At 40.0% G+C, this 69,375-nt stretch overlaps 3 protein-coding genes and 1 pseudogene across 8 annotated transcripts in view; 2 read left to right on the top strand and 2 right to left on the bottom strand.

The window, feature by feature from the left end:
- Positions 1–1,166, bottom strand: part of cited1 (Cbp/p300 interacting transactivator with ED-rich tail 1) — an 8,780-nt gene extending 7,614 nt beyond the window's left edge. The window contains exon 1 of the mRNA XM_014981653.2: positions 993–1,166. The gene's annotated coding sequence lies outside the window, so the exon portion shown is untranslated. The remainder of the gene's footprint in view (positions 1–992) is intronic.
- An 11,337-nt stretch (positions 1,167–12,503) lies between these two features.
- Positions 12,504–13,875, top strand: LOC148154000 (uncharacterized; annotated as a pseudogene).
- Positions 13,876–15,615: 1,740 nt separating this feature from the next.
- Positions 15,616–43,566, bottom strand: hdac8 (histone deacetylase 8). Of its 3 annotated transcripts, none has more exons than XM_014981651.2 (12): positions 43,481–43,566; positions 43,132–43,380; positions 42,962–43,014; positions 42,176–42,306; positions 41,038–41,179; positions 40,026–40,138; positions 39,767–39,844; positions 39,355–39,463; positions 38,182–38,354; positions 37,535–37,629; positions 24,923–25,028; positions 15,616–16,913 (listed from the first exon to the last, which is right to left on the bottom strand). In XM_014981651.2, exons 2-12 carry the CDS (start codon positions 43,237–43,239, stop codon positions 16,891–16,893), a joined length of 1,131 nt encoding a protein of 376 aa, XP_014837137.1. In that variant the 5' UTR covers positions 43,240–43,380; positions 43,481–43,566; the 3' UTR covers positions 15,616–16,890. The 3 variants fall into 3 exon arrangements, with proteins under 3 accessions (XP_014837137.1, XP_014837135.2, XP_087871637.1); XM_014981649.2 differs by lacking the exon at positions 15,616–16,913 and adding an exon at positions 17,687–18,045; XM_088015511.1 differs by lacking the exons at positions 15,616–16,913; positions 42,962–43,014; positions 43,132–43,380; positions 43,481–43,566 and adding an exon at positions 17,687–18,045 and having other exon boundaries at positions 41,261–42,302.
- Positions 43,567–44,113: 547 nt separating this feature from the next.
- On the top strand, positions 44,114–69,122 carry phka1a (phosphorylase kinase, alpha 1a (muscle)). Of its 4 annotated transcripts, XM_014981648.2 has the most exons (33): positions 44,114–44,399; positions 48,430–48,588; positions 48,671–48,718; positions 49,782–49,950; positions 50,031–50,113; positions 50,197–50,277; positions 51,685–51,783; positions 51,958–52,104; positions 52,893–52,946; positions 53,557–53,679; positions 54,213–54,308; positions 54,432–54,539; positions 55,144–55,222; positions 55,302–55,436; positions 55,796–55,905; positions 56,009–56,153; positions 56,243–56,321; positions 57,296–57,474; positions 58,274–58,435; positions 59,154–59,248; positions 59,339–59,484; positions 59,577–59,730; positions 60,694–60,852; positions 60,929–61,058; positions 61,167–61,268; positions 62,164–62,279; positions 62,482–62,517; positions 63,915–63,944; positions 64,375–64,419; positions 65,212–65,373; positions 65,607–65,660; positions 66,216–66,416; positions 66,503–69,122. In XM_014981648.2, exons 1-33 carry the CDS (start codon positions 44,322–44,324, stop codon positions 66,674–66,676), a joined length of 3,738 nt encoding a protein of 1,245 aa, XP_014837134.2. In that variant the 5' UTR covers positions 44,114–44,321; the 3' UTR covers positions 66,677–69,122. The 4 variants fall into 4 exon arrangements, with proteins under 4 accessions (XP_014837134.2, XP_014837130.2, XP_014837131.2 ...); XM_014981644.2 differs by lacking the exon at positions 62,482–62,517; XM_014981645.2 differs by lacking the exons at positions 62,482–62,517; positions 63,915–63,944.
- Positions 69,123–69,375: the final 253 nt, after the last annotated feature.

Genomic DNA, 69,375 nt, shown 5'->3' with positions numbered 1-69,375 from the left:
TTTAGAGATGCATCCACCGGGTATGAACATTTTTAGTCAAAGTTGTTTTCATAAGTTAAAATGAGCAAAATCATGCTAATTTCTGATCAGCTGAACTTTCTTTATATTTCTACAAACTATCTGCAAGGTATGACATGAGGAAAGATAATTACTATAGATAATACCTTCACAAAACATAAGTTAAAAAATCTGAATTATTTTTTTTTCTCATGAAACATGACTTTACTGAAATATCTTCAGCTAACAAAAGCTTTAAAAACTGTTAAACCAAGATAATTTGCTAATACAGCTAGATGCTAATTCTCATTTAATGCTGGAAATAGTCTAAATAAGATGAAATTCAAAAATAGTACATTAGGGAAAGGATTTGGTTAGTTAGTACAGTTCTAAGTCCAAAACATCATCAAATGGTACTAAAGGACTACACATCAGCATAACAGAGATTTTGTGGTGCAGCAAATATGAAGAGCGTTGTTGGGAGTTTGGGAAATCACAAAGTGTTGTTTGAGTGCAGACACACAAACCCCCTACAACAACAACAGCGGTTTCAGTTACACAGTTACAGACTGGCGAGCTAATTAAAATGTCAGTGTGTCTGTCCTGCTCACACACACAAACCAATGGCTCTAATTGCCTCCATATTGAGGATGGTTATTAAGAGGCAAATTAAAAACAGAAACAACAGTCTGATTTTCACGAGTAAAATTTTACGGTTTCTGCCTGTTATACAGAGAGCAAGCATTGACTTTTAACTTTAAATATATTCTCACTATTTCAAATGCTAAAACATAATGATAGTCTCCTAATACACTAAAGAAAATCCTGAGATGTTCATTCAATTTACTACAAGAAACAATAAATAGCAGCAGTATGACAAAAAGAATTGGTGAAATCGCGGATATAAAAACTTTCCCTCGATTCATCACAAACATTCAATGATCTGCTGTCATGATGTGGAGAAAAAAAATAAAATAAATCAGAGATGGACCAACCTGCTAGGAGTTTAAAAAGCCCAGTCCAGGAAGAGAGAGCGTGTCTGCTGTGGATGTGAACGTGAATTACTGGAGACGCTGAGGTCTGTCAGGGAGAAGCGTGTTCACAGAGTGACTGCAGGAGGCTCTGTCAGATCCTCAGAGAGCTGCTTGCTGAATAAAAAGCAGTTTGTGTGTCACTCCTCCTCACTGAAAAGCCCAGTGTGTGTGTGTGTGTGAGTGTGTGAGTCCAAACATCCGCAAAGCAAGGAGTGGAGTTTCACTGGATCTGGACTGAAGTCTGGTTAGCACAGACAAGAAGAAAACTATTGTGGCTGTTTCTAGATTTCATTTTAATGGTTTTATTTTATTATTTCATTAGCATACCATGCTCTACTTAACGTGGAAAAGTCGGAGAAACAACTTTCCGTTACAGGAGAACTGTTTATCCGCTGTCATGCTAGGTAGCATTAGCATGCCACGCTCCATGATGTCGTGATTAATCATGATTAGTGCTAGAGTGATTAATCTGATGAAATTTTGTGATCGATTGACAGCACTAGTTTAAAGACATAAGAAGGAGAGAAAAGTATTGTTGTTGGCTTATTCTCCTGACAGTAGTTAGCGGTGCAACAAATGGTGAATCTAACTGTGTGATTAAATTCTCGTTCTATTGTTGAGCTTCTTGTTGATTGCAGACAACATGCTACGACATGTTAGCATTGGAGGAAGCCTCCACCACTTTTAAATCACTTGTGTGGCCACGTTTGGGGCACTTGGAAGAGAAAAGAAAACTGTGATGGAGTTGTGGTTTGTATAGATGCATGATCAGAGACATTTGTTCTTTTATTCAAGGCTGAAAGAACAAGAACAAAGTTGTTCCTGGACAGGACATTTCATACAGTGCTTCATAAGAACTCAAAGAACTCTTCAACATGCGTTCCTTCAAACGCTAATGTAACACTGGAACCCTCCCAAACCAAGTTTTCAAGAGCAGGATGATGTTACTTTGTTCTTGCAGCCATGTGAGAGAGAACAAATTTCTCTGTTTTTGGCAAAGTACGTTAGACGTTTGTGGACCAGAAATTAAAGGTTTGCACTGGAAAAGGATATCAGACATTTATGCTCAAGTTGAGATCTGATTGGTGTCTCTCCTCTCCACAAAATGTTTAGATGAAACGTTGAATTCAGGTTACTTAAAACACACTTGGAGATTTGTGAAACCTTCATTCTATTGCTAGCTGTGTTTCCAGTGACCAATATTTGCGCAATTTAACATAAAAAAAAAAAAAAATCATAATAGAAACAAGTCAATTTCTGAAAAACATGTTTTTCGATAAACGTTTCCGTGCTAGGACATGACGAATTTTTTAAAACTAATTTTAACACAGCCAAATAAAAAAATTGGCTATGTTAAGATTACTTTGTTTCACAAAACTGCAACGGAAACACTTTTTCCACATCATGCGAGTCCCGTGATCAACAACCGGATGTTTCCACTGGTGCAAACTACAAAGAAGACGACAGGAAGTACAAGTAGTCGGAGGATAATGCCCGGGCATGTTTTTTTTTTAATTAACAAAGGCAAAAGAAAAGTGATTTCTTTTGCGTTTCCTAATTGATGGAAATATCGTAGTTGCAAAATTGTAGGTGTTTTTTTTTTTTTTTTGACATTAGCGAAATATTGGCAAGTTTACGTACACTCATAATGGGATCGCAGCTAATGAAAACATCATATCAAACGCTTTGTTAGCTTTTTGGAAACCATAACCACCGTAATCTACATGAATTGGAGGGTTTTTTTATTTTATTTTATTTTATTTTATTTTTTTATCAAGTTCCAGAAACCTTTACTTGTGAAAACAAACTAACAAAAAAAATCTTAATTTCCCTCAAAATACTGTTAAAATGTAATCAATAAAGCAAACAGTCCGTATTTTATCTGCTGTTGAGATGGATGCATCCATAACAGTGTGTGATTAACAGAGAAAAGTTGACTCTGACACTACGGAGCAATTTACCAGAAAAAAAAAAAAACATTTGCCAAAAGGGCGTAACCGGGCATGTACGCTGTAATCAAAATGTCCTCCCCTGTGTATCTGTGCTTGTCAGTGCTGGAAAATCAGATGTGAAACACCTGTGTGATCACATGGCAGCAATCATCTACAGGGATTATCTCATGTTTGCACTTCAGATTAAAGTAACCGTGGGCTCCACCACGGGGCTGAACACATCCATCGCTGTGAAGTAACGGAACATTGTTGGGACTTTTATCTGACATAAGGTTCAGTGTAGCCACAAGTGCTCACTCAAAAGTAAATTTGACTTAAAGTCATAAAAGTCTTAAGCCACAGAAGTTTTACGTCAGGGTTAATACTATTATTTTTATGTTCTCTCTCCCACGGGAAGAGAGCAGAAAACTGCAAGGAAGGCGTTTTTATGGTACGTAGGCAAACAATATCCACAGACTGAGACTCCTAGTTTTCATTCTTTGGAAGAAGCTGCTCGTTGCTTCGTCACTCAGCATCAAACCTGTTTGGAAATGTTCATTTCTGCTGCGTTTATCAGTATAACGAGGACAACAAAGGCTCGTTTCGCATTCTGGGACTAAGTTGACTCACAATCGTCAGGTATTCAGTGACTAACGAAACATAAATAGACATTTTAAAAAGAAATAGTTTGATATATGATGTCTGGCCTCCAACCTTTTAATGCTGACCAAAGCTTGGACGAAGAGCAAACCCAGCTCTATGTGGCAGAAATTTTAACTTGGGTATAAAAAAAAACTTATCAATAGACACATTCAGTCATTACAAAGTATATTTGTACAATTTTATGTGAAGGAAACCAGAATAATTGATTCAAGGAAACATAAACAGTTTTCCAACATTTCAGTTTTAATTGCTCCACAATTGGCTGTAATTTTAAGAGGTTTTCCTTTAAAAAAAAAAAAAATCAACACTCAGTCATTAAAAACAGCATTTTTAATACAAAAATCCAAACCGACTACTTCTAAAAATTAAACTTACATCCCTGCATTGTCCCCATTCTAATCTGCTAAAAGTCAGAGCAGGTCCGGATCCGGATCTGGATCCGGTCTCCGGCATTTGTAGGCGGCCGCTCTGCAGGGCAGATGTTGCTCATTCTGAGGCAAACACTCTCAGGAATCAGATGGACCATTTCAAACCCCTCAGTCTTTGTCCCTGTCACTCACACATGAGACAGGGAGACCATGGTGGTCTGCGGGCTATTTGCATATGTATACGTTCTCTCTGACGAGGTCTTCGCTCACTGTCACTGAAGACGCAGAGGAGAAACTGTTGAATGACTCATCAGGGAGATAAAGCAGGCTCGAGTTTTGTGTCAAAAGAGTCTTAGTTCCACTGGCAGGTTAATTAACTTATTCCAAGACATTTTCCCCATTTTACATGAAATAATGTGCCAGTGGAACTAGTACTTTTTATTAGCAAATTATCGACTTAAAACAAGCTCCTATATCTTGCTGAAAAGTTACTTGTAAGCTAGTTTTGTCTTATTTCAAATGGATTAAGATATTTGCCCTAAAAAGTAGACCAAAAAGACTTTGATAAGATTTTGTGCTCTTGCAGACAGGAAGCTGCATCAGTCGGTCATTCACTTTCATTGCCACCAAAGATTTAAAAAGTGTCTTCATCGGGATCTTATAAACTCGATCGGATGACACTTTAATCCAGGGGCGTCTAACTCATTATCAAAACTCTGAATGTTCTTAAAGGGCAGGTTGAGCCAAAATGTATTGGTAAAACCATTGTTAAATGACCAATGAATATCTGCTTCTTTCAGCATTCAATACGTTTGTCTTAAAATTAAACAATATTGAACATCTTTACACACTGGTCAGTCCATCTAGGATTTTACGATTGTTTTTGTGGTTCAAAATCAAAACCTCAGATTTTGTGGCGCTAATTCAGAAATATTTGTAAGGCTTTTTTTTTTTTTTTTTACAATTCTTGTGCTAATGTTAAATGTAACATTTTATTAATCGCCATACCGACCACGGACTATAACTTCAAGTAAGTCACTTAGACCCAATGGTTTTGGCCAATTTCGAGAAACATTTGCAGTAAAAATCAGATAAAATACGGGGATCTGTTGATTTTGTGCGAATTCTGCATATTCATGAAAAATTGGAGGGACCTATTGATGTAGTTTGGAGTCTAGAGGGCCACATAAAAAGCTTTGGTGGGCCAGATATCTTTCCTTGAGTTTGTTACTTTGTTAAACGTAAATAAAAAAAAATAAAAAAAAAAAACATTGCAGGTCCAAACAAAAAACTGATATGAAATCCATTTCAATTCAAATCAGTCCAAGTTCGGGTAAAGGTCAACAAAACAAATGATGGAGAAAACAAAAACCAAATAGAGAAAACAACAAGAAGAATTAAAACAAAACACCTTCATGACCTCAAATTCCATTAATATTTCAGATAATGTATCAAACACTAACCTTTCATTTGACATGCTTGTTCAGCTGTCTGAATATTTATTTACTTGCCACTAGAAGGAAGAAGCAGAAGTTCGAACTTAAAAGCAAATCTGCAGAAAATCTGATTCTCTTCATGTTTTCAAATCACTCAGATCTTTTTTGTTGTTGTTGTTGTTGTTTTTGTGAAGAAACCCCCCCCCCCCCAAAAAAAAAAAAAACAACGGTATTGTATAAACATCCCTCCCCCAGTCAGCACTTAAAAAGAACAAGTCCATTCCCCATTCATGTCAGCAGCCTGCGGAGGGAGAAGACGTCATCGGGCGCCAAACAGCGTGCCCCTGTGCGGTCAGGTGCCGCGCGCTCGGCCTCTCTTCCGTTAAGCGGATAAAAAGGTGGCATCTGTCTTTATTGTGCGAGCAAATCCCCTCCGCCATTGACCGCCGACACTTCACATGTTGATGCGGTGGAGGACGTATAGACGGAGGACGCCGCTTTGTTCTCCCCCGGGGGGGGAGACGTTATGCAAATCAAACAAACCGTTTGTGATTTCCATCTTCGCGGACAAATAATTATGACACATGAGCCGAGCCGCCGGAGAGAGAAAAGTGGATTGTTCTTCTTTTTCTCCTCCAAGCTGCCAGAAAGTTTCGGAGGGGGGAATGAGGGGGGTAAATAAAGATAATACGGTAGTAGTTCCTCAAGCTTACTGCGTTAGTTCATTTTTTGGGGGGTGGGGGGCGATTTGGAGAAGGTCCAGAATTACAAGACTCATGCAAATGTTTAGAGTGGCTGCCAAGGCTTTTAACAAGAGAAACAGAAGAAGCAGCGAGGACAGGGCTCCGGGTTTATCTGAACTAATCAACACCAAAGGTCAAATGATGTACTCTATTCAAAGAGCAGGCGAAACCGCGGGTGATTTGCATTAGCTCTGTTGTGCGTCTTTCATTTGGTCGAGCAGCAACGACGGGAAGAAAACAAAAACCCATGTGATTACATCTACTTTACAGAGTCCATGTTGAATACGTGATTAGACTTCATCAAACTGTGTGATTCAGCCATTCAAAATACAAAGCTGTTTCCACATTTATCCATTCTGCCTTCTTTTAGGAAAAAACACATCAGTACCCGTCCGCTGGAAGGCGTAACGAACGGAGCCAAGAACAACTCCTGACAGGCTCTGACCTCACCGAACCGGTGGCGGATGATTTTCCTTTACAGAACATGTTGAATCACAGTCAAGCTTTATGTAAGATGGAGGAATTGCCCTCCATATTTATCCGTCCGCGTCATTTTAATCCCATCACCAGGATTATCTAACTTTCTTGTATGCTGGCCTGGGTTGGGTCAGTCCCAAAAGCACTTTCTAATAAAAAACAAAACAATGTTTAATCCGTTTATTCTGTCATTGGCTGAAGTATCTGTATTACTTACTGTAAAGATTAATCTCATAAAATTGCAGAATATGACAAAAGAAATTGAATACACTGTAAAAAAAAAGGGTAAAGAGGAATATTGTGTAATTCCTTAGATCTGTGGAAGTGAACTATTCCCCAACTTGTACTGCCTGTTTTCTGAATTTGAAGAAAAGTGGTGCACTTTATCACATCTACAAAGTATGGATGAAGTGCATAAAACCAACAGCTTACCATAAATACTTTACATTCTTATTGGATGTCCTGGTTTGTTTGTTTTTTCTTCTATACCTAATGGCCGCCTGACCAGCTGGAAATGAAAGTTCAACGCTCCACACACTGTCTATGAATAAGTGATCAAATATTCATTAGCTGAACTATTTAAAAAGTAGGTCATCAAAATCACGTCAGGTCAGGTGGAGCCACTCCAAACACGCCAATATAAGTGACTCTTCATTGGTGCAAACAGAGCTTCTGCATGGGATAGCAAGAGATTAATTAATGTCGTCACAGCTGCGACATTTATAGCAGTTGTGGTAACTCTAAAGCACTGAAGCATTTATTGTGAAGCTGACTGACCATTGTTATGCCTTTGAGGTGAGAGAGAGAGGCAGTTACACACTCAAGTTGGTGAGTGGGTGTGAAGTGGGGGGCGGAACTCACTGGTTCTGCTATTCCGGCTTATGTAAACACATGTATTTCGAGGAGTGGCTGAGGCGTGAAAGGCCCATGGGATTTACGTTACCTGTCATACAGTGGAAAAGTGCCATGAAGTGTATTTAACCTTTTACAACAAAATTTACAAGAAAAGAGACTGTATTGGCCGTGTGACCAAAGTATCACCCCTACGGAGACCAATGAATAAATCATGAAGTCAAGTAAAGTTTGTTGGTACAGCACATTACAGCAACAAGGCAGTTCAAAGTGCTTCACACCATAAAAACATAATAATCAACCGATTGTGAATCAAGCCATAAACCTTACATTTGGTCAAATACCGTCATCCAAATCATAAAGCAGAAACACATCAAATATATCAATCAGTGTTCCAGTGATTATGAACCAAAGGCAGCTCTGGACAGCTGGGTTTTTGGAACTGGTTTAAAGGAACTCTGTTTCTGCAGTTTTCTGGAAGTTTGTTCCATATTTGTGAATGCGTGTTTCACAAAGACTTTAGAAGATCTTCAGTTTTCTTGCGTTCAACTGGATGTTGCTGCTGTGTTTTCTCGCCGAGCAGATTGCATTTTTACTGGCAGGATGTAGCATCGTTATGTCATCAGACTAAATATAATGTTTTGGCTTCGTAACTTATGGATGTCTCAAGTTGACAGCATGATTGTTTTTGATGATTTCTCTTCTTGAAAATATTTTGTTTTAGTTTTGATCAGTTGTTACTATTTTTATTACCTTTACCAACTAAAAAAAAGAGAAATAAGAAACCCAAAACTTGGGAATTGCTTTTTAGGAAAACAAAGTCCAGTAGTTCCAGTTGTCCCATGACGCCTCAAGGGGCCCCAAAGTTTTTTTTTTTAAATTTGACCCCACCGAGAACAGAAAAACTACATAAACACACACAAGTCTCTCACGTCTCTCATGTTTACAGCCCCTGGCCGGTTACCGTGTAAGGCCTCCGCCCCTCCTTTCCCTCCCACTTTTATGAGATAGAATTTCAATCGTCTCTCCTTTTCCGAGCTCGTAAATGGTGTAATGAATTTCACTAGGTTTGGCTATGTGGGGCTCAAACCGCCTTGATGACCGCAGCACTGTTCATAAAGATCACAGGGAATCCTCACACACACACACACACGCACGCACGCACGCACGCACGCACACACACACACACAGACTCTGAGCTCACTTCTGTTCAGCACATGCTTGCTTTGACTGGTGACTCCTAAGTTTGGTGTGAATTTCCAGGCCATTAATTTAAAGGAACATCACTTCTAAAGGAAACTGCCTGACATTTGTGGTTCCTCTTTCAAACACTCTCTATTAAAACCTCCATTAACCCTGCTGGCACTGCGTAAATCACAGATTAAAACACCACGGAGACGCATGACAATAACTTGGTGTCCTGACTTTTATTTTTAACTAATTTCTGCGGTTTGTCCACAACAACATGTTAGCAGAAGAAAATCTAATACAGGAACAAAGAGTTTGTCTCGGTGATCAAACCTTATATATCCAATTTATGATCATTTTGGGTTTTTTTTAGCTGTTTGAGATTTGGGATTCTGGCTGTTTATTAAAAGAAATCCCTCATTGGACGGTTGACAAACCAATACGTTAAAGTCAAAATCTCCTGACGTTTTTATTAATAACTGTGTGCAACACTAACAAACACTTTTGGACTTTTATTCTATTTTTTTGGCATTTGGTGTGAAAAATCTTTTATCCCTTTTCTGTACTTTTCAAAATAGCTTTTGCTCACACAAAACTGAGATTGGGCTCCAAATTTTGATGAGTACTGAAAGAATGTAAATAATAATAATAATAAAAAGCTCTTAATCCGGAGAGGTTAAACGGATGGTTGTTGAAACAGCAGCAGCTGTAAATTAAATAAAGATGCATTCATGTCTCTACTTCCATGGAAGTAAATTCGAAAACGATACAAATTGAGCAATATTCACATTTTCCATCTAAAGAAGTAGAAACCAGTGGTGAACAGAAATTGATCACATGATTTCTGCAGTTCGATTCTTTGAATCCTCATTGTGGGATTGTTTGTTTTTCTAACAGATTATCTACCCGTACAGACAATATTCATAATTAATCAGCAAAGAGAACTGTCAAGATGGGGGTAAATTTGCTCATTTGAATTTTCACCAAGTCTAAATTGGTTTTCATTGGTCTTTACATTAGATTATTTTATTGTACTCACTTATTTCCCATGTCTCTTCAGAAGTACCTGTCATTAGTGTTTGCATATTGATAATCTAAGATGTCGATTATGGTCTTTAATCATACATTTATTGTTGCATGTCGAGTTTCTGAGTCACGTTTTGTGCTCCGTTGCCTGCATTTTCATTTCAGCCTTTAATTGAAATGTTAGCCTGTTTCCCTTCTGGTGTGTAGATCCTTTTGTGTCTCTGGTTCAGCTCCCTCTGCGCTCATTGTGTGTTAATTAGTCTCGTTCCCTCACTTCCCTGCTCAGACTTTCCCTTGGCTGTTCAACATTTCCCTTATTATACTAAGCTGGTTTCCGTGTCACACCTCCTTTGTGCTTACCCGGTTTTCATTGCTCACTGGTGGTTTCTTCTGTTGGACTCTCCCAAGGTCCATGCCCTGTTATCCTAGTATAAGATATAAAAGTCTTCCTGGGTTCACTAGTAAATTTTGCTCACCAGACTCCTCTTGGTGCCTTGAATGGATGTGTCCACCTCAGCTACAAGTCATGAGACCCTGAAGAGAACATTTGGCAGCAAAGGGTTTAGCACTTCATTACAGTGCAGTCAGGGAGGACATGCTGTTCCAAATCACCTGGAAGCAAGTCAATGCAACACTTGTACACAACAGGGATGTTTGAAGGGGAAACATGAAGGTAAGCCTTTGCTTAAAACTGCCCAGAGAAATAAGAGAAACAATTAAAACAACATACAGTTTTCATTATTTTGCCCAAGTTTAAATTTATAGATTTTTGTTCTAACTTGTACAGAATTTAAATGATGTGCATAGGGTCGCTTTGAAGCTCTCAGCAAGGTTCTGGCATAATTCTGGCTTTACATTCTGACTGATAACTTTTTTTATCAGAATTGGTAGAGTTTCTTTGAACTGGTTGGTCACCAGGCTTATAAGCATATCTGATTCATTTTCATAATGTCAATTCTTGGGGCCATTATTGAAGCTAAATGTCAGTCCTCTTTGTCCGTCCTAAAACCAGATTGATAGATGTCCGATAATCACCCTGTTGGAAATTGAAAATTCAAAGTGAGCTTGAAGAATCTTTCATTACTCTGCCAACATTACCATTGGCATCTAAACACACCCGCAGATGCCATCGTTAATGTCTTTCAGAGTCGATATTGATATTCTTGGGTTTGATTTTAATCATTTGATCTCCAAACATTCTTCTTGTCACTCTATTCTAGATTGTCACCCTTTTAATACATGTTGGTATGAAACTGCCGACAGTTTGAGTAAAATCGTAGAAACTTTGACACAACTGGGTGTTCCAGCGGGACAATGACGCGAAACACACATAAAAGCTGGCTTGGGAATGGATAAATCATGGAAGATTGAACAGGGAGTATGCAAGCTGCAGTTTGGAGCCAAAGTTGACTCTTAGGACTTTCCACAGCAGCTCTTTGGTTTAAAACATAAGGACCAAAATACAGATGTAATTAAGGTGTTAGCAGTTTTTCCATTAAAAAAAAAATCAATTTTCTTTTTGCTAAAGGCTTGTTTTTCTTTATTTTAAAACCAAAGAATGTCTTGCAGTGACATGAACCGAGGACGGCTCCTTTGCCACGCCCAGGTCTGTGGTGTCTGTTTATGTCCCGTAACGCTACCAAGCGTTTTATAATTCAACATTTGAAAACAAGGCACAAGAGTTCTTTTTAAATTTAACATTAAAACCACAAAGAAAATGTCTCTTGTTCAAAGGCTAGTATGCTAGTGTGCTGTCTCCATCAGTTTTGTTTGGCTTTAGTTATATAGACTTAAAAATTCATTATATCGCTTTACTGCCATCTAGTGGACATTTTTTCAACAGTTTGAATTTTATCAGTTGGTCGGCTCAGGCTGGGCGGATGCTATTACTGGCTGCCATTCAAATAAATGTGTTCCTTGAACATTATTCATATGTAAGTTCGTGTTATTTGAATATTATGTAGTATTTTGTTTTTGAAGCTAATTATTTCAATGCGCCCCAGCTAACTTTGCAAGCTAAGCTACGTTAGCTACTGTATCTGTGTAAAGAAGCATTCATGGTGGTTTTAACAGAGGTCTGGTTGCCTTTAGTACATTAATTTAGTATGTATAATCGGTATTTCCGCTCATATTTTGTTAAAGTTTTGCGAAACTAAATGGACACGAATTGTGAATACGGCCAAGGGCTGGATTTTTGCCAGCTCATGGGCTAGCGGTCTTGCTTTCTAGAGCGGACACCAAAACCATTTACGAAGTTATTAAGCCATTGTTCCGCACCTTTCCACAAATTAAATTGAACAGAATTTTAAAGTAGTTTCTCCAAACAGAAATATAAATGTTGCCCTAAATAGGACTGGGGATTTATCGTATTGCCAAGGGCAGGAAGGATCTCCAGTATTGAATCTTCCAACAAATCTGAAGAAGACTGTGACTGAAGACAATATGTATGATATTCTCATGTAACATGTCCTAATAAGCAATACCTCAATGAAAAAAAAAAAAAAAAAAAAACACAAACAAAAGTCTACAGAAAAAATACATCAGAAACACGCCAACAATACATCCCCCTCCCCATCCAATACAGGGAGGCTGGTCAATGTGGTAGAGTTCTCAAACGTCACAACACATTGTATGATGTCATAACCAGAGTCATGCTTGTGATGTCATCAGCTCTGTATGTATGTAACAAACTTCTACCTTCTTGTCATTGCTTGCTACAACACTGAAGAGTTCAGAAGTACGCAACGCGCTTTCGAAGTCAAGGTTGATATTGTTTACAGATCAAGATATGTCATATCAAAGGCCACAGCAATCCAACATCGGGTTGAGATCCCAGTCGTGGGCACGGAGAGCTGGACAACATCAGCAAGACCGGATTGAGAACAGACCATATGCCAATAAGGTCCAGAGAGAGAACCAGAGACTTGGCTCTCTCTTGGAAGTGGAGAGAGCAAGATGGTTTGAGTTGAACCAAAAGGTAGTCACTCTGGAGAAAGAACTGGAAGAAACAAAATCTGAATTGCAGAAGCAAAAAAATCTCAAGGACATGTACATCAAGAAGGGCAAAGAGATGAAGAGAGAACTACTGGCAGTAGAGAAGTTTACCGATCCAGAGGCGCTCAGCCCTGCCATTATCGCTTCCCAGGTGCACAGCGATATAAAACGCAAGAGCAAAAGGCTGCTGCAGCAGGACTTAGAGCAACTGAAGGTTGCTCATATTGTCAAAGAGAAAGCATTTATGTCACAGATCCAGGCAGAAAAAAAGAAAAGCGACACCCTCCAACAAGAGCTGGACGAGATCAAGGCTCGCTATGAGGAGCTTCAGTCAAAATATGAAGCCGACATTCGTGAGGGGAAGCCGAAGGTCAACAGGAAGATGTTTTATGAAGAGAAACTCAAGCAGGACCAAAAGCTCTTTGAAAATCTGAGAGCAGAGAAGAACAATCTCCAAGAACAAATGTCCAAGGAGATCGCCTGCCTGCAGGAAACGGAGAGATGTCTGCAGAATCAGCTGGAGCAGATTAAGATTTCGTTCCAAGAACTAAGCTGGAGGTATGAAGAAGATGTTTCTGGACTGAGACAGAAAGCAGAAGGTTATCAGCTTGAGATGAATCATGAGAAAGAAGCGCATTTGGAAAGAATAAAGGAACTTGGAGCCGAGAAGGAAAATCTCCAAAAAGAGCTCACTGCCTTGAAACAAATGTACTCCACCAGCTCCGTTAATTATAAAAAGGAGGTGGAAAATCTGAAAACGGAGCTCCAAGAGAGAGAAGAAGTGGAACCTCCAAGAAGGAAAGTGGCAAGGCGACCGGAACCAAATGGGAAAAAACACACTGCCCCTGTAAACAACATCTCCGACCCGGCATCCATGGATCTCGACCAACTCTTGGAGGAAACCCTGTCAGAGGATATTGAGATACCTGATGCATCAGATAAGGAGGTAAACGACTTTGTAGAAGAAATGCTGAGAGAGTCAAGCATTCTTGATCCCAAACACTGGAAATGACAGACCTCTGTATGAAAACTCAGGTCAGAGAAAAGTGAAAGCCCAGATCCAAGAGGCCTTAAAACAAGTTTGGGAAAAGATACTGCACTCTCTAGGTCTCAAGAATCTGCAAAAATGGGTCAAATGCAAGAAGGCTACTAATACAAGCAGTTAGAACCCTTTCAAAATTCTCCAAATATATCTCAAATTATGGACAAAACAAAACAAAAAATACACAAATAAGCCACATGGCTTAGCCGCAGCCACACAGAAAAGACGTCTCATTTCTTAACTGGGCGCCTCTTTCTGTAGGTGGTTGAAGGTTCTCTCTGTGTTATTGTGGGTTTTCTCCGGGTGCTCCACATAAAAAAATCAATATAACCGTGGATACCTGCCTACCCACCTAGGTAGTTAGTTGGGTATCTTACCTGCCCATCTAACTACCTACCCATTCTCCTAATTACCCACTCCATGCTGAATTTGAGCTGCGACCATCATTCAGCCCAAATAAAATACATACACACACATACACATATGTGTGTGTGTGTGTGTGTGTGTGTGATTAGGGGTTGAACATTACATATTTTTTAAGGTCGACTACATCATGATAATAGTCGAATCGATGTCGACTAGTCGCGCTTAGGTCATAGTGACGTAAGAGCAAAATGCGTCACAACTACTTGGAGGCTTTATCAGCTATTTTCACGGCAAATTGACACCCTCTTCCCTTCTCCCGCTTTTACTAAGTCTATTATGCAGAAATAAAAGAGCAATAAACAGATCATTCTTCGTGAGCAGCGGAGAAAAGTTCGTTGCACAAAGTCGGGTCTGACTTTGCTGCTCCTCCGCCCGATGCGCAGCAGGACGCTCTGCTGACTCAGCAGCGGCTCCCTGAACCGACATGCAGACGGCGGCCGAGATCTCCTCTATCAGATCCTCAGGATGAAGCTTGGACTTAGTTTCCAGATGTAGTCAAACCATGTCTTTATAAGAGCGTAAAGCTGCCAGGTTAAAAGCTTCAATACGCAGGGTGACGCTGATCAGTTGGGGGTAGATGAGGGATAAAAAAAAGCCTGATATCATGACGCGTTGTCGCACATTACTCAGGTAGTCTTTTTTTTTTTTTTTTTAAGGATTTTTTTCGGTACTATTTTATTTGACAGCAATCTGACTGTAAGGGGGCAGAGAGAGCGGAGAGAGGCCTGGGCCCAGCGAGAGGAGGACGGGAGTCGGACTCCTGACTACCGCGGGCTGAGGTCTCTGTATGCGGGGCGCTGCGCTAACCACCGCGCCGCGCAACGCCCCTATTGCGGTAGCCTGTGATGTAATTTACAGTTTGTCTTTGTTAAGTTATTTACATTTTTATACAATTTGATCTTTCGGACGAACTCGCCTAGTCCATCTTCTTTCATTTCCTTGGAAAAATCTGTTTTGTCATGTGATTGCGACTAGTCGACTGGGCCAGAAAAAAGTCATTGCAGAGAAAAGAATCGACTAGTCGACTAACTGGTGCAACCCCTAATAAATTAAATATATACATATATATCATGAGAGATGTCATGAATAAGTGACATCTCTCACTTATATGTACATACATACATATAAGTGTAATAATTGGAATATATGTATAACTGGACTTTATACATCTCTCTCTCTATATATATATATAGTTTTGCTGCCAAACTCTGGTTGACGCAATAACCCTTGAATATCCAGGGGAAGTAGCCAGATCATTAAGTACCAAATGGCACCACTATTACTTTGAAAGAAATGCATTATTTTGTAGTTATGTTTAGCAAAGCCATAATTTTTAAGCTGCTAAATTAAACATCTCTCATATGTTACAGAAAACATTTCAATGTTTATTTGAATCCATCTGCAAAGACACGGTGGTGCAAAACCTCATTCTAATAAATTGTCTTTTAAAATGCTTTAATGAAAATGACAATAAAAAACAAAAACATTTCAGTATTTTAAGAATCCTTTCAAATGGATATTTGAAGACGTCTCTCAAGCACAAACAGCACCATGACATTTTGAGAAATGGTTCTCTCTGATGATGTTGACCGCTGCTAATTTCCCAATACAAGGAAACCACAGGATGCCTCACACTGCTGGTTTAAGTGTTATAATTCTGAGGAAGCTAGCAAAAACTTTTACACAGCTTGCTCAAACCTTCACAATAAATTTTCAGCAAACATGTAGTTTCACAGTTTTGGTATGTTGGACACTCTGAGTAGTAAATGTAAAATGTTACGCTGCTTATACGGTGTATGTTTGCTGTTGCTACGGACGGCCTTGATATATTTACAGTTCTAGTCTTTCCATTGCTTCCAACCAACTTCAACTACATTTATTTGTGGAGAAGCTGCTCTTATTTTCTTAAGAGAATGTAATCTTGGCTTTACATCTAAAATAAACAAAACAAAACAAAAAGAGAAGGCCTTTATTTTTATCTTTTGTTTCTTTTTTTCATTTAAAATCCCAGAATACCAAATGTTTCTGCCGTCTGCCAACAGCTGGAAGCAAGCGTGACCGTCCATTTTCCAAACTTTTCCGGACTCCCAATTTGTAGGCTGTAGGTCTCTCTAGATGTTTCACAAACCTTTTAACAGGTTCCAGACCCGTTTAGAAACAAATGTTTAACGGGGCCTTGGAGGGACTCGAATGTTTTGTCTGTTTTAGTGCTCATCTGTCCACGAGAGGCTGGAATCGCACAGCGGGACCGGGGCAGACCGTGAAACCGGAGCCCTGAAAAATCTGTTTTTCCATTTAATGTCCGACTGATGCCTCCCTTGGTACCAAACGCTCAGGGGTGAACCGCTGTCATCTAGTCTTACAAAACTACAAAGAACATACAATAAACTTTCATTTGCACAAACCCACATACATTAAAAAACAAACAAACAAAAAAAAAAAAACACAAGGAATTAAAAACAGTGAACATTGAATAGAGACCACGTCAACCCCCATCCCTTATTAAACTGTTCTCCCCCTGGAAACACTCAACTAATGTTTTCCAAAACTGTCTTGTTCTCTTCTCCCTTGTTCGCTCAATCCCTGCCTTGGGGCAGGAGTGGTCCACTCCATATTGTCTTCATTAGAGCTGCCGAGCGTAGACCTGGTTCGGAGAGACGGCGTGTGTGCGTGTGTGTATGTGTGTGTGTAGCTTGGCTGAGGCTGCCAGGTCCTAAACCACATTCTTTAAATTCCCTGTAAACAAGGGGGAGACAGAAATGAGAGGGGTGAGAGAGGTTACATGGGTGAACACTCAAAGCACACAAACCCGCAGAGAAGGAGGAACGGCAGAAGAGGGTCAGATCCTTCTCATTAAGCCAGGCTAAACACATATATTAAGACACCAAGGGAAACCGAGCACCAGTGCCATGGAAAATGCAAAGCAACATCTGGCAGAGGCAGAGGTGAGCCCCGTCAGTCTCCCGAAGAAACACAAAGCATGCAAAGCAGGGAATGGGTATGAAAATGCCAATCGCCGAGAGCTCATTTGCATGAGGACGCAGATTGGTTTCCACGCCCGACTAACGCTCAAATACAGAGACAAAGCAAGTGTTTGGACACAATAGGCGCTTTATGAAGTGTAGTTGACGGTTCACTTTGGCGGGAATAATGTCGCATTGTTGGTCCTTTGTCATGCTAAAGCACTCCGATTGGTAAAAACAAACGCGCGGCACGTGCACTCTGAGGGGATGAGTAATTGCCCTGACGCACTGAGGGAGGATGTCCTGTTTGTCGGCCATTGTGGAGCTGTCAGTGCAGTCCCCCGTCACGTTCCCCGAGTACAGTGAACAACAGCTTTATCGAAACAACTGGAACAACAACTGGCAGCTCTGAAGTATAAACATTAATACCGACCGGTCTGGTGTTCGGGCCTACAAATATGTAGGGAATGCTGCAGCTTCTTCACCTCAGGGAGAGGGCATAACGTGAACCGGTTAAACTTTGAAAACACTGTAAAGACTCAGAGCCATCGGACAAAAATAAAAAACAAACTTTATTGCGTTTTTTTTTCTTCTTTTTATTCCGATGACAAACTGCATTACTTGGTGTTCCTTCCACTGAGAGGATAAAGTGCAAAATGCAGAAAACTACAAGAAACAAAGCAGCAAATGAGCCCAGATGCTGCAAACTTCCAAACCTCCCACACCCACTATGACAGGATGGTTTACTGGTGCGACTGATTTATGGCTTCTTGCTGCAGATAAAGCTCAGCTGCAACATCAAGACATGCCAGTCGTGTTCATCTTCAGGCTATTATTCCTTCTTCTGTCCCCCATACAGTTTGCATTCTTTCTGCTTCAAGAAGGCTTATCTGCACCACGCGTTCCTGCAAGCAGAACAAACACGCAGACATCATGGATGATTTTCCAAAAGCTAAACTGTACACAACTTCCTCCATCATCTGTTGTATGATTAAAGACAGGAAGCGCTTGAAAAAGGCGGATGGAAATCAAAACGTTAGCGCCTGTCGCAGTTTATTTTCCTCACATTTTTAACAGTTTGGTTGTTTAGCTACGACTCTTTTAGAGATTTACTGGTATGAATACTTTCACAAAATGCTGTAAATCGGAATTACAAATTAACATTTTACTACCACAATTACCAGTAAGATTTGTCCGTCCTGCAGCCATGTTGGATTTTGAATCCAGAGTAGGTGGAAAACCTCTGCCTTTGCTGGATTTACGACTCCACGCTCTGTCCTACTTACTTCTCCAACCTTAGAGTTATGAGCACAACAGCATAAATCAGAATTTCTCCACTTTGCTGTTTTTGTTCTTCGAGATGAAATACATTTGCTAAATGTCATTCCTTTCTCTCTACCTGCACTTCATCCCGCTCCGACTTTCACATGAAATCCGCCAGAGACTCAAAACACGTTTTCAGAAAACGAGATAATTTGAGCAAAACAAAACATTTGAAAGGCCACATGTGCTTTTGGATTATTTATAACTTGTTTTAAATTGCGAACAGAAAGCAGCTCCTTCAGATTAAGCTGTTTTCCACTGGATTCCAAGAAGAGTGATCAGGAGGAGCTTTAGGAATGGTGAAATGGAAACAGTCCTGGGAGATAACTTCAGATACGTAAAAAAAAAAACAAAAAAACATCTGGAGATAAAATGGAAACAGACTAGGAATTGATTGCTAGATAAAGAAACACCACTGTTAGAGTTCACATTGAAGAAAGCAGTTTATTGATCCCACCTCCAGGTTAAAAGAGATTGGACAAGTTAGACTTGATGGATTTTTGTGTTTTTGGTCAATCTTTTTTTTTTTTTTTTAAAAAAGTAACAGTAGTTTCAGTCAAAACCTTACCTCGTGTGCTCCACAAGAACAAAAATACAGAAGTCTCTTTAGCATGGCATGCATTCTAGGACTTTCTTCTTTCTTAAATAGTTGCAGCATTGGTAAAAAAGCCAACCATAGGCCACATGTACAGTCAACCGCAGCTTTGACAACGCACCAACAGTTCCAGATGGAGGCACTTTCTACACGCAGGACCTTTTTTTTTTTTGTTCTTCTAAAAAGTATGACAAATGGAAACTCAAAAATCCTGATGCAGACTAAAAACAGGAAAGGGAGCTCGGACGAGAGGAACAGCCTTTAGCAGTGGGGCCTCGGCAACAGGACATTCGATGAAAAACAACCGACGTCGAAAGGAACTGAGGCGTTTTCATCTGTCTTGGGGAAAGGTTGGACTCTGTCAGAAACTTTACCGTAACACTGGGAAACTTGGAAAATCAAGTTGAAGTTAAATTATTCTGTTATAATTAATATAGTTACCCAACCTACACGTCATTACAGTCAAGATATAGTGACGTACAAAAGTATGCAGATTTTCCAGATGGTTTTCTCAAGATAACTACTTAATTTTCTGTTTCCACATACAAGTTCAATCAAGATAAGTTAATGACTGGTGATTCCATCCGCCAAATGCACGCCGCTGTGGATGGAATCGGGTATAACACACACACACCGATCATCTTGTGACCTCAGATTAACTCGTTAACCCGAGAAAACCATCGGAAAATTATATGCGGAAAATGAGAAGTTAACCCGTTTTCTTAAGAAAACCCTCTGGAAAAAATATCTGCTTTCTGCTTCCGTATAAGACAACCAAAAAGTTCAATTGTTTGTGTTTTTGGGGGATTTTGTGAGAAAGATAATCACAAAAGAAAAAAGAAAAAAAAAAGAAGAGAATAACTGCGAAGTGGAATAAAATATGTGAAAAGTGTGGTGTGCATTTATATTCAGCCCCACTTAGTCAAAAGTTTGTAAAAAAAAAAAAAAACACAACCCTTCACTGCAATTACAGCACCAAGTGTTTTGTGGCACGTCTCTACCAGCTTTGCACATGTAGAGATATTTTTGTCCGTTTCTCTTAACTCCGACTCAGACTACGTGGGCAAAGTCCACGAATCGTCAAATCAGATGATATCTTGACAGTTCTCTGTGCCAAGTCTTCTGGCTCATACTTAAAGTATAAAAAATGATCTTCTCGGAGAATTAATCCGCACAGGGAGCTGGATGTCAAACACGTCCAACTCTGCAGACAGACTGGGGAAAAAGACAGCTGTGCACACGCACAAGAAACTTCACGCCAGTGAAAAGAGTCACAATTGTGCGCAAAGCCTCGGGGGAAATTATGCTACCACTCTTGTAAAAGCAGAGCTGTAAATACACACAATGAGATGGCTGCGGCAACCAAAAAACACCTAATAAAAAGCATATTTTAGTTTACACTGTCTCAGTCGTCATGTGTGAATGACAAACGTCAGGAAAAATTGAGTAATCCTTTAATGCTGCACCCGACGTATTTATTTTACTACGCTTCAAAGAACATTAAATGGCTGGTTTACAATCGTAATAAAAACTAGGATGTTTCTGATGTCTCCGACAGAAATATCGTCATTTTTTTTTATGCCTTTGCCTTAACTGGAATGTTAGCATGAGGACTGCAACTGTTTTTGCAAATACTGGTCATTTAATTTTGGTGGGCCGCGCTTTGTTTGCCATCATGGAAGGAAAAAAAAAAAATAAACTGTGGTACGACTTGCATCCTAAATTCACTTTACACCAGACTAGGTGAGTATTTTATACTTTAGTCATTTCCTGATTTTTTTCTTGAGAAGTTTCAGGAACTCAAACTTTTCCAGTTAGCTTTACGCAACTTGCTATAATTAGCTACATATGTTGTAAAATGTTCAGACTTAAAACCAGTAACAGATTTCATAGGAAGTAAATGAATAATTTGAAGCAGGAAATTGAACCGTGAGATGTTTTTTGTGTTTTTCTGTCATTTCCTCTTTCTCTCTCTCTCTCTGATCGCTCCTCTGCAGTGTCTGTTCAGCTGCTACTTTTTTCCTCTCTTCTTTACTTATTAAACATCCAGAAATGAAGACCAGCATCTCCTGAAGCCAGCAGAAAAACGAGCTAATAATAGAAAGTGAAGCAGTACGATTTCATTAGGAGGAAGCTGGAATCACTGGCAGGAGCCATGAAACTAGTTTTGTAGCTGCATGGTGTGGTATGCTACTGTTAGCGAGCGGGCTAATTGAGCTTAAGCAGGAGAAATATAGGACAGAGAAATCAGGGAGCAAACATTAGCATAATCCGAACGATGCGGACATGAACAGTGTAGCAATGAACAACAATGTTTCTAATCAGTTTGTGGATTCATTTTTGTACCTAACACAGACGTAAAATCAGCCCCTTTTAACCTGTTTTACATCCGTTTGTTGATTTCCGACTTGCAAAGACAAATCTCACATCATGTAATGTGCTTGAACATAAACGTTTGAATTTTTTTATTACAATATTTTAAAATATGTCGGCTCTGATTACTATTGTTGACAGTCGACTCCAATCATTACAGCTTCCAATGAAACCTAAATTGCTCTAAACGACCCCCTGCTGCTCATTGCTATTGGTCACATAAACTCACTTCCTTACTGTACAACAGGGCAACATGATATAATCAACCTGAGTCATTATCGACATATAAATGTTTGCAAAATCACCATTTCAGATGGCTGCTTGGATGCAATGTTGGTTAAATTTGAGTCCTTTAAAACACTTCTAATCAATAAGGTCTTACTTTTTTCACCTGGACTAGATCTTAGTAACCAAGATCAGAAAGTTGAGGAGTTGTGGTGGAAATTAAAGTAAACAGTGAGATTCTGTGGTCTTAGCTGCTTTATTCTACAAAGCCGATACCAAACTTTTTAATAAGCCACATAATCTACAAGCTATTTGTTTGGCTGTGAAAACAACAACAAATAACAAATTAACACAATTATTCACCAAGTTCAGAATAATTTTGGTAATCTTCACTGTCGTTTTGTGAATTGTTTTTGTGATCATCTAAAGATAAAAATGACTGAAACATATTGAACAACCTCACGTTCTCCAGTTTGTGTTTTCAGTGACGTCTCGTGAAACTCACACGGTTTCAGTCGACCATTCGCGTTCAGGTGATCTTGTTGATGAATTACCGTTTCGTCTGTGGGTCACTAGAGCAAAACAGGCTGCAGCAGATGTGGACACACACACAGACACACTGCCCAATTTCTCTTTGAAACCGGTGTTTACAAGCGGCACGTTGTGTCCAGACCAGAGGAACACTTATCCACCCCCGGTGATGTCATGCGGACCGGTTTGCCTGGAGGTGTGTGTCTGTTGAGTCCAGCGCTTGTGAGAAGGCATATCAGTTAGTCGAGCAGACATGCCAGTCTTCATATAATCAGAAACAGAGAAAACTCGGCGCCCCGATATTTACTGTATAACATACCGACTTGTCACTGACACTTTGAAGTCTCGTATGTTGCATGGCGAAAGGCTGAGGCTGCAAGATGGAGGTCGCTACATAAAACAGACGTGACATGTCTGAAATGTCAGGAGAATAAAGAGATGGACCCCAACCCCCCATCTCCTGGTTTTATTTAAAGGGATGAAAAGAAATAGTTTTATCACAGAATAAATGGCACAAAGTTTATGTCTCCCAAATGATTTTTAGCAGATGTATGCCAATGGAAGCTCTAAAACTAGACATAATTGCACAACCAAAGATTTCAGAAAAAAAAAAGGACTAAATGGTTTTAAGTTCTTTAACAACCACTTTTGGTACTCAAATAAAAAAAATGGGAACAACAGATAAAACAAGTTCCTGTTTTCACTCCATCTTCCCATTTTCTTTTTCCACCCTTTCATTCGCTCCATCCACCAGGCCTCTGTTGTCCCTAATAAAAGCCGTATGACTAAGCAGCGGAGATACTTTCAATCCCTCGTTTTTGTAACGACTGATTCCAAGCCGGCCACATTTTGCCAAATAAACTCCTCATCTCTTGCTTTAATGTGACCTGGAGGAACCGAATCCTGTTCGGGTAAAGAGAATCTACTCCCAGCAGGCTTTTTGTCCTTTGCCACAGCAAAACGATCTTCTGCGTTCAAATGGAAAGAGACCGAGTTGTTAATTGTTGCCATGTCCGCACCGCTTCAGATACAATCAAAGAGCACATTCTTCCCTGTAGTCTGGGTTTGCTTTCACACTGAATCCCAGTTCTTCCACCAGCAGTGGCATCTCTTGAATGAATTTACAGGTGCCAGAAAAGTGAGTTTCTCCTCTGTGCTCAAGGTAAATGTTTCCCCCACAAATCTAACCCTAATCCTTTTATTTTGATTGCAGGTTTCCAAAATGGTCATCAGATAAAAACCAGGCAGGAATAAACTACAATTAATACAATATGATTAATTGATTAATTTAAAAAGATTATCAAACTAACTCCACCACAGCATCTCTTTTGAATCAGGTGAGTTGGTCCTAATGCTGGATGAAGTGGGATGGTTGGAGTCGTGGAAAAAGGAACTTTGTCTGCACTTCCAAACATTTGGGAACTATGGTGAAGTCCAAGAGTTTTTTTTTTCCCTGTTTAGAATCAAATTGCTGCTGCTCCTCCTGGTCCGAGTCGTGCGACTCTGTCATAACGTATCCCTGGATGTGTCGTGAAAACAAATTCAGGCCAAAGCCCAACATTTGGTGGCGATGTGGAAGAACAGCAGCATTTTCTGTAGGTTTTATCCACATGTTTAACGGGAACTCTTATGTTTCCAAATATCAACAAGTCCTATGAAAACAGAGAAGAAACATGCTAGCATTAGCCTAGCATTTTACCGAGTTCCAACAGGAACTGCTTTCAAAGAGTTTTGAGGGATAAAACCACGATACTGATAGAGACAATGTAAAACTGGTGAACTGTGGAGTGCTACTGCACTTTAAAGTAGTTTTCGAGCACGAGCCTGGCCTTGATTGAGCATACTGTGATCAGCTGACACAGGAAATACCTTTTGTGTCAATAAAAATCCTAACCAGAACATTGTGAATGCTTTGCAATATATGAAATAGATCCAGCTTAGCTTGGTAAGGTGTAATCAGAAAAAAAATTACACCTTGCTAATAAAGCAAATCTCTTTTGTTTTTTAATAAAAATTCACGAAAGACCAAGCTAACTTCCATATCAAAAATAAATACTGTGTTAGTCTGTGGTTTACACGTCTAGACAGGGTTCCTAGTCAGATTTTTTTTTCTTCCAAAATCTTGGATGAAAATAAGCGAAAATAAGACTGTAAGCATTGTCTAGATTTTTGCTGTTTCCTTCCTCATCGCACCACCGTACAGAAATCTTCCTGCCGCTCAACTTTTCACTTCAGCTTCACCTTCCTGCAACATCTCTGGAGAGCTGCGGGCTGTCAGCATCAAGACCAAAAGGCTGACTTTACACTCAACCACAAATCGCTACACACACACACACACGGACACACACTCAAGGATGAAGATTTAGTTCAAACATAAAACCATACAGACTCATCTGAAAGAATACCGAGTTGTTAAGAACCAGAAGGTGACTGAGAGGACACAGGCCAAAAAAAACAACAAAAAACAAAACAGATCATACATACAAAGATGCACAAAGGGACGATAAGAGCCAAAGGAACAAAACACTAAAGAAGCTATACTTTCATCCAGCAGAGAGGTGCACAGCGACAAGAACAGACACATGACACCACGCACTGAAAGAGCCATGCAGAGACAAAGGGGCCGTAGGTGAGCGAGGGTTCACGTCCGCACAAACAGGCGCACACCTGTTTACGCTCCACACCCACACAGAGACGCACCTGGAGAGTCCAGTAAACACAAACATCTTTGATACCTTTGACGGTGCTGATGACCCGCTCCAGGTGTTTGCTGTCGTTGCGGTCCGGCCTGCAGCTCGGACTGATCTCCAGCGAGTAGTCTGGTCCGTACTCTGTAAAAAACTGCAGACACGCGTGCGTTCACAGATCAACGTCGCAAGCTTTGGTGTTTTTCAAATACCGTCTGTCCCTTTATGCTGTTGTCTCATCAAGATTCAGGGTGATATCAATTCGATCGAGCTGGCTTTCTTTTCAACAACTCTGATTTGTGTGCGTTTCTTGGCATATTATCCATGTTACAGTAAGCAAACCCTGGTTTAAGTTTCACATGATCAGAAACTTAATATTCGGTATTTAAATAATAAAACATAGGCACCTCAATAAAAACAACAAAAAGAACCTTTCATGAGTAAATTCAAAGAGTGTTATCTCCTGTGTTTTGTTTGTTGCAGTTTTCACTGAAAGATTTCTTTTGCCCTGCTGTAAATGATTTACAAAGTACTTTTTGAACGTATGCAGACCCATAGCAACAAGCTCACTTCTGGGTTAAAGGCAGAAGTGTTTGTCCTAAAACCCTGATTAAGTGTAAATCTTGTTTGACCAAAAAAATATCCAGTCAGCTTCCATTAAGGCTTCATTTCGTGTTCTTTGTTAAAATCTGATCGTTTCTACCTTGAGGTTTGCACATTTTGTTTTTTACAAATTTGGATCTCAAAATATGCTGAGGAATGTCTTCATTTTGTCACATACAGACCACACTGCGTTACTTTTCAGACTCTGGGGCAGCCCTGCTAGGAAAGCCCCAAACACGTAGATCTGGTAGCTCAACTATAACGGAAAACTGTGTAGAGTCAAGTTGTGTAAAGTAGGTAGTAGTGGAAAAGGGTCAGCAGGGTAAAAAAAAAAAAAAAGCCAAACACTGATCGACTGATGCTGAAAATCTGGAAATCCACAACTGTAAATGCAAAAAGAGGAGACGGATCCCAGTTTTCCTATCTTTCCTATCTTTATAGGCATACTAATTGGTTTCCACCAACAATGATTGCTTTCTGCCAACCTGTGCACTGCACATGTGTAGATATTCAAAATCAGAGCAAAATCTTTCAATGGACATCTAGTTTTAAAAAGATACATTAGCTTTGACGGCATGGGATAAAGAGAATAAACTCGTTATGCAATGCAAATTCATGCAACATGTTTAGGTATCTGTAAATTAAAGAACATGTTGTTACCAAAGTCTGGATGTCTGGACAAGGGATTAACATTCTCATTGTTAGAGGAATGATAACTTATAAGAAGGCTGCATGTTACTTCCATTTTCTGAACTTATTTTCTTGAAAGGGAATTTTACTCGCTCAGGCAAACATTTAAAACAGTCTCGTCTGCCTCACAAACAGAAAGAAAATGCAACCCAGAACACAAAGGAGGAACCACAAATCAATCAAACCTCCACCATAACGGTCGGAGCTTCGCAAATGAGAACAAAAAGGCTCAGAGATTGTTTCAGCAAATGCCAAAGTCTCCCTGGCATTTCGTGTCGAGTCAGACCACAGCCAAGAGAAAAAACTGAAACAGGTGGAAATCTAGAGACTTTGTTTAATCATAAGTTGATCCAAGCCTTGTCAGATTGGGGGGGAGGGGAGAAGAGAGGCAAAGAAAGTATTTTCGGTGATTGGCTTGGGCCATGAGTCAGTGGCGTGAGAGCAAAACAAACTCTGAGGCCATGACTGACCACAAGTGCGTCAGTTCGTGTGCAGAGCCTGTTGTGAAAACCTTGGAACTGAAAACTGACCAGAACATACCAAGAGAGCCAAGGTGACTGAAATCTAACGAGGAACGAGTTGAACTCAGCCACATTAACAAGAGGCAAACAAAGGTACAAAACAATCAGTATGTGAAACCAAAAGGTGACCTCCAGAAAAGACAAGCACAAAAGATTCCTGACTGCTAAATCCAAACATATGGGGGTTTTTCTAGGTAATGTGTTGTTCCAATTTTTAGTACAGTCAGTAGATCTCATTAGAAAAGAGCTTTGAAGGTCTGTTGGCAACAAACATTGATTTACACAGCAGAAGTCAGCCAACATGCAGCACGAGTACATTTCTGCTTATTTGGACACAAAGACCACACTGTCTTTGTTTAATACTGGGTCAGAGGGAAGGCGAGTCAATGCATGTGAAGGCATCAGTTTGTGTATTTACAGGGCGTCCATGTCTCCTTAAAAAGTCTCAGAAAGTTAGAAAATGGAGCCCTTAAAATGTCTGAAATTCAATCGAAAATTAGGAGTTAGCTTTAAGCAGTTTATTTTTCTCGTGGGACTTTTCTGTCAGGCAAAATTTCTAGTCACATCTTCATTAGGTTATATGACTTAAGGCGCTTGAGGCTATTGCTAACTAGCTGCCTATAAGCTAGCTAGCTAGCTAGCTTTTTCGCATCTACAATGTTTGTCTTTGCCAAAGGCTAGGCAAACATTGTAGATGGGTTGGCAACAACCATCAGATGTTGCCAACCCATCTGATGGTTTGGCACTACTGCAACATGAAATATGCAGTTTTCCTTTGTACATATCTGCTATGATGCAGGTCTTAAATGTAATCCATAACGTTCTTAAAAAAGGTCTTAAATTTGAACTGGCGAAACAGCAGAAACCTGGATGTACGTGCGATTCATCCACTAATACATGTACTTTGAGCATCTCAAGGCGCATTTTAAAGGTACAAAACAGGTTTTGAACCCTTTTATGATTAGAAATGTTAGGAGTCCATTTTAATAATTTGCTTTCAACCACACTCAATGCATTTTTTAAACCCAATTGTGTCCAAGCTGGAGGTAGTCTTGCTTCTTCATTATCTCCACCACCAGTTTCTGTTCTTTGATTGTAAAACATTCCTCCATAAGGGATTTGGCTTGTCCATGAGGTATTGCCGCAAATTGTGTCGATTCTGAAGCTGGAACATCTTTCTTGGTAAGGAGCCCCTCGGTTACTGCGATGTAAAACGAGCTTCGCCATGTGTAATAACACTTAAGTACCAGCAGTTTCCAGCTTGTGGTAAGCCTTAACCTTGGAGCTCAAAGAAACATCCTCTCCAAAAACCTCTCATCAGAGGGTGATAATTTGGGTCAGACAGTTGAAACTCATTCTTCCAACTGGAGAATGATATCAAATACACATCCAAACCTGTTTTGAACTTAATGCAACAGGCCAACATTGAGCTTCTGGAACTGCCCCGTCCTCAACCCTCAAAATTTAAGAACGGTGCCAGACCATTCCACAGAAAAACCAACAGATACTGCGAAAACGAGTGGTGAGAGATCCTGCCAGATGTATACATGAAACTTGTTGACAGCTACAAACTGTATGCTTGATACTTAACCAAATATTAGCTTAGCTGTAGAAATGCCCTTGAGCTTTTTATACATTTCTCACAGGGTTTAGTATGAAGTTGATTTTTGTACAAATCATTCTAGGCAGAAAAAGAACAGTTCATCCCCAATATGACATCAAAGTCAAGGTGAAAGTATGCAAATTTCATGTACGGCTCCAAGTTCATGAATCTGCTTCCAGTTTGTTTTCATGAATCCTAGTGTCTTACCACCAGTTTTCAATGTGAGTGTAGTTAACACACACACAGAGACCCGTCCAAATTATTCCCATGAACTCAGTGCTCCATCTCCTGCAGTCCAACAACACACACACTCACACACAGTCTCCTGCTGGCAGCCTGTTTGCATTGGATGACCAAGGAAGAGACGGAAAGGAGACGAGGGGGAGACAGGTCCACACCCTGCGAATACATCTCCAGATCGTACGGAGCACGGTTGAAAAAGACAAAATGTGAGCGAACATGTGAGAATGAGGGAACAATAGGGGAACAGATAAACTCCGCTGCTTGTTCCAGTGACGCAGCACATCAACGTAACTGGACAAGGTCAGCAGACAGAAAATACCCACCGACTGGCTCCTGTGTCCTGAGCAGACACACTCTGGGAGATGAATAGGGGAAAAGCTGTTTTTCTTTTGCCATGGTCCCAAACACAGACCCTCCACCTCTACTCCATTACTCACTGGTTGTACAAACTTCTCAAGAGAAACACTAATTACGGAAAAAATGCTGTGATCAAAGGGAAGATTAAACTCCACTTTAATGTAATGTAAAGCTAATTATTAATGTGACATAATGGACATCAAACTTTGTTAAACCAAACTCACATCCTGTCATTTTATCCATGAAACCTATGCTGCATCTCAGCCATTTTCTTCCAGGGTGAAGTGATTTTAATAAAAAATAATTAAGTGGATGCACTTGAGGCATCAACACTGTTTCGAATATTTCTGAGACGGATATTTGACCACTCTTCTTGGCAAAACTGGAAGATTTCAATTAAGTTGTTGGTTCCCTGGCACAGAAATGGTTTTTCAACATAATGTAAAACTGTTAGCCAGCTTCATCTGTTCCAAAACAAGTCTTTATTTGTAGTTTGTGACTTTCCTCTCACAGAACACCTCATTGTGTCAAATTATGAGAAATCTTTTGCCCCCAGACGAGCACGAAAGAGAACCTGACATAGTTTCTCTACTTCTTTTATCAACTCTGCTTCAGAGCATGATTTCATTTGTCTTAGTTTGCTTCCCAAAAATGTCCAGAATTTGAAAAGTGCAAGCCGTAAAACTCTAGACAAAACGCACCGTCCGTGGCCATCCATTCTTGTCAGGTGCAGACACATTGATTCACGCGTGAATGGAGTTTATACACGAGTAATCCAAACACGCCTCAGAGAAAGTCGGAGTATGTGTTTTTTGAGCAAGGGCCCATCTGTGGACAGCAGTGCTGCGTCTGCGGGTGTTTGTTTTTACAGCGATCAGCAGGATCCCCTGCTATGAAGGACGCCGAGCCGCGCAGCAGAGAGGAAAAATGTCTCAGGAAAACAAATGGGCTGCATCTGCTATCATGCTCCTATCTAATAAATGTTTTTAGGAAGGAAAAAAAACAGTCCGATACTCAAATCGTGGTCACATAATGCACGTAGGCTTCACATCTGGACTGGTCCTCCCTGCCATTTCATCGCTTCGTCCTCTTTACACTCATCTGACAGTTCTCCTTTAAAGGCCCTGTAGTCAACAGATTACATTTGTGTGCTTGTGGAAAACATAGGGGTACATGCTAGTTCTCCTCCACTGGAGGGTCACAGGGTTAAACAGTGCTACACAAACTTTGGGAAAATAATTACAGGTGTTGTCACCACACCTTATAGACCGGTAGACTTGGTTTGACTGGGGACCAAAATTGTTAGGGTTTACGCCAAACAAACCAAACTCTTTGCAAAACTTGTTCCCTTCCCCTCCCCCTCTTCGCCTTGTGCCTTTGCACAAACGAACCAGAACCTTTCTGGGCAAACAAAGTAGAGTCAGATTAAAGCAAACTAAACGGGGCTGGTATGAATGCACCCTAAGTCCGGTTCGCTTGAATTTAACTCTGATGCGACCCCCAAAAAAGCTAACTCTGGTCCGCCTTAAAACCGAGGTCTCGGTTCTATTGAAGCAAACTCTAGTACGGTTTGAATCCATCGGTGGATGCAAGTGGACTAGAGATCACTCCGAAAGCAGGACATGAACTATAGCGCAGGGCATTCTGGGTAAATACAACCACAACAAACGCAAGAGCCTAGCGTTAGTGGGAGAAATGTCTTGTATTTTTTTTGCCAACGACTAAAGAGAAATACTCCAACCGTTGAAATCTGATTCTACTCCATTTTTGTTTACATCTCTTCAGACATTTTTGTGTTGATTCCTTCAGTCGTTCTCGTTGGAGCGCCACCACAGGCGAGGAGGGGGAACAGGTTTTTTCAAAGAGTTTGGTTCGTTTGACACAGTGCAGTGTGAAAACAAACCGCAGCAGCTGAAAATGTAAGAAATGTTGCAAAAACCAGATTATCGGGGTGAAAACACAGTAAAAGTGCGTTGTAATCCAAGGATCAATTTTATCAAAACTGCTGGCGATGTGAGTGAAATGGACTGACTGGCCAGAGGATTTTCACAAACTAAATAGAAAACGCTGGAGTATTGTGATTATGAATCCAGGAGGATTAGCAAAGCATCTCGCCTGACAGGAAAACAAAATGTTCTCCAGTCCTCCTGGACGGAGCCTGACCACGAACATGGAAAAATAAACACACGCTAAACAAAAACAGCAATAAGGCCCTTGCCTCCTGAAGCTCACAGATTACTTTTGATAGAAGCACAATGTTCATGGAACCCATTAGCGCTGAAGAATGTTCCAGTAAAACATTCACATTTATTGGTCGCCGTTCACAAGCAGGATCACCCTGCCGTCATCCTCTTGCAAAATCACAACACACCCAAACGCCAGCGCCCGGTGACGTTTCCTGCGATTGAGTCCGTGACTCCGGGGAGCCCGCGCGACTCTGACGGCAGTGAGGGGCCGGGCAGGAAGTGGTCGCAGACAGGAAGCGAGGAAGTAGGAAGCGAAGAGGCGGAACGCGTCCCTGCTGCCAATCTGGGGGCCAGAGACGTCCTTCCCTTCCTGTGCGGCTCTCAGACGGACACGCATTCATATTTACTTCTGCTGGCCTCACCAGAATCCAGGGGAATTCGTATTGCTGGGATGTGTTTTACTGTATATCTCACCAGAGAGAGAGACGGGACGAATCGGTGGCAGAAGACTGGCTCAACTTCTATCAATATTTTCCAAGTAGAAGGAAAATAATAATAATAATAATAATAAAACCTTTTTATTGGTAGGGATGTTTGCTTCACTGTGCTGGAAATTGAAACTTTAGGGCATATTAGAAAACTTTAAAAAAAATATGTTTCTCATTTGTTTTTATAGCATGCCAGCGGTCGTTATGCACTTTATTTCTTGGCTCAAAAACTGCCCGGCAACATGATGGAGCTAAAAACAATGAATAATTAACGTACAAAATGACACCAGCGTTAACATGCTGAAGTGCAAAATTCCACAAACGGAAGATGACCTGAGATTGTTTGCTGTCTGGAGTGAAAAGCACCATCACATCTCGCTGAAAAGTGCAGACTCTGCGTATTTGACCAGCATGCAATGGGAGGGGCTCAGCTCAGCCCACCTTTATCAGACAAGGAGGAACCTGACGTCATTAGTACAGTGATCCAAGAAATCTAAATTACGAGGGAAAACGTGTTAACCAAACTACTGGTCAGAGATTTGCTGAAGGTAAAAACAAAACACTAAATCGTGGCATGGTGGTAGAATACAGCTCATCGTTTAGATCAGACTAAGCTCTGCCACTTTTGATATCTTCACCTTTTATGTTTCACCTTTTCAGACTTTATTGCTCTTTGACGCCTACTTGTTTTACTGCGAGGATTTGAAACTTTTTGAAGATATTTAACAAGCTAAAGCTAATTTTCTCACATCCGAAGGCAAATAAGTTACTTCAAAATGTTCGGTTTGCGGTGTTAAGAGATTTGCCGTACAGTCGGGGGGGGGGGGGTGGGGGGGGAGCCGGTTGAATGTTGATAAACTCTTGTTCACGGAAAGCTTGAACATGCAACACAAGCCGCCGGTTTACATCTTATGTGTCCGACAAATTCCAGTTTGTTCTTGTAATTGACAAATCTTTACACTCCAGCGTTGCTTGTGGAGTACCACAGGGGTTAGAGCTCGGCCCTGTTCTCTGGAAGATAAAAAGAGTTGGCCCGAGCTCTGAATAGTAAAGAGATGGAGCGTACGGTCGGCTCCGGCGGCGGTGACTGCGTTCTAGAAAGACGGTTCTGTAATTATGCTGCCATAGTCTTAGGCTGCTGGAGGACAAACTGACCACGTCTCCTCACTTTCTTCTTCTCCTACTCTTCAAAATTAAAAAACTGTTAATTTTGTGTTTTATTAGTTTTTTTCCCCTCCATAAATAAAACCGATGTCATGTTATCACCATCTGTTGTCAAGCAGAAATCTAGTCAAAACGTTTTAAGAACATTTTCACTCACTCTTACCAAGAAATATGACTCAGACACACTACCTGACCTCTGACACGTACTGCTATTATTAGAAAGCAGTGAACTGTTGACCTTTAACTCGCACGCTGCCATCATCGACCTGCATCACACAATGGAGGGTCAGTCAGGATCAGCTAACAGCTATCCGACAATACAAGTCAACGGGGTTTTATGGCTATCAACACAACTTCTACCTCTGCTACGGTTTGATACTGAAGCATATCGCATGCAGCCATTGTGTGGGTTATCTGCACTGCAATATTTTGTCTGATATCATTTAATACTGCAGCACCATTGTTGATGTGACTGCCTCGCTTTGACTGATGAGTTCTTCGACTCTTATTTTCAGGTTCATTGTGTATTTTCACAATCAAAACATGTCGCTGCTGGCAAAAATGTTGGTTTCAATTAAACACAAACTATTTAGAGGTGATCTAAACAGGCTTTCTGCAGCTTTCGCCAACCTCAAATGTAAGACCACAGCAAATGAAATTTAAGACCTATACCTCCACAGAAATGTACAAACTTTGTCCAGCCAACTGGGGATGAATTTGCATTTACTTTTTGTAAACATAAAAAGTTAGCTTGCCAGCAAGGTTATGCTAGCAGTGAGTTACCAATAGCCTCAAAAGCTCCACAAGAAGAAGAAAAATAACATATACAGAACATACAGGACTGTTCTATAAGTCAAGATTAAATTTAGGTCTTCTGATTAACATATTTGAGGCTGGGTTCAGGTGATGAAACGAACCTTGTTATAGCCTGTTTGAATGTGCAACCGCTTGTGAAAGTATTGTGAATGATTTTCCTTCTACTTCAGAACTGATGTGCTCATTTGTGTCCCAATCAAATATGTTGATGTTTGTTGTCATAATGTTAGAAATGTGAAAAAGTTGAACACATATGGATACTTCTGCAGGGCAAAGAGTTTATAAAGCATAAACGTAGTAAACATTTTGTCTGCTTCTACTTGAGCTTTCTTCAATAAGGACGCACTTTCAGCAGTTTCCTATTTGACCAACAGTTGCTTCCTCACAACCGAGGCCAAACTTATCATACAATGAAGCGCGTGAAAACGCTAGAAAACAGGCCGGGGCATTATCCGACAGTAATGAATGTGCGTATTCATGTAGTCTACAGTAGGGCAGGAGGGTACAAAGGTAGGTTTTGTTCCCCCATGTCGCTGGGACTTCAGCTTTGCTTGGCCATCATGGATAAATGCCCCGCTTATCGGCCACAGAAAAACACTGGCACACACACTTCTGTGCAGAGTTGAAGAGCTGCAACATTGCAAAAATAAAGAATAAACATCTGCATACTAAAAACACAGTATGAAGCTAAGACGCCCCTCTGTTTGTTTTTTGACTCAAGCCTCCTTGGGTTCTTCTTCTGCAGCAGCTGCCCGCACTGATAGCCGCTTTGTTTTCCACGAGTGCCCCTTAATGAGGTCAAAGGGTATTTAGGACCATTGAATGCGACGAGGAGAAACAAGAGCTACCCTCATCTTGGTCCAATTACAGGCATACACACACATTGCACACATTGCATCTTTTTATCTTCACAAGGACTTTGCGTTTGACTTTCATTATTTTTCCCCTGAACTCTTTCTAGAACCACAACGGCAAAGATGATCTTGGTGAAACATAAAACATTCGATCTCAGCCGAATGTTGCTTGGACTTTTTCACTCAGAAGCCATTGTGTGGGACATAATGTTGGTTTTTCTTGCTGAAATAATCGACACCTTCTCTGGCAGAAAAAAAGAAGAAGAAAGAAATCAAAACCGATCACTAAGATTGGTGTCAAAAAGAGAAACCACCAGCTGGTTCTAACTAAGCAAATAGGCTTGATCCACCCACTGGAAGTGTACTGCACTGAGTAATATGTTCCAGCTGCCACCAAGTTCCTTAACCCTAATGGATGCTGAGATTTGCCCTCGTTCTCTAAATGACCGTGTCAAATGGCACATCCTGTGGTCGGGGAAAAGATCTTGTTCTTTCTTACAAGGATCACTTATTGTTCTGCATCAAGAACTGAAAAGAAAGCAAACAAAGACCAAGAGCTATACAAGGCAGTCAATGCTTAGCCGTCAGATGTCGGTTTAGTTGCTACGCCTCGTCTACTGCCACAGAAGTGCTGCAGGACTTTCCAGATTACTATTCTCTTCTGTATAAATCTGTAAAACAACTTCAATTTTAACCATTTAAACCAGTTTGAATACTTGATATCACTGCGATTTATGAGAAATGCACAACAAATATGATTTAAGGAGGGTTTTTTGTTTAAGGGAATCTACTGAGCTATTAGGAAAATAGAAATCTAAATAGCTAAATTAGTCAAAAGAGAGTCTTGACTCTTTCTTATATAAAGGTTTTACATGTGCACTTAAACAAAGCAACAAGGATAACTTGATTAATTAGAAATTATTGACCTCATGAATTAAAATGATGTCTGAGGTTTCATAATGTGAAGAAAATCCTTAGAATATTGCTGAGGAAAAAGGCCTAGAATCCCTACGAGCTGAAATATAAAGTCTGATGCCTTCAGATGAGTCATCTTTTTACTTTTAGCATCATTTGCTAAAAGAAAAAGAAAAAAAAGGAGGTTTGACTTTCTCCAATAGATCTTATCTCAATGATCTCATGAGCATATTTCAAGATGAGGAAACCTGGCTTCACCATTACAAAACTATGAAGCCCTAACAGCACATCTATTCTTTAAATTACAGTGAGCAGAGCCTAATGTAACGGATAATCTTTATGTGCTAGAGGAGAGTTTGTACAGTAATCTGATACTATTTTCTTTACCTTCCTTCCTTTCCATAGTTATATTTAGATTCTGTGATTACCTACATTTTAGATGCACAATCTGTAATTTTGCACATTTTAAACATTTAATTAAAGTGGATGCTTTTGTTAATCACTCAGATTAGATTCCAGTTTAAATATTTATGTGGAACACTTTAAGCTAGGGGTGTCCAAAGTCGGTCCTGGAGGGCCGACAACCTGCATGTTTTAGTTCTCTCCCTGGTTTAACACACCTGGATCAAATGATGGCTCATTAGAAAGTCTAAAAGGAACATTGACAAGCTGAAAAGGTTGTTACTATCACCAGGGAGAGAACTAAAACATGCAGGATGCTGGCCCTCGAGGACCCACTTTGGACACCCCTGCTTTAAGCTCTAGTGAGCATTGAGGGTTTTACCAAAGACAATTATTAATCAAATTTAAGCCCTATACCACCATTGAGATGTACAAAACAAATGTAGGGGTCCAAAACTGTGAAGTTTCTGTGGTCTTTTTGTGGCTCTTGGCAGCAACTTTGTGCTTCTCACATGCACAATGTTGTACAGCGCTAGCTAGCTACCTATGTAACTGCGTAGAGAGCCATATGCTAGTTGCTAATGGTTTGTTTGCTTACTAACTAGCTACCTAGAGTGCCATATGCAAGTTAATAATGGTTTGTTTGATTTCAACTAGCTACCTGGCTGGAAAGAAAACAGACTCTCTAGCTGGCTAGATATTAATGAACCATATGGTAGCTGCTAATGGGCTGCCTGCTTTCCATTTAACTAGCTAGCTAGAAAGCCACATGCTAGATAATAATGAGCCATATACAAGCTGCTAATGGTTAGCCTGTTTGCTTTCTAGCTAATAAGCTAGCTAGAAAGCCACATGCTAGATAATAATGAGCCATATACAAGCTGCTAATGGTTAGCCTGTTTGCTTTCCATCTAACTAGCTAGCTAGAGAGCCACATGCTAGCTGCTAATGGTTCACTTTCTAGCTAGGTAGTTATATAGCCATATTCTAGCTTCTGCTGAGTCATATGTTAGCTGCTAATGAGCCACATGCTAGCAATTAAAGGATTGTTTGATTACAAGCTAGCTAGCTGCTAATAAGGACGTGGTCATTAGCAGCTAGCATAGTTGACATCAATTTAGATGTCCACTAACCCTATTATGTACAATCTGGTACCAAATACCAGCTGTTAAAGGATTGTTTGTTTGCTTGCTGATTGGTATAGCAGCTTGTTCCTGGCAACTTTAATGGGTTTGAGTCACAGAACGCAGTGAGTGAAGATGTCTGCGGACAACTCAGACTTTAGCCTGATAGAAAAGTCCAGCAAGAAAAACCTACATAGACTATGTAAGATTAAATACAATTGTGATTGATGTATTTAAGGCCACCTTGCACTTCATTAATGAAGTTAAGTCATTTTAAGGCCTTAATTTTAGATAAATGAATTTAAGACTTTTTAAGGATGTGTGTACACTATGTTTTATAGTGTCATAAATGTCTTATTTCCCCCCATTTATTGCAAATAAGATCATGGATTTCTCCTTTAAAACGTCCCAACAGTCGGTCGGTGACCTTTCTGCCTCACAAGTCAGCTTGAGAGGAGGCTGTGTTTAACTGTCAGCACCCCCTGGCCGTCTGACTCACCTGGAAACAAACCCCCTTTATTGAGTCAACAGCCATCTTTGATTAGATGAGTGACTCAGCAGGACAGTTCTTAACAAGTGTGTATGTGTGTGTGAGGGGGTACGATGAATGAGAACATTTGTGCTCATGTGGGAATATGTAAATGCGAGTAACTGCGGCGGTACGAGACAGACCGCGGGGGTCCGTTTGTCGTACCTCGTGGTCGGGTATTTCTGAGGACAGCGTCTTTCCCAAGACCGTCGCGGTCAGGAACGTCCAACAGCGGGCCGTGTTGGCCAGGTTGTAACCTCCTGGAGACAAAACAAGCAGGGCGCAATGAGTTCAAGGATGAGCACAGTAACAATTTTATTTTTGTCACGTCTTGACAGCTTAATTTGGTGGATGCTTCCAGGACAGTACGTGTAAGTCAAAAGCTTATTGCCCCTCTTCCCCAAACAAACAATGAAGGAGTGATGATGAAGAGGGCGGATTCGAGGGAAATCAGGAGGATGGCAAGAAGCGAGCAGGAGAGGAGGATACAGCACAGAGAGAAAGTATGTAGGACAAGGAGGGAGAGGGGGAGAGAGGAAGAGAGGTCGGATTGTAGTGGAGTAAAATGGCTTCATTGTGTCGCATAATTAGTCGCTATCATCTGGCCGAGGGGCTGAGGAGTCTGAAACAGGGCGCCGTGTGTGAGGAAAATTCAAACGCACGCGAAGAATACGGCCCGCATTCTGGATCTTTATGAAGTCACAGGTACGTTTACATCTGGAGGACGTTCAAAAACACATGGCCGGCCAGAATAACACGCACGCAAACACACATAGACACACACAGAGAAAAGAAGGAGAGAGAGAGAGTACCTCCTCCCAGCAGCAGGGTAGGTAGTTGCCACTGCAGGACGTTCAGCAGACATTTGGCCACCCCTACAGGGGTCATGTTGAAGGAGCACATGGGATCGCCCGCCATGGTGTCGGCGCCCAATTGCATCAGTACGGCCTCCGGGTTGAACTGCGACCGCACCTCCTGCATCACGCTGCGGAGCAAGCGGAAACGTCTCCCATCATGCATTTCAGTAGATACCCCTTCCAGTGACATCAATTCAGACGACAACTAACCCAAACAGTTACAATTTGATACCAAAAGCCTTCAACGGTCATCGGACGTGATGGAGCTCACCTGGTCCCTACGCATCACTCGGGTAAAAACTGGAGGTTATGAATGACCGAGCGGCGCCAAAATACAATAAAGATCTGCTGTTGTTGTACCAGAACCTCTCAGGTCTTCTTGGTTCTGATCTGCATCCCAAGAACCAGAACCAAACGAGAAGAAGCAGCATTCAGCTTCTATGCACCACAAATCTGGATAAACTTCCAGAAAACTGCAAAACAGCTGAAACACTGAGCTCCCTTCAATCAAGGCTAAAAACCCAGCAGCTTTTGATTAGTAGTAAGTGGAATACTGATCAACATAATTGATTGATCGATTGACTGATTGACCTGCCAGCTTATAGTGATTTGAGACATTTCAGTGTAGTTCTATAAAAAAAATAAAAAAAACCTCAACACTCTTAATTTCTTTATATTTCCCAGATTAAAGGAGACGGAGTATTTAAAGTGGTCTTGCTCAGTACAGTGACTGTCTTCCCCATTAAAGGAGACGTAAAAAGCTTTAAATTAAACAAAATTCACACTTTAATTCGCCTGCATTTATTCAGGGCACATTAGAAAAGAATTGTTTCGACCATCATCAGCGGCGCTGCTGAAGTAAAAGCCGAATCGACTTGACAGCTTTTTAATCATCTTTATCAGGAGTGGCACTAGGCCGTTCCTCTAACGTGGGTTTTAGAGCTTCGAAAAGAAAAGTTTAAGAAAAATTAAAGAAGCAAATTTAAATTGAAGGATTACAGATTTCTGTGGAACATTAGAATAATACTGAGAGAAAGAATTATTAAGCTGCCTTTGCTTGACTAAAGTCTAAAAGGTTTCAAATCAAACCTTTTTCCTTCCTCTCTATGTTTGAGCGATTTTATTTACCTGGTGAAAACCTGGAAGTATCTGTCGTCCTGGATACCGTCCTCCAGTGGGATGTTCACAGCGTACCAACGGCCTTTTCCGAGCCCCGTGTCACAGACGTCGCCGGTGCCTAAAAATCGACGCCCTTATTTTTAAGGACTCAGAATGAAGATGATCGTACAAGGATCACAGTTCCTTCACGTTTTCTTCTCAAAATTAGACTTTCCTGGACTGGACCGATCTAGTTTAAAAACCACAAGTCCAGTTTAAACTGAGCTCCACTCTAAAAAAATCTAGTGAAATCTTTTAGTGACTAAAACCTGAAGTCTGATGAGTAAAATGTGAAAATCGATGTGCTAAATTGCAAAACAAAGATATCAGGTCTTTAGAAAATAGGGGAAAAAAAAAAAAAAAAAGCAGAGTTTTCACTGACCGGGAAAAAATCCAGGAGAAAACTTGTGCAGAGAAACCGTCATAACCTTGGATGTGAAACTGAAGGCCTCCTCCACACCTGTGCCACAGAGTAAAATCAAAAATTCATAATCCACCAGTAAAAACATGCATTCAACATTTGTAATCTTTACAAAAACTTGAAATGTTTTAATTAGTTAGAAAGAGCCAACGTATAGAAATGAAACCCATCTTAAGGAGGATAAAGAGCTGCTTTCCATCTCTGTGCGCGTTGCCCGTACCGTCTCCATGATGCAGGTCAACGTCCACGTACAGAACCCGCTCATGTTTCTCCCTCAGCTTGAGGATCCCCAGCACAGCATCGTTCACGTAGCAGAACCCTGAAGCCTCATCCCTGGAAAACACAGAAGAGAGAAAGAATCAAGACATTTTTCTTTACATAGATAAAAAAAAAAATCAAAATATGTTTTTTTATATATATAGCTTTTAGTAAATAAAAAAGGTTACACTTTATTTGAAAGGGTGTTCATAAGACTGACATGATACTGTCATAAACATGACATGAGTCTTCATGAATGTTTATGACTGAATGTCCATTAAAAGTGTCAACTTTGCATTATTTGGTAAATACCGACACTAATGAAAATGTGGCACTTTTAATAGAGTTTTAATGCAACGTTTAAATCAACTTTGCATTAAAAGTTTCATTATTTACTGAATAACACTAAATGACAACAGTCATAAACATTCATAAAGACTTCTTTATGTTCATGACAGGTGTTATGTCGTCTTAATGACTAAATAAATCAGGTAAATTAAATATTATTTATATATTTTATTTATTAATATAGTTTTTATTCACTTATATATATTTTTTTGAGAATTTGCTTTTTGGCATGTAAAATGGCAAATATGGATCCAAGCTGAATAATCTAACTAATGCTTTCCAAAATTTTGTCACATCCACACACTCCTATGTATTTAATTGGGATTTTATTTGACAAATAAACACAAAATTGTAAAAAGAAAAGCAACCGAAAGAAAAACGCTTCGTTGATTTTTTATTTTTTACAAACCAAAAAAATGTAGTGCTTTAGTACTTCCTCCACTTTCCTCTGATATCACCAAATTAAGTGCCAGAGCAAGCAGCTGCGTCATGAAGATCAAAGAAAAACAGTAAAGAAAGGTAAGCTATTAAACTAGAACAGACTCAGTTTGTCTGGCCCTTTTTCTATCGTAACCGACATCGTGCGTTTTAAACTTGTTGACTATGTGTGGAGCTGTAGAGCTTACTTTTTAGCATGGTGCCAGCCTCCCGCCCAGTTAATGGCCACGTCACACTTTTGGTCCAACAGACACTCGGCTGCCGTCAGAGTAGCGCCCCCTACTGCTGCCGCATAGTCAAATATGCCCTCCACCACAGGACAGTCATAGCCTGCGAGTAGAAAGAGACATGAGGTAAGGAGAATAGACAAAAGAGCGTAATGTGACAAAAACAAAACCACAAAGTTAGTACTTGTACTATGTTTACACGAGACCGCTGCCCGGAAACTGCCGGGATTTTCGGATGTCGATTGGTGAAAAAGTTCCCAATCAACAGCACCGCCGCAACACCTTGAGTCACCTGCAGTTCTCATGCCAGGTCACCGTATGGCGCTGTTATTTTTAGGATGTCGAACGCGTATGCGCTTTAGACCCTTAGCTTCCACCTTATATCACATAGTACGTCGTCTCCCGTGAACGAAGTGCTCAGGTAACACATGTATTCCTAATTAGAAATTTATTTAAGCTGGACAGATTAAGTAGCACGGCCGAACCTGTCCAGCTTCAGTTGGTATCCGCCATAGCTTCCTGCTAGTTCATGGGCCGAATAAATCCGTACAGCCGTGCGCTCTGCGCATGTGCACTTTCACACCTCCGAAACAATCCAGTGTCTAATGGGAAACTTTTTAACTCAAGGAGTTAGTTTTACAACACACTGGACGGATGAACTGGGGGGGGGATCACATTCGACACAAAAGGAGGAAGTTCCAGTGGGAATAACTGAGAACAGAGCAAAGGGATGATGAGAGTGAAGGAAAAGTGTGAGAGCTACAGATAAAAACAGAATGAGACGAGGAAACAAAAACAAAACGGGTTAACCGCAGGATCAGTCTAAAGTTAGAAATGGAAATCTCAGCAGATAAAACTTTTATTAAACACAGTGTTATGCTGCCCCCTGGTGCCCACAAACATGTTTGTACCCTTCTTTTCTCCTCTTCAAACTGCAACTTCTGCCTGTGCTGAATACACAGAACTTAAAACTAATTTAAAATACCAACGCATACAGAATCTCTCAGATGGCCAAAGTGTGAAACATATTTTTTCTGGGGTGCTGTTTACCAGCTAAGAATAAATTGCAATTTTAAGTTCTAGTTTGTGTATTCCCCACCCAGGCCGTAGTCGGCTGACTGGGGGTCATCGTTGTCTCCATCCTGGCTGATCTTGTGCAGATGCTCCAGGTAGGAGTCTGTGTGGAACATGGCCATCTCTTCCATTGTGGCAACTCGAGGTTTCACAACGCTGGAGGAAAGAGAACAAAAAACAGAAAAACATGAAGGGCTAAACTGGGGACCTAAGGGAAGTAAAGCAACTGTGCTAAATAGGCTTCGCAGACATCCGCTAAATATGCATTACACTGTCAACATGCAAAAAATTTACTTTACAGGTTTAGAAAAAATACATAGAGCAGACATGCATATAACCTTAGAGTATATCTGCATCAACATATTTTGAAACAAAGCTTATTCAGTTATCATGTAAAATAGTAGACACAGCAGCAATAATGTTCCATTGTGCACCAATGATGCAATAGTCTCACTTATTGGCTATACATTTCTGCAACAGCTTTATTATATAGTCAGAATGTTGCTGCCTCAGAAGTTAAAAATGTATCTAAAAATGTTTCAACTTCTTTTGAAAAACCCAATGCTTGCATGATTGTCCATGTTTTAAAACACCTACTGTTTCTGCTTTGGGTGACATTTGAACGTATTTTTTAAGTCAACTCTTTGACTTGTATTGGGATAATGATTAAAATGGATGCATGTTTCATTCATTCTGTTTTCCAAAAAAAAAAAAAAGTTCAAACTAAAATGGTTCACAAATATGTTTTTTGTAAGTCAGCATATTTTTCGTCTACCTGTACAGTTTTAAAGAGTAAACCTAAACAACTCACCTCATGTGTGGAAGCAGTCCATAAGCTTCTATCAGGGAGTGGACCATACTCGCCTGGCCATAAAAAACATTGAGAAAATCCCGTTTAAACCCGACCTTATGCGTGTGAATTTAAATCAAACAGAAGCTAACGCTATTTTAATCCATTTCTATTTGAATTCATCTCCTCACCCTGTTTGGGACTTTGGATAAAGTGTCACAAGTCTCGATGTACTCCGGGCTGTAGATGTACGCCACTCTCCGTTTGCTGCTTTCATCACTGTGCTCTCTGGCACTCATTGGAGTTGCGCCAAATTATGTTAAACTAACCTATTTAAAATTGTTTAAAAGCGAACAGTTAGCTAAAAGATGCAAAAAGACTCTTGTCTCTGGTCTGGTGTTACACCGTCAACATTCCCCCTCACCCGGGCGAAGTAACCGCTGAAACAAAAAAAAGCAAAATATCGAAATTAAATTATGAAATAACTCAATTTATAAGTTAGATAAACTTTATGTAGTTATTTTTAAAGTATTCACTAACCCTTTCATCTGCACTGGAAAAAGGGAGGAACGTTCTCAAGCCGGAAGGATTCCAAGCAGGAAAGAACGTAGACGGTGATGCATTCTGGGATTTGTTGTAGTCTTTTTAGTTTTAAGCCCTTATATTAGGAGACAAGAGATGTATTGACCAAATAAGGTGCATTAAAAAGAAAACTAAAAGCAGTGTGAGCTTTTTGTTGTTAACTTCTTTTTTTAATCAACCCTTTTTCGTTTTAGATTTTCAAATTTGTTTGTAAAAAACAATGCTGAAGTCTCTAAATTATATATTCAATTTTTAAAAAGTTAATGATGATAATGAATTTTTTTTTTTTCAAGTTTATACTCTAATTTTAAAATTAGTTATTGAATACAATTTATGTGGTCATCTCTCTTTCTGAAATGTTGTTTGGTTTAAATATTTACAGGTCCTAACATCCTGTTAGAATACCCCATTTAGAGCGCAAGTGAGGGTTGGCATTTATGCTGGGCTAATTTAGTATTGTTAAAACTTAAATTAATAAGTTTTTATATACGCACAATCACACAGTGAAATTTTGGTCTATTCTCACTTCCTGTGAAGTATGCTTTTACTTTGAAGAAGAGATGAGCTGCTTCCGGCTGCGCTCTCATCTCGGATTCATGTTTCACCGCTTTCTCGCTTCCTCCAGCTGCTGAACTGTGTTTGCTGCAGCCAAACTGCAGCTTAGTTGTCTTTCTTTCCGGCTACTAGTAATTCAATACAGCGCAGCAGAAAATGACCTCTCTGTCGAGAACCTAAGACGATTTTCGTCCCGAACTGTGTGTACCCGCCAGTAGAAGAAGCTAGACCTTCACTTGTCAGCATGAGAAGTAGGAGCAACTCTGGCGTTAAATTGGACAACTATGCCCGGGTAGTACAGCAAACTATCCTGCAGCACCAAGTGAGTGGCTAAAGAGGTTCTACATTAACTTTAATGACTTTAAGCTAACTTGTTTAGTGGTTGGAAACACTGCAGCAGGACACGAAAGCTAAAAAGAGTTAAAGGTAAAGCATGCACAGGGCGAGGTAAGGTTATATTTCGCAAGTCTGTGCTGCTCTGACATATTTAAATGTTTTTGTACGCGTTTGCAGTCACTGTAGAGGAACTAAAGCAATGTCAGAAACGCATATGTAGTAAAGGTTTTCATGAGAACCTACACTACAGAAATTACTTCCTGAAAAGACATGTTGTTTTGCTCATAATCTTGCTTTTAACCCCATGGATTTCGTGAAAAAAAATAAATAAATAAATACATCTGTAAATTTGGGGTACTTTCCAAATTCCAAACGCCTTACTGCAAGAATCTTCTTTTAAATTATGTTGTTTGTTACCTGTATTTAGCTGAAATTTGTAACAGCTTTGTACCAATTTCTGTATTTCTTTGAGGCCGTATCTGCTGAGTCTGATTAGAATTACTTTCTGTGTATTATAAAACATGCAAAACTCATTTTTGTTTTAGCTGAACGATTAAGTATGGCAAATGTGGCCTATAAAACAAACAAACAAAAAAAACCGTTTTGCTGTTTGCTCAAAATGGTATTATATGAGGGATAAATTGATATGAAAATTTGGGCTGATACCGATATCTGATATTAGTACTTATGTCATGGGTAGGAATGCACAATATCATCTGCATGGTATCAGCCAATATTAGCTTAATATCGGACATTGGCCATTCTGTCAAAATAATTCACCAGTATAAAAGGCTCTGTTTTTATGTGACAAACCAGTGACAATGATGCCTCCAGCACAGCACGTCATAAGAAACTGTTAAGTCTTAATGCACAACTGATGTGCTTTTGACCTGTTCACCTGTTGCTTGTGAACAGGTTGAATTTTGTTTTGTGAAGATTTACAAATTTGCACTGTTTTGACTTGAGTGTTGTCATTGTCTTCGAGAAAGCAGATGTTATGGATGAATTTGACATTAAACATAAAGCAAGTTGAAAGTGTTATATCATTTTTAGCATTTGCATTTGTTAGCAGGCTAAATGGACAAAGATAGTGCAGTATTTTAATTCCACAGTAGAAAAAGCCATTTAGTTTCAGTAAGTAGGTATTGGAAAAAAATATCGGCATTGATATCGGCTATTGGCCAAATGAGTTTTAGTATATCGGCATATCGGATATTGACCAAAAATCTAATATAGTGCATCCCTAGTTATGACCGATAACATGTTCATCAATATCCCTATTATATATAGAGATCTACCATATATCGGCACTAGCATCGGTATTGGCCGATATAAGTCTTTTTTTTAACATATTGGGCTGAAATAAACAACCATTATTTATCTTTATCTTATTGCTGTCTGATTCTGGTTGAGTTTTTTTTTTCCACAAAGGTTTTGAAATGGTAGTGAAATGTATACAATATCAGTAAAAGGCCATAACAGCGATATTAAAATCAGATATCGATATTGTCCCAAATTTTCATATCAGTGCATCCCTACTTATATATGATTCGCTACACTTTTGAGACCATGTAAAAGCAACCACATCGCCTACATTGCTTCTCTTCTTCAGTTTAACTCTCTAATCCTGCACATCATCACTGTAGTCATCACAAGACTGAACAAGTATCACATGGGAACCCCTTCCTCGAACACACAGTAACTAGGTGGAAATAAACATCATTCGTAATATTGATGCAGTTTTACTTATCAGGTCGAATGTTAAAAAATTACTAATGTCAGCCAATACCGATGATAATGTCAATATATCGTGCATCACTAGTTGAGATGCACCAAGAAATTGACCCAAAAAGAGAGATTTTCAGCACCATTTCAAAGCGCTAACATGTCGCCCTGACAACAACTCTCTTCAGTGTGGATGTTGTTACTAAGGCAGGAAACCTTTGCAATTTTTTTTGATGCAACGTCAAAAAATGGTGTTGAGCATTTTTAAAAGGAACATTCTCTTTTAAAAAACAAGATTCTCAGTTTTGCACATAATATTTAAGTTCTTAAAAACTATTTTGAAGTTGTATATTTGACCAAATCCTACATTAAAAAAAGCCAAAAATGTAGCATATTGTTCTCAAGGTACTTAAAAAAAATATATATCATAATATAATTTTTATTTTTTGGCAATATCGCCACCCCTACACCTAGACCATGTACAGAATGGAAAAAAAAAGTTGCTTTCAGTTCTGATGGGGGGGAATGACTCCAATTTTTTTTTTTTTACCCTTTTTTTATTTTAAAAGAGCTGATCTAGCAACTGGGCAAGTTTCGGTTGCTGCCTCATTAATTAGGACGTATGTATGATCTCTCCTATAAAAACTCTAAGCGTTAACACAATGACACTCCAAAAACTCGCAGATTTGTTTCCTCACTGTCAAGTTTAACTTTGTTTTGTCAGTTTAGTTCTGAACACAGCCAGTCGTGAAGAGGGGAGCGTCCTGTTTTTCTTTACATCATCTTTGCTTTTCACAGATGATGTGGTTCTTTTGGCTTCTTCAAGGTGGTGCAAAGATTTTTCATCTGAATCACGCGGGTCTGTTTTCTCTGAAACAGGAGGAACTGAATGTGAGGTCAATATCTGAATGTGAACGCGGTCAGTTATTGTGGCTGTGTCCACTTCACTGCTCAAATAGAGCACTTGGCCAACAGTCCTCCATTATCACATCTCGTTACAATTGAAAACTCTCTGGTGGTCCAGTCACGTTGCTCTGCATCTCGGTATTTATGAGTCAGCTGCTTAGATTTCCCTAAAACTCCTCAGCATTTTGACTTCTACTGCAGCACTTCTGTTCCACCTGGCCGGTAGCTGTGGAACTGTTTTTCTCTGCTGGGAACAAAAGCTGCCTTGGTGCTGAAAGAGCCGACTGCCACTGTGAGCTAATGAGCTGTAAGGCAGCGACACTTGAGAAAAGCTGAACAAGCAGCTGTATATTTGGACACAAACCCTGATCCAGCAGGAGGGTGACGGGGCTTTATGGGAAACGTAGTTTTAGGCATTTTGTTGCTGTCGTAGAATTTCTGATGTCCGTGTTGCCGGGTAGATGATGTCCAGATTTCCTACTGAACGCTAAATGGCTTTGCACTTAAAATTCGGCTGACGTTTTATTTCAAACAGTTTTGCGTTTTCAAATCGTACAGATGTTATGAGCTGGAAGCACAATTCTTTTTTTTATTTATTTATGACTACTACAGATGATTCAGAAAAAGAACAATCAGCTGCTTCCGGTCAGAATCAGATTTCTCATAATACCTAAACTTATTGCAGACTAATTCAAACTTAATCATAGGAAATAAGTGAAAGGCCTGGCCTTTATCACATTTAATAATAATAATAAAATAAGCGTTTATAGCTCATAAAGATCAGACTGTACAGAACGGAAATTTTAAATTTTATTAAATTAATCTGTTTAAACTACAGGGTTTCACAAAATTAAGACGTCATGCAACTGCAATATTATTGGGATTGGGATGGGAAATATCATATGTTGTGCACTAATACTATGTTATTTCTCAAATTTCTCACTTTAATGGTGTGCTGTAGTGCCAGAATCAATAATTATGTTGGTGAACTCCAGAAGGTGATAGTTTGAAGCTGATGCTGAAGAGGCCATATTCAACAAAAAGCTGTAGTCCAGACTGAATGTTGTGAGCCTAAAATACTGCTGTAATATTTGACCACCATAAACATCAGTGTAATTGTAAAGATTGTAAACCCGTGTATTTTCCTTCCACCTAGCAGGGGCGCTCTACTTTCTGTCCTTCTGTCTTATAAAATCATATTAAAACACACTGAAGTGTCTGGATGTAAATATTTAATAAGACATCATACAAGAGAAAAATTGTGATGGGTTGGGATTAACACTCGTTTTTATCGCAGATATTTTGTCATTGTTTTCACCTCACCTTCCATCCCTGTTGCTCAGCTTTCTCATCATCCATAACTGTGGTTGCTGTGTGTTGGACAGGATCCGGTGACGGGTCTTCTGCCAGGCAGCACCGACCAGCCGGACGCCTGGGTCAGAGACAATGTGTACAGCATTGTGTCCGTGTGGGCCCTCAGCCTGGCCTACAGGAAGAACGCAGACAGAGACGAAGACAAGGCCAAGGCCTATGAGCTGGAACAGGTGTGTGTGTGGATGGACTCAACATCTTCATGTAGGCTGCAGTACGTTGAAACCTTTGACGTTTCACCCTCTTTGCCTGTAGAGCGTGGTGAAGCTGATGAGAGGTGTTCTCCAGTGTATAATGAGGCAGGTAAGATCATTGGTACAGTTATTTCTTTCCTACAAAAGGATTTCACAGTTGAATTGCTTGGAAAGTAAAATTACTGTATTTTCCTGAGTATAAGCCGCATTTATTTAGAAATTGTCGAACTTGAGGAGGCCTTTCTCATGCTGATGAAGGGTTCCAGTGACATGTTGTGTTTAGTTGCTTCTTATCAAACTCATGGAAACTGGAAAGTACCAATGTCCGTGGTTTAAATTAGTTTGCTCTGACCGTCTGAGGTCTGAGGTACCTTGTCAGATTGTCCTACCGTAGCGGGAAGGACCTGGCTTGGCATACTTGATAGTAGTCGGTGAAGAGCAGAGCTGCAGTAAATCCAGCATGACAGAGAGGCGGTGGCGTTCATCGACTTGGTTCCAACTGCAAAGTTATATATTCACTTCCTTTGAGAATATATGATTAGGAAGTGGAGACGTAACTGCACGACCACAAGCCTCACAGCACCAGTCAAAAAACAAGCCATGAAGTCGCTCCGGATTATAAGGGTTCATTCACACCAGCCCTGTTTAATCCGCTTTAATCCAACGCCAGTTTATTTGTCTAGGAAGAAACTAGTCAAACAAACTAGTCTGACACCTCCACAGTGTGTTTGGGGGAGAGTGAATGCATAATCAAACTTCAATGGGGTCCAAAAACGAAAACTCTGGTCCGCCTACAAACCTAAGTCTTGGTTCAGTTGAAGTGAGGAGGTGAACAGGTTTTTCAAAGGGTTTGGTTCGTTTGACACAGTGGAGTGTGAACGAGAAGCACACCAGATGAAAATGGAACAAATCAATCGATCCGAGTTGATTCTGTTCCACCTGGCCGGTAGCCACGCTCTGGAACGGTTTTTCTCTGCTGGAAACAAAAGCTGCCTTAGTGCTGAAAGAGCCGACTGCCACTGTGGGCTAATGAGCTGTAAGGCAGTGAAAACACCCCAAGTCGCAGGAAAGGCCAAACTATTCAAAAATAAAAAAAATTGTGACTGATAGTCCGGAAAATGTGGTATTTCAGAAATACTCTGTTTTTCATCGTCTTTGTTTTCCTCCCACAGCTGGACAAAGTGGAGAAGTTTAAATACAGCCGGAGCACCAAAGACTCGCTCCACGCCAAGTACAACACCAAGACCTGCGCCATCGTCGTCGGCGACGACCAGTGGGGCCACCTGCAGGTGGACGCCACCTCTCTGTTCCTGCTCTTCCTCGCTCAGATGACTGCGTCAGGTGCAGCAAAGGACCTCCTATCCGTTTAGCCCCAACGCCCGAATGCGCTTGGATCTAAAGTCCGTGTCTCTCTGCTCCAGGTCTCCACATCATCTACACCCAAGACGAAGTGGATGTCATTCAGAATCTCATGTTCTACATCGAGGCAGCTTACAAAGTGGCTGTAAGTGTCCGTTCATCCACCTGTCTCACCCACCTTTACGTTCTGGAACTGCTCTGAGTGTCTCCTTGTCTGGCCTCCTGCAGGATTATGGGATGTGGGAGAGAGGAGACAAAACCAACCAGGGCATCACAGAGATCAATGCCAGCTCCATCGGCACGGCTAAGGTTAGCTCCCGTTTTACAGAGTCACAGGAATAACACTAAACGGAGGCCTGAACCGGAGCTAAAACCAGAACAGGTGTTCCCGTGAATATCTTGCACAGTCACTCCAGCGGCCTTTACGCTGACATTTAGGTGACCCGGCCGCTCCAAACTGACTCTGGATCAGATGCAGCGGCGGCAGCGGCTTTGTTTTGACGGTTGAAATTGAGCGGCCTGAGGTGGTGTTTGTGAGAGAGAATGAGAAGAGAAGAAGAGCTTAAAAGTGACAGCTGATGATGGGGAGGTTATATTAAAGAAAGCCTTAAGCTTCATTCTAAACATGATCATTTTGAAGATTTAGCTTCACACTCCAGCGCTCTGCCCGTCTGATTCCAATGCTGTCCTTGGCTGACACTAAACAGGAGGTATCAGGTTCTCTGCAGTCATTTGAGAATAGCCTCCTACACAGAAATAACACAGCACACGAAGTTCTCACTGCAGTCAACACACACACTTTAATTTAAAGGGGCAGTATTGTGAAAAATATTCTTTTTCAGCTTTACATCATCAGACACATCCCTGGAGTGTTGCCTTGACTCTTTCATGAATGTTTGAGAAATCCTTTAATCTCCCATGGCAACCATTCACCTGTTCAAAACGCCCAGGTGGGCCTAGCTCCGCCTTTGAGTCAAAGCTCCTCCTCCTAGGTGCAGTTTCCAAGCTTTCGCCTCTCAGAGCACCGAACCCCTGCGACTTCCCTACTCAGCTCCTTCAGACTAGCCAGCAGAAATTAGCAAACGCTTTGCGGAACCGTGCATCTACTGAGCTCATTATACGAGCTACTTCTCAGTGAAACACTGGTAAAAATGTGGTTAAAAGTTTAAAAGAGGAGCCGTGTTGTGATGACTTCCTGAAGACGGAGTTTCAGAGCAAGAGTTTTTAAAGCGACAGAGGCCCAATTTCAATGAGTTAAATTTGTAACTAAAATTTCTTTAGTCACATTTGATGCATATAAAAATTTTTATAACAGAAGTTAACATAGTTCCTTGATTGTTCTATAAAATGACTCTTTCGTGGCTGGAAAAGACAGCGCTGCCCCTTTGAGAGGACCATACTGGACCATTTGTTGTCCTTGATGAAAACCAACCCTAAAGCTTTCAGATCGATGGGTTTTGATTCCTTTAGTAACAAAAGGCCTTTTTGTCTGTTTATTGACGGGAAGGTGCTCAGATCTAAGAAACAAGGCCACATTTTCAGCCCTCCACCTTAAAAGTTGGCATTGGGTGTATATCTTGAATTGCCTGTTGCTAACCATTTGGATTTCCACTGGAAGTTGTTCCTACATTTCTTTCTTGTTTTTAACGATTGAAAGTTGCTTACTGGAGTATTCGGTAAATCTTTCATTTGCTAATGTTGCTGCTTGACCTATAGGCAGCTTTGGAGGCTCTGGATGAACTCAACCTGTTTGGAGCAAAAGGAGGGCCTGGATCTGTGGTCCATGCGCTGGCCGATGACATACAGCACTGTCAGGTACACACACACACACACACACACACACACACACACACACACACACACACACACACACACACACACACACACACACACACACACACACACACACACACACACACACACAGCATGTTATAAATAGTAATAATATCATTGTTTAACTCAAACATTCCCTCTGTGCTTCATTTTCAGTCTATTCTGACGTCGATGTTGCCCAGAGCGTCCATCTCTAAAGAGGTGGACGCCGGAGTCCTGGCCATCATCACCTACCCCGCTTTCGCTGTGGAGGACATGAGCATAGTGAACATGACCAAGGAGGAGATCATCTCTAAACTGCAGGTAGCCTCTTGTCTGCTGTGTGCCTGTATGGTAGAAATCAGGATTTGGAGATTTGTTCCAGGCTTTTGTTTGTTTTGTTTTTTTTGTTTTTCTTAAGTGAAGAACTGCAATGTTTTAGAAATATGTGCTCATCTCCATGTTTTCATTATAGTTTCTGATTCTAAACAGTAGAAAGTAATATGCATGCAAATTTCTTTTAGGGTGTTTTAAGCATTGAGAGTAAACACAGTGCCTGCACACCCTTAACAAGTCTTCAGTTCATTTATCTAAAATTGAGGCATTAAAATTTTAAAATGCAAATTGGCCTTTAATATGATGACAATATATTAATCACAGGTTTTAAATTTTGTCCTGATAGGACTATTTAATCTCGTATATTCTTTTTTTGTTTCCTTGCAAGACTTTTCTGTCAGGCGAAACTTTGAGTCGCTCTCAGACATCTTCATTGCGTTCTGTGACTCAAGACACTTGAGGCTACCATTAACTCACTGCTAATGCTAGATAGCTGATTAGCTTTTTTGCTAAGTGCTAGCTTTTTTGGATAAGTGCAAATGTATCCATTCATAATGGACTTAAAAATGTCTTAAAGTCTTAAATTTGAGTAGGTGAAACACTGATTGGATTGTGTTCCTGCAGTCTGCCAGAGATGTTGATTTTTTTTCCAGCTCTGATACTTTCTATAGCTTTCATTAAATACCTATTCTTATGAAAACTGAGGATTAATTTGACCATTTCTAGTCCTTTTTTAATAGGACTTGTCTTTATCAGCTTCTGCTCTCTGTGTGCAGGGTCGATACGGCTGCTGCAGGTTTCTCAGAGACGGCCACAAAACTCCCCGAGAGGTAAAAAAGGAGCACAAAAAACCCCACACATGCAGGTTTTTTTCTTCTTCTTTTCACAAAACATTACCTTGTTACATCTGAGAAGGAGCAAACTGAGCTGTTACTTTTGTTCAAATGTGCATGTGATTGTTTTTTTTTCTTTCTTAAATTTCATTATCAAAGTAATGTAAACTGGAGAGATTGTTGTAGCTGCAGCGTTTATGTTTTTGTTGGGTTTTGTTTGGGTGGAAAGTAGCTGCGGGCAACAATAAACTGAGGGTTGCTCCATGAATACAAAAAGATGGAGTCACCATGGCAGTGAATGCACGTCTCAGATCTTCTTAGTTTCTTTGACTAAAGGATTGAAAGTGTGAAACTTTGTTTATTTTGTTTTTCAAAAGAAACAAGTGGAGTCCTTTAACTAAACTGCATAATTTAAAAAAAAATCTATCACCAGCTGTCATTTATCCAAAATTAAGGCCTTAAAATTCGACAATATAATGGAAATGCTTTAACTGTATGCTTGACCTTTCTGAATCCCTACCAGATTATAGTTAACTTTTAGAGTTTGCTATTGTTAGAGGCCTGAATTTCTAAACCTTTGTCTTGATGTGTGTTTCTCTCCGTAAAGGATCCAAACCGGCTGTATTATGAGTCGGCTGAGCTGAAGCTGTTTGAGAACATAGAGTGCGAGTGGCCTCTGTTTTGGACGTATCTCATACTCGACGGCATTTTTAGCAACAGTTATGAGCAGGTAATTTATGCCTCAGTGACCAACATGAAACATGTGTTCACTTTTGTTTACTTTTACTGGACACTAATTCTTGATTGTGGAATTACATTTTTAAGACCAAGTCTGCCTTTAATGAGCTGGGTGCCACTGATCAAGTACATCGATTAGGACACTGGGACAATTGGCTTCTTCCCAGTGATGTGCATCCCAGAAAACGTACCTTTTGTAGGACCTTGACCCTACAAAAGGTAGGGTCAAGGTATAGCATGTATGATGAAAATGACTGGAAGCCTTGAATTAACAAAACCTGCATACTTTAACAAGCTGAACCATTGTACTTAAAACTATAACATGTAAGCGTTATTGTGAGCTAAACTTTGGTCAGATATCAGTAATTAAATGTCCTTCATTGGGGTTTGTATTTGCCTAATTTTTCTCCTCTATACCACATTTTTATTAAATAAGTCCTTTTGTAGGTAAATCATTGAAACAGTGTTGTACTTTCTTTGTACGCAGACATGTTTTCTGTATATTTCCGCTGATGTTGGTTACAGGTGCAGGAGTACCAGGAGGCGCTGGAGGCGATCCTGATCAAACAGAAAGATGGGATCTGGCTGCTGCCAGAACTCTACAGTGTCCCTCCAGATAAGGTGATGGATTTCAAGCTTTAGGACGTCTTTCATATCTAATCTTAGCTTCAGACTGACTTCGAGTGAAAATGGATTTTAGGTGATTGTAAATCTGTCCCTCTATGTGCTTGGATGTTCAAACAGGTGGAAGAGGAGTACGTGAACCCTCACTCAGTAGAAAGGATCCCAATGGGGAAGTGTCCTCTAAAATGGGGTCAATCCTTGTACATCCTTGGAAAACTCCTCTCTGAGGTGACCAAACATGAGAAACCTGATGCTGCTTGCTGTTGCTCATCCAGACAATACCGAAGGCCTCAAAACTTTCAGTAAAATCCTGCTTGCTGTCAATGAAGTAATACTGGGAAGTTTTTGGGTTGGGCCTCCATTATAGGAGCTTACAAAACATTAAATAAATTAGTTCTTTGAAAAATAAATCAGAATTATTTAATGCATAAATATTTGTCTAATAAACCTTAAAAAGTCATAAAACTTGTTAAATTCGTAGCCTGAAATTAAGGCCTTAAAATGACATTTTAAAAATGTACGTTGATATTAATCATAGGTATTAAATTTGGTCTTACTAGTCCTATTTAATCTTGCATATATATTTTTTCTCACTGAACTTTTCTGTTGGGCATAAATTTGAGTCACATGCAGACTTTATTGCGTTCTGTCACTCACTGCTAACATACCCTTGGTAGCTAGCTTTTTTGCATCCCTCCTGGGGAAGTGTAATTTTAACACCAGTTGGTTGGATTAAGTTAGTACATTTCTTTCCATCCATAAAGTTCTTAAAAAGTCTTAAATTTGAGTTGGTGAAACCTGCAGAAACCCAAAAATGGTTCTGTGCTTTTAGGGTTTTCTCGCTCCGGGAGAGATCGATCCCCTTAACAGACGGTTCTCCACGATCCCTAAGCCTGATGTAGTTGTACAGGGTGAGTTCACAGCCAAGGGCGATTCACTCCTACAGACATTTTATTGTTTTTACCTAAACAAACTGGTTTTCTCCTTCAGTGTCCATTTTGGCTGAGACGGATGAGATTAAGGCGCTGCTGATGAAGAACGGTATAAATGTGGAGACCGTGGCGGATATCCATCCCATCCATGTTCAGCCTTCCAGAGTCCTAAGCCACATCTACGCCAGACTCGGTACAAGCTCCGCATCATCTCTAGTTCTAACCACCAATAGGAAGCTTCAAACCCGATGCTAACTTAAACATTAGCGGCTAACGTTTAGCCAGTGTTCTCACAGTGCTCAGAAACCTCATATCTTGTTTGTGCCTCAATAAATTTGTTTCCGAAATGTTTTCTAATAAACGATGTAAGAAGAGCAGTTAGGCGCTTTTGTTACCAAGAACTACTTCCTTTTGTACTTCAAAATAAGAGTCCTAATACAGACTTAGAATTGTATGGCTTACATCAAATTCTGTTGCATGACATTGGGTGGCACAAAATGTAATTTCCTCCTCACCTTCCCTTTCTTTCTTGATTCTCCTCGTCCGTTTCAGGCCGTAACCCGAGGCTCGGCCTGACAGGGAGACCCTACAGAAGAATAGGAGTTCTGGGAACCTCCAAGTTCTACATCATTAGAAACACAATCTTTGCTTTCACTCCTCAGGTAATGAGAAACAACAGATATCTGGATTAAAATCCCAAAAGATTTCACATTGAAAGCCTCTCATCCTCCATGATTTTTCTTTTTTTGCTAAAACCAAACACAGTTTATCGACCACCAGCAGTTCTACTTGGCTCTGGACAACAAGATGATCGTGGAGATGCTGAGGAACGAGATCGCCTACCTCGCATCCAGATGGAGGATAACTGGACGACCGACGGTCACCTTTCCCATCTCACAGACCATGCTGAGTGGGTGTTTGTGTCTGCTGAGCGTTCCTTCTGTGAAACCTGTACTTGCTTTGCCTCTGTGATGGCCGTTTTGCTTCGTTCTGCTGCAGCTGAAGACCGCACTGACCTGGACCCTGCAGTCATAGCTACGCTAAAGAAGCTACAGGACGGATATTACGGAGGAGCAAGGTGGATTTATGTTTGATGATTGTCCACTTTAAATTAGTTTTTTTAAGGTTTGACAAGTGCTGGATTTTTCTTTATGAAGTCCTTGAATTTGCTTGATAGTCGAACTGTAAAGTTTGTAAGAAAGTGCAAACTAACTTGATTAAAAACTTACATTTTGAAAATGTTACTTTCAGGTGATGATATAAAAAGTCATCTTCATTTTTTTTTCTCACTGCTTGAAATTAAATTGGACTAATTTAAAAAAAAATAGTTTTAGATCAGTGAGATTTACCAAAATTATTTCTATTTCCTAAATAACAGAAAACATAGCGATAACAATTTTTAGAAATTATTTTGTAGCTTTCTTTGTTTATTGTGCTTAACGTTAGTCTTGTGGGGTCATTTGGACCCCACAAGTTTTTTGCTCTGGTGAGGTTGCAGTGAACCCATATGCGCCTTTATGAATTTTTGTGTGTGTGGTTTCGGGAACTGACGGTCTGACGGGACAAACCCCACACTGACATTTTCCACAGGTTTAGCATTTAATTTGAGCAGAAAGGTAATTAACCTTTACGTGACTTGTTTCAATGTAAGGAATATCAATTATTCCTAATGGGTCAATGGATGACCTATTGATCTGTCATCTATTTCAAAACAGTATTTTGACATTTTTTATTTTATTTTTTTTGTTAAATTAATGTTTATACAACTGACCAGTCAGTTGTATAGCGTGAGTACTGAGACATTTCAAAACATAAAAAGATTGTCCCTACTGTAGAATGTAGAAAACTGGACATTATTAGTGACGGTAATAAATTACTACACAATAGTAGATTGAAACTGTGTTTTTTTTTTTTTTAGTTCATTTTTATTGTTCGCTGGTGAAGTTAGAAAACTTAACCTGTAAAGTTCTTGTATTCTAATGTGGGAAAAGTGCACAAACCCTGTAAACACCATAAATCACCTTCTTCCCGTCTCCTTTCTCTGTCTGCAAGGACCCAGACGGGAAAGCTGTCCGAGTTCCTGACTACTTCCTGCTGCGCTCACCTCAGCTTCCTCGACGGTAAGGGTTCTGGCAGCATGGGCCGGCACGGCGACCAGTATGATGATGATGATGATGATGATGATGATGATGACGGCGATGGATACATGCATGAATTACGTTGTGATGATGGTAAGAATAAAGTCTGGATGATGGAGAGGAATGGTGACACCAGCTAATAATAAGATATTTGCACCACTACAGGTTACGTGTTTTTCTTGGTTGGTTTTACCATTCCTTGTAGAATGCACTCAAAAAATACATTCATGGTGTCAAATACAAAGAATTCATTTATCTCTTGTTGCACGGATTTCCCAATGAAGAAACTGAATCATAATTTAGATTTTTGTTTCCGATTATTACAGTTGATTTAATTCTCTGATTGTAAATGATGATTAAACTAACCTCTCTGAGCATATCTTTAACGTGATTTACCTGGAGCTCCATCATAAACCTAAATCACCTGCAGACTTGCATTAATCACCACTGTCTTCTACATCATGTGTACGCTGACCCTCATCCTGTGTAGAGTTTCACCATAGTGGTGATGGTGGATGTGGTGAGGCAGCATGTTGTGTGTGCATTTTGTTTGGATCAATCCATCATTTATATATATAAAAAGAAATGCATGGTAGCTTGCATGCATTTTGTGCCAAAAAACATTTTGGCACAAAACTGATTTTGCGAGCAGGACTTGGCACAGCTGGTTTGGTGCTTTTTCTCTTAAATGCATCACATTTCCCTTTAATAATTGCATGCTAATGAAAAAATCACACTAAAAATAGATTTTTCAGACCTTTAAACCTTTTAAATTAAGTTTTTTTTTAAAGAAAGGTGAGTTAAGTCCTTTTTCTCTCTTAGTTTATATTTATTCTGTGTATTTGCCCTTTTCTGCTACTCATTGTCGTTTCCTCGCTGTCCCTTCCTCCAGAAGCGGACGACCTCGCCCAATATCTGGACCACCTGTTGGCTCACTCTTCCCCCAAGAAGTCTAAGCGTCAGGCAGGAGGCCTGGGCAGGTTCAAGGCGGCGGCCACCAAGACCAAAGAGATGGTTTCTCTGATGAACAAGGCTCAGGATCTGAACATACACAGTGAGTCGTTACAGGAGTTCTGTTTCTAAAAGAAGATGATGATCCTCAATCAGGGTGTCCATGCTTCCTTAAGACATCTTAAATTAATTTATCTTAAACTAAGGCCTTAAGAAATTTAAGACAATGTAAGTTAGCCTCAAATATGTTAATCACAGGTCTTAAATTTTGGTGTGGAAAGACTTTTAAATCTCATATTCTATGTAGATTTTTTTCCCCGTGGGACTTTTCTGTCAGGCAAAAGTTTGAGTTGTGGACAGACATCCTCACTCACTGCATTCTATGATAAGATAAGTTGCCAATACTTGCTTGTTAGCTGGGAAGCAGACAAACAAGTCATCAGCAGCTAGCTTATGACCCTCTAGCTAGTTAGCTTAGAGAGCAGTAGATTTTCTTTGGTGATGTCAGGTTTTTTACATTTCGTTCCCCCTTTCTGGGTCTGGTTCCTGTACTTTTTTTTTACTTTTATTTTGTTTAACTCTCTAACAAACTTGCTAGCTCTCCAGCCATATGCCATGTGAGAAGCACAAAGCCTGCTGCCGAGAACCACAAAAAGACCCCAAAAATTTCACAGTTTTGGTTTCCTGCATTTCATTTTTACATTTGTTGTGAGACAGGTCTTAAATTTTATTCATAATGGTCTTAAAATGGTTATAAAAAGTCTTAAATTTGAGTTGGTAAAACCTGCATAAACGGTGTGATCCCTGTTTACTTCGTCCAGATGTCAACATGTACCTACCGAGCAAGCTGTTTCGTTCCTGTCAGCCGTCACTCAACCTGAATCTCCCAGACCCTTCTGAGCCGCAGGAAACACAGGTTCTCCCTGTTCTTCTCTTTCTTCTTCTTCTTCGCCGGCACCAAACGCCCGCCTCACTCTGACTGCATCTCCCTCCGTCCGTTCTCCAGAGCTCGGCGGTGTCGATCTCAGTGGAGAGCGGCATCCCCAGAGACGAAAGCGGAGCCGTCGACTACGACGCTCTGGTGCAGCTGCTGAAGGACACAAAAAGCCTCCAGGACCAGGCAGACATCCTTTACATCCTCTTCAAAGACAAGTAAGACTTTGAGTTATGCATATTAGCGCAGTCGAACAGGACTGCTACTGCTGCTGCAGTCCACAGTAATCATCCTGTTTGTGTGTCCTCAGGGGTATGGAGTGGGACACCCAGCTGCAAGGCAAAGGCTCCACAGTCAGTTCTCTGCTGAGCGAGCTTTACGAGAAGGCTGGTGACCTCAAACAGTGGGGCCTCATCAGGATGATCTCTGGGATGCTGAAGAAGAAGGTGGAGGAGCTCGACTCGGTACGGAGCGGCCGTGTCGCCGTGTGAAGGATTCTTGCACAAAACCAGCTGCCATCAATTCCTGGGAACTTCAGGAAGATTAGTCAAACCCAAGTTTCCACACAGTCTGGAAAAGTCCAGAACTTGATTTCAGTAATTCCAGGTCCTAGAATAATATGGGAAAAAAGAAATTGAAAGTATAAAGAAATGTTTATCTCCTGATTTTAAGCACCAATTCGTTATCTTAAATGAATCTGAAATAAATAAGTTAGCCTTCAATATGTCAATCACTGGTCTTAGTTTTGTTGTGGGGGGACTATTTAATCTCTATTTAATCTTTAAGATGCTAATTAGCAGCTAGCTGTTACTTGCTAGCGAGCAAGCTCTACTCTTGCTAGCTAGCTTGACCCTTGATAGCCAGCCAGTAATGGCTAGCTTTTTTACATCCATCATTTGTAAGTGCAAATCAGTCACTAGTTGACAGGACGATGTTCATCTTAGCCATTGGCTCACTTTGTTGCCACCCATGTAATTTTCTATTTGCGATTTTCCTTTGTGCATTTCTGTTGTGATGCTGGTCTTAAATTCTATTCATAGTGGTCTTGAATTTGAGTTGGTGACACCTGTACAAAGCCTGCATTTCATTTTTCTTCTGACACTTTTTAACTTCTTCCTTTTCTTTCTGATGTTTTCCCTTTTTCTTTTCTACATTCCATTTTTCTTGTGCCCTCATTTTCTTATGTCTTTCCTTCCTCCCTTAGTACCGTTTTTTCTTTTTTTTTTCTGGTCCAAGCTGTCTGCTATCAAATTATCAGCCATAACTTCAGTTTGTTTTTGTATGTTATATATGAAAACAGTGTATAACCTGGAAGAGTGGAAAGTCTGGGAAAACTTTTAACTGAAAATTGAGTACAAACCTTATTAAACACATGCGTTTTAGAAGTGCAGAAATGTTTCCAAATCCATCTCCCCAACGTTGTCTAGGCGTGCTCTGACCTGCTAGCGCACCAGAAGCACCTGACCGTGGGACTTCCTCCTGAGCCGAGAGAGAAGACCATCACGGCCCCCATCCCTCCGGACCAGCTGGCCGCTCTCATCGACGAGGCCAGCGACAACAACATCAGTGTGGCCATCCTCACCCAGGTGGCTCACTGAGCCCCCCTCCACATAACCTCCTGTGAATCGCTCCTACCTGTCGTAATCCCTGCCCGTCTCCTAGGAGATCATGGTGTACCTGGCGATGAGCATCAGGACTCAGCCGTCTCTGTTCAGCGAGATGTTCCGGCTGCGAATTGGCCTCATTATTCAGGTCATGGCCACCGAACTGGCTCAGTCACTCAGCTGCTCAGGTCTGTTTGTTTCGTTGGTCAGTCAGAGGTTCAACAGCTTTGTTCTAACTGAGTCAAATAGAAAACGACAGAAGAACATCCAGGACTTGTTTTTGTGTACTTGAGCAGGAGAGGAAGCCACAGAGAGCCTGATGAGTCTCAGCCCGTCTGAGCTGAAGAATCTGCTGCACCACATCCTGAGTGGGAAAGAGTTCGGAGTGCAGCGCAGCGGTCAGTCCTCCAACTTGTTGTTGTTTTTCTTGCTAAAGTTTTGAATAATTTGCACAGCCTGGCTACATACATTTTATTTATTGTCTAGTTGCCATGCTACCTAGAAAATCTGAGATCTGGGATTTGATATCAGTGGTCCAGACTTTCTTCCTTTTTCTTTTGTCTAAATGTGTCCATCTTCCCTTCCTCCTTCTGTCCTTATTTCTTTCCATCCCTCCTTCCCCTCCGTACAGCATCTCACTTTCTTCTTTGACTCCCAATGTTTTTGTTGTTTGCTGTCTGCCTTGTATCATTTCCTTCTCTTTTTCTCTGCTTCTTTCTTTCTTTTCCTCCTGTATCTTTCCTTCCTACTTTCTTTCTGCTTTTTATTTTGTTCTTTCTGCCTATTTCCTTCCGGTTTCTTTCTGTTTGTTTCTTTCTGCATTTCTTACTTCAGCTTTTCTTTCTCTTTTTTCTTTATTTTTCTTTTCCTTCTTATTTCAGCTTTTCTTTCTACCTTTTTTCCTTCTTTCTTCCTCTCCACCTTTCTTTCTTTTTTCTTAAATTCTTTGTCTTTCTGCTTTATTCTTGTTCTACTTTTCTCTTTTGTTTCTTTCTGTCTTCTACTTTTATTCATTTCAGTCATTGTTTCTTTGTCTTTCTGTCTCTTATTTCTCTGCTTTTTTTCTGCTTTTCATTTTTATTTCCTTTCAGATTTTCTTTCTTTCTTTGTGTCTTTTTTTTTCTCTCTTGAGGTTTTAATTTATTGAAGTTTTTATGAAGCGAGATCTTCCATAAATCAACAATAAAACGTAAACATTTAATGTGTTCTACCTTAGTCAGTAAATACTACATGGAAAACTATGCAGGACCGCTGTAAAATGTAAGACTGTGTGTTTGGTTTCCTCGTCCGCAGTAAGGGAGGCAGACGTCGGCGTCAGTCCTGCCATCTCCATCCATCACCTAGGCAACACTGGTGCCACCAAGAGCGAGAGAGCGGGCATCAGTAAACTGAAGAGTGACATGAAGATGGTAGGCAGCTGAGGCTCATTAACACTTTTAACCCGACCTGCATTCAGAAGTGGAGTGAGAAACACGATTAAAACTTTTAAACAGCACTAAGGACTGAGAGGCTAACTCAGCAACCGTTTTTAAATGGAGGAAAATGAGATTCTGGGACATGATTATCTTATCTTAAACAATGTGGTGAACTTTACTTTTGTGCTTTTTACAGTTGGAGCGCAGGTTATCTATGCTGGACCCCAGTAAGGTGATGCTGAACGTTATAGTGGGTGTTAATTCACCTCACGGGTGCAGATGGGGGGGAAATGATTTCAGTTTCACTGAAGGAGATTTTAAGTAAAAAAAAAAAAAAAAAAAAAGATTTTTTTATTTATTGCGCCAATCGAGAAAAATTATCTTAATTCTTAAAACTGACTCAAAAATCCAGTTTACTAAAGGAGCTGGGGTTTGTAATTTTTTTTCTGCTGGATCTTATTTTGATGGTAATCCATATGGGAAAATTGATGGTGTTGGGTCTCCAACAAGAAAATACTGTTCGGTTATCTACTGTCAAGATCTGTTTAAAATTTGGGTTTAACGTTACTGATTTTCAAAGAAAAAAAATACATAAAAAGTAGGAACAAATTGCATTTTTGGTGACAAATTGACACAAATCTGGTCTCTTTTCTAAGTTGTGTGTTACATGTGGACAGAACATTAGTTTACCTCATCATCATCCTCATCTTTGTTTTCACATGAGCTCAAGATTGTTAAAGAGATTCAAGGTCCTGACCAGGGGTTTAAGTCTCAAGTCTTTGTTTTTGAGACTTGCGTGCGGCACGAGTCAGAGTCCGAACCTCGAGTCATCATCTCTGACACGGTGACGATGTTTACAGTTAGCAATGCTAACTATGCTAATTAGTAGCATATTACTGCTAATAATTAGCATCAATGTTTCACAGCAAGTTCTCTCTGACACACAGTGGAACATTGCTTCTGCGTCTAGCTTCATGAATTAATGAATAAATACAGATGGAACGCTTGAAAATACCTTTTTCTTTTTTCTTTCTTTTTTCATCAGTTTTATTATCTCCTCTTTCCCCTTGTTTGCTTTCTTATTTTTCTACCCTTTTTTCTACTTTTCTCTCATTCTTTCTTGTATTCTCTTCTTATTTCCTTCTTTGTATATATATATATATATATATATATATATATATATATTTTTTTTTTTTTTTTTTTTTTTTTAACCAAAGCAGCCATTTTTGCTCACATTTATGAATTTAAATTAGCAAAATCATTACCACATGTAGCCATAGTAGATAATAAGAGGAGTTTTGAAGTGATTAATTTTAAGTTGAAAGCAGCTATATGTTACCATAATCAATCTTTTTTCTTTTTTTAGCACTGTTAAGTTTAGAGTTTTTCAAAATAAATCAGAATTTGGTCAAAATAAATAAATAAATGTAAAGTTGCAGGTTAAGAACTGTCAAAAATCAGTCAATCGGTCATAAAGCTATTAGCATGACTGTGAACACCTCCAACCTTTCATTAGCTTCTTCTTTGCGTTAGTTGAAGCAGACTGTAAGATCTGATCAGGATAAAACCAGGTTCATCGGTGTAAATTTAAAACCTTTTAGAACCTTAAATTATGTTTCTGTATTTCAGCTCGACCAGCCTGTGACGCCCACCGAGAAGGTGACAATAAAATAAACAGCAGGGGTTCACTAGAGATCATTCATTTCAGTCTGAAGCGCCTTTCGTTTCTGAGACATGGTGTATTCTGGTGCTTTCTTTCTTTCTAAACCTTTAACAGGACGATTGATTTGGGAATTGTCTGCTGCCTGACTATCTTTAAGATGGTGAATCCATTTAATTTTCTCAAATTAAATGTTTGTTTTTTTATAATAACTTGACTAATTCCTGCAGGTGATTTTTCTCAACTACCCGTTAATCCTTGTTGTTTCTGATACCGGTGTACCATCATGCATGTTGTGACTCGACTGGTCTGGGGTTGATCCGACTCATCACTTTTTCTACAATTTTGGGGTTATTTTTGCCTTTTTTTTTTCTTTTCTTTTTTTTTGTTCATTGTCTCCATTTGTTTGTTTGTTGTTCTGTCTCTCAGGGTGTCCGAGCTCAGTCAGTGGACGTAGAAAACATCGAATCTGGGGTAAAAATCTGCTTTTATCTGCCAGTTTTTAGAATTTTTATAGAGACATCACCTGGATTTAGTAATGTATTTATATATTTTTGGTAGAGAAAACTGTGGGATTGTTGGGTATACACGTTTTAAGAATGGTTTAGGAGCCATTATGGAAAAAATATTGATTATTTCAGTAGTAAATGTCATTTTGTTAACTTTATCTGGTCATAGTGTTGCATTTAAAATGATCTGTACTTGTTACAATTTGTGTAATAGCTTCATACTCGTATAACATGCATTGTTTTCACTCCTTATCAGAAGTTCACATGTTTACACAATGTTTTGTTTGAAGCTTGTAGGTGTCTTATCTTTCTACTAAAGATGGCGGAACAAAGATGCTCCGCCATCTTTGTTCAGCTGGCTCCGCCAAGGATGACCAGTGGCGCCCTCTGCTGGATGGCGGCCAAACTACAACACTAAAAGAAGGCCTAAGTTATTAGTTAATCGATTGGAATTTATTTAAATCTAATAAACCATTAATGGACAATTAATCGTAAGTTGGTTAATTGTATCTAGTAACAGATATTGAAATGTCTCCCATCCTTCAGTAGAACTGATGAAACTTCTCCCCTGGTAAAAGGAAAAGATTAACTAGCAGGATGCAGATGTTTTCTTCCAAAGCACACAACAACTTGATGTCACTTTTTGTGAATACGTCTAAAAACGTTTCACTGTGCTTTTAAACAAGCAGGGGGTGCTGTTTCACCACATACCATCAGTGGCCACAGAGCCTTGTCTTTTGTCTTCCTCGCTCTGCAGCGGTACAGACTGCTCTCTGTAGAGTCCTTTGACGTTCCGGACAGCTTCCCCGTTTCCAAGGACACCAGACATGGCCAGTGGCTGCGCAGGAGGCGGCTGGACGGAGCGCTGAACAGAGTCCCCGTTGGCTTCTACCAGAAAGTGTGGAAGATCCTGCAGAAGGTCTGTCTGCTTGATGTTTGTTATCCATTATTCAGTGAATGATTTACCCTATTGTGAAGTGCAACAAGTTTGGAATACGTTAAAGAAAGCGTCATTCAGCTAAGTCCTCATTAGTCTCTTTGGATGGTGCTAGAATTAGAACCTAAAGGTCCTATTTTATTTTGGTAAACATGCTATCAAAAAATTCAAAATATTTTATAAGGCAGAGATAAAGTGCCCTAATTGTGTTGCAGTGCCACGGTCTGTCCATAGAGGGCTTTGTCCTTCCATCTTCAACCACCAGAGAGGTAAGAAATCACTCCACTGCTTGTGTTTTTACATTTCCTCGAATTAACTTAATATCAAAGCAACCTGGGAGATATTTGTTTTTTCTAATGAGTTTTTCCTCTTACTTTGGAGTCTGCAGCTCCAAAGTACTTTTATCGAACTGTAATTTCATCACTGTACGCTGAGATTTGAAACATTTATTCTATTTGTGAAAACACACATTTTAATGCTTTTTCAGCATTAGACAAGCACCAACACTACAATATATCAGCAGGTCAAAGTTAGACTTATTGCAGATTAATGTTAAAGATTTTTCTAAGGGACTGTCAAATTCAGTTTGGGATTGGTGAAATATTTGATTTGTTACTGAAGAGTTTTTAGGATTTTATTGCTCAAAACTCTCCAATTAAAAATTCTCAAATGTTTTAGTCCATCTATGCCAACGAAGAGTTGAAATCACTTGGATAAAACACCATTGATGTGGCTTTGAATAGCAAAATTAAACCAAACTCTTTTTTTTTAATGCAAGAATGACGATTTTGACTCATTCCGTATTTATATTTTGCCATCTTCAGATGACCCCTGGAGAGATTAAGTTCTCCGTCCATGTGGAGACGGTGCTGAACCGTGTCCCCCAGCCAGAGTACCGGCAGCTGCTGGTGGAGGCCATCCTGGTCCTCACCATGCTGGCCGACGTGGACATCCCCAGCATCGGCTCCATCGTTCACGTGGAGAGGATCGTCCACCAGGCCAACGACATGTTCTACAAAGATCAGGTCAGAATCGGCGGCTCCGTACGCCCGCGTCTGAATTTCAGCCTGGCGCTCAGACGGATTTCTTGTTTTGCCTCCCATCCCCGCAGAAGGACCTGGGAGCGGAAGACCACATCCTGGAGAAGGACCCGTCCACAGGGGTGTGCAAGCTGTTGTACGACAGCGCTCCCAGTGGCCGCTTTGGGAGCATGACCTACCTCACTAAGGCAGTGGCGGCGTATGTGCAGGACTTCCTGCCCAGCGGGGCGTGTGCGGTGCAGTGATGGTCTACAAGAAAACGATGTGGTGTGTTTTATAGAACAGTAATAAATTAACAGAATGGTGAGATGCCACAAGGTCAGAGTGTTAAAGCAGAGAGTGTGCTGCTGTTTTTATTAGGCTGTAGACCACAAGTGTCAAGAGCCGGTGCTTTTAGATGTGCCTCTGCTGCACCACCTGAATAGAATAATTAGATCATCAGCAAGGCTCTGGAGAACTGATCTACACAAGAAGGAAGCAATTAAGCCATTTGATTCCAGTGTTTTGTACCTGTGGCACGTCTAAAAACTGCAGGACAGAGGCCCTTGAGGACTGGAGTTTGACACGCCTGCTGTAGAGTAAAGGCCATGTTGCTAGTTAATTGGCTTTTTTTTTTTTTTTTTTTTTTTTTACAAGTTAGCATTTATAAGGACGTCCTTAGTGCTCATATTTATTTAACAACCTTTGCTTCATCCTTTACTCATGCAACATGATTGGACAGCAACAGAAAATCAATTTTTTTCTTCTCCTGAAGCTGCTCAGGATTGCATTTTCCTCCATACCAGCAGATTAAATACATTAAAATGTAAAAACTAAACCCACAAGCAGATCCCATCTATATGTTCCTCAAAATAAGTTGAGGAATATTAGGATTGTAGTGAAGCAAAAGCTCAGGAGATTATACACAGTTTAAGGTTCACAACAAAAGTTTACCTATGCTTTTGAGTTTCATGAATAGATTTACTAAACTGAACCTCACAGCCCTTTGAGAAACTCTAACATAAATCTAACTTGGACTTGCTAATATTGTTGATGCTGAGTGTAGAGTGACCAAATTCCAGTTTGACAAAAGTCTGAATTAGAGGCAAAACTTATTAGAAATGACAAATATATCCCTTAAATTTAACACTGTGATGTTATTGTTAGCATTTAACGGTTGGCAGCATTTCCACAGTGCTTACAAATTCATCCTTTGCTTGACTTTATCACTCTGTCACCTGTTCTTTTTCTACTACAGATAAATGATTTAAAACTAGCCAAGACGCCATCGTTAGCATTTAGCCAGAGTTAGCATTTAACGGTTAGGATTATTTCCACATTGCTTACAAATTACTCTTTTGGGGGTTTTTTAATCACCCTCTCACTTTTTCTTTTTCTTCTACCCAAAATGCTACAGATGAATGATTTAAAATATCTACAGAAAGACTGAAAAGGTTTTTACCAGTGTTTCTTCTTTTTTTTATTATCCTTTTAGTCGACTAAGTGCCACAGGGCAGTTTAACTACTTCCTGTATGGTTTTGAAAAGTGAGTTTCAAACTTCTTTTAGTGAAATGAAGTCCGACATTCATAAAACGGATAAACGGCTTTGAAGAGAAATCTACTTTTTAATATCTGGAGGTCTTGTTACTGTACTCTGCACCTGTTTGCTAACTTCAGCTATACATCCGCCTGAGATTTTCAAGCCAATATTTGTGTATCTTGCCGTTTTTATGGGTGAGAGCTGTGATTACAAACTGCATTTGTTCTTAATAAGAAAGAAAAATGCTGACTAATTTATCGCCACTTTAGTATTGGTCCTAGGCTTTTTTTTTTTTTTTTTTTTACAATGCTGTCTGAATATTTTGTTTTATTTTTGAATTTAGTTTGTTCCGAGTTAAGTGTCAAAGGTTCACATGTCTTCCACCCATTTATTTGTTGTTCTTTTTTTTATATAGAAAACAATTTTTATCTGGAGTAAAGGAATTGAACAATCAACAACAAATTAGGCTGATTATAACGAAGGCATTTGCTTTTGTGTGTGTGATTTTCATTGACTAAACTTCAAAATAGATTAATAATTCACAATATAGTACAACTGTATCTCCACTGGGGTTCGCAATTGGACAGCAATGTATATAAATCTTTACTCTTATTTATTTAGTTATGAGATTTTAAGATGGTAACACAACTAAAGGATGTTCAAGAGACGTCTGTTTTAGTTTTCACTGTTAAAAAGCAGCTTTTTCAGTTTGTGATACTGAAAATCAGCGTATATCTTACTCATATTTGCCTTTATTGGGTTAGTGAGCGTATCGCTCCTTTCAAGCATAAGCTGTGATGTTGTCCAGAACTTAGTGCTTACCGTAGACCGAGCTGTTTGCTTGATTATAGTGAACTGTCAGCAGTTTATACACACATCTGTTGTCTTGCACTATATTTCGAACATGTTTGACCCTTGGTTTAGATGCTCACTGTCCCATATTTTGAGAGGAGATCAGGAAGGAATGAATTGAATGTAGGCGAAGAAAATGCCTGACTGTGCCTCTGGTTCACTGACGAGCTGATATTATATATTTTATGTGACGTATTTAAGCGTACCCTTCGATGGCGACGGTCGCAGTGAAAAGAGAATGAGTGCATCTACTGAGTGAGCTGCTTGTTGACTGTTTTTGAAACAAATTCTGTAATAAAACTGTAGATGTTATCCTAAATCAGTTTCTTCTATGAATGCACAACATCACAGATAATATCACAAAACCGTCACAATGCAAAACATGATTGAGAAAAAATTGTTTTCTATATTTCTATGCAATTTGTGGAGCTCGTTATTATAAACAAAATAAATTAATTCATTTAGTCTGTTCCAGTATTTAGATTTCATTTAAATTATCTTTCCAATATTTTTTTTCCCCCGTTTTGGGCTTATTGGATCCTATTTTACACATCTTTTCTCATTTCTATTTG

The sequence above is a fragment of the Poecilia mexicana genome, unplaced genomic scaffold (genome assembly GCF_051168715.1).
Source record: "Poecilia mexicana isolate PSO_F unplaced genomic scaffold, ASM5116871v1 scaffold_18, whole genome shotgun sequence".
NCBI classification, from domain to species: domain Eukaryota; kingdom Metazoa; phylum Chordata; class Actinopteri; order Cyprinodontiformes; family Poeciliidae; genus Poecilia; species Poecilia mexicana.
The sequence above is the reverse complement of the archived record's forward strand: the minus strand, read 5'-3'. Positions and strand labels throughout refer to the sequence as shown.

Coding starts and splice junctions, on each gene's coding strand:
- hdac8 (XM_014981649.2), bottom strand. CDS start 43,239: ATGAGTGCCAGAGAGCACAGTGATGAAAGCAGCAAACGGAGAGTGGCG. Junction 43,015..43,131: donor TATCCAAAGTCCCAAACAGG/GTGAGGAGATGA, acceptor TTTTATGGCCAG/GCGAGTATGGTCCACTCCCT. Junction 38,355..39,354: donor TACTTCCAGGTTTTCACCAG/GTAAATAAAATC, acceptor CTTGCTCCGCAG/CGTGATGCAGGAGGTGCGGT.
- phka1a (XM_014981648.2), top strand. CDS start 44,322: ATGAGAAGTAGGAGCAACTCTGGCGTTAAATTGGACAACTATGCCCGG. Junction 59,731..60,693: donor AGGTGGAGGAGCTCGACTCG/GTACGGAGCGGC, acceptor AACGTTGTCTAG/GCGTGCTCTGACCTGCTAGC. Junction 65,661..66,215: donor CATCTTCAACCACCAGAGAG/GTAAGAAATCAC, acceptor TGCCATCTTCAG/ATGACCCCTGGAGAGATTAA.